Below are 72,089 nucleotides of genomic sequence, written 5' to 3'. Positions count from 1 at the left end.
TTTGAGGATCTGAGGGTCCTGTTATTCCTAGTGGGTTGAACCAACTTGGAAAGAGCTGGACAATTGGTGGGTTGGTTTATTAACTTGTGGATTATAGTAAGTTGGTTGATAGAAGATTTGGGAGATTGAGCCATTGTAATTGGGAGAGGACAGAACAGTGGTGTGTCCTGTGTGGGGCATTTGTAGCGAATTTGGCAATCTTATTATAGCAAGATTCCAGGTTATTTAGGTCAGATTTCCGCTGGTTGGTGAGAATTTGAGATCCATAGAGGAGGGGGGATAGCAGGTGGGAACGGACAGTGGCAAGTCTGGCATTGTGGGTGAGATCTGGTCTGACCCTGTATAAGGTGTCCAGTTTGATGTGTACTTTTTTAATTGTAAGGGAAACATGTTTCGTGAAAGTTATATTCTTATCTATAGTGACCCCTAATAGTTTTGTTTAAGTAGTGGGTTCGATGATGGTTCCATTAGAGGAGTGAATTGACAGAGGGACTTAGCAAGGTTTGGCTTTTTTATTTTCAAAGACTATTAATTTGGTTTTATTAGGGTTTAGTATAAGCTGATGTTCTAACAGATATTTTTCTATGCTCTGGAAGGAGGATTGCATTTTAATTGAAATTCTTGGGGTGTGGGGGCAGATTATATAAGGGTAGCATCATCAACGTATTGAACAATGTCTGCTTGGTAGGTTGCAGAGCTAAGATTATTAGTGAATAGAATGAAGAGGAGAGGGCTGAGTATTGAACCTTAGGGGTCACTCACCAAGATGGGAAGTAGGGGGAAAGAGAATTTTGCCATTTGGTTGCTTGCTGTCTATTGGTCTTCTTAAGGGGCTAGAGTTCAAATATTCCAGATATTGCTGTAGGCAAACCACTCTTTCAAATGCCTTCTCCAAATTTAAGGAGATGGTAACCCAAAGGAATATTGCCAAGCCTAGTTGATTTCTGATGGATCAGATGAACTCTAGCCCCTTAAGAAGACCAATATATTCCCAAGTGTGAAGCTCAAGTCAAATTGCTGTCCAAAGTGCCCATAACACTTTAGCCAGGATCCTAATTTCACTGTTGATTTATGGTATAGCCAAGGAATTACCCATGAGAAGAGTATTTTTATTCCCTGGTTTCAACAAATTGGATACTGCAGATTCCAAAATGGGGCTATCACAGACTTTCCCTCTGTCATTTAAGCAAAAAGCTGATGATATGTTGGACTAGCTCATTACCAAATGATTTACAAAAATATGCTGAAACATTCAGATGCCAGTGCCTTATTACTTGAATAAGCTCATACAACTACCAACAACTTGTCTGTTGAAAGCTGCTCAGGTGAGAATCAAAATGTGAACAGTAGGAGAATTATCTGCATCTCCATAAATAACAGTCAAGTATTCTATGAAGGCCACTTTGTTCTCCTGTAGATGAAATGTGGCAGTCTAATCTGGACATGATTGACACAGTAACCAACAAATGGACTATAGCTGCTGTCACAATAGCCTTGGTAACATTTTCCCTGGGACCTCCGTTATATGTGATACCAACTTCTTTATCTAAGCAAACTCTAGTCCATCCAGTTGCTCAGCCTGTTCTCATAATCATCCAGCAGCCTAGTTAAATTGTCAATTAACTTTAGGGATCTTCTGTGAACCACTAGTCACTGCAAAACTGCTATCTTATCCCCTAAGCTTGCTTAACACCTGTCTAGAGTCTGAGACATGATGTAAAGGCAAGTGTTGATATTCGCCATACAATCCACAATTCTTGATAAACCACAAAAAGTCTCTTCTGGAGCCATAATATACCATTGACTGTCTAATGACCTCCAATGTTATGAGAAGTATCCAGTGAACATCCTTACTCTCTGATAAACAAATACAGAACCGCCACACTGGAAGCATATGATGGACACCAGGTAAATACAAATGCAAGAAAAACAGGTAGAATCCAGCTTCAATAATGCTTTGTAAGAGAGTAATCAGTATAAAGGAAAGATGAGTCCAGCTTTAGGGGTATGTTGCAGTGCACAAATATTTCCTGGCTCCTACTGTCCTCTGTCACCAAGAATCATAGATGACAAGAACTATAATGAACTGCCTAAAAGTCTCTTCTGTTCACTAAAGAGCTTAGTTACACTAAAAATAGCTTGGAAATTGGAACTAATGGACCCAATTAACCAGCTTTGGTAGAAGATCTGGATCATATGAATTACAGTTACAACAATCTTTCCAAACCTGCCCTTCAAATAACAAGTTTTTCACCGTTACAGCTCTTCTCTACAGCTTTGGGAACTGCTTCTCTGAAATAGTTGCAGCCAGAGTTTATGAGGATTGTACCCTAATAGATATAGTACTATGGAGTGAGGAGTGGCAGATACAATGTGCATCTCATTCAGCATGCAAGTAGATGAAACAGCTTGTGAGTTTATATATTTTCTTAAGGTCATACAGGCCATTTGTATCAATTAAACCACCTTAATGTTAGACACTTCATAATCATTTACAATGTGTCAAACTTTCCTTAATTTCCATGTACTGTAAGAAAGACCCATGCTGGCTGTGTGCCTACAGAGGTGGAGCCATGAGTCTGAACCAGATGACCTATGATTATTTAGCTTGGGAGAAGCAGGACTGAGTGATCAGTGTTGCCACTGCATCTTGGGGACTGATTGGTGGCTGCACCACACAGAGGCAGGTGTTACAACATGCAGTGTATAGGCTGTCACTTGAATTCTAATCAGAACAGCATGGTTGCTGGAGTTAGACATATGTGTGGAAGCAAGTAAGCATCATTCAGTCAGTATTACCTGCCCCACTTTCACAATGTGCACATCAGACCAGCAAGTGTTGAGGAGTTGTAGAATAAAATTCCTTGAAGTTTTATTGAAGAGCTTTATCTCACTTGGCTGTCTCCCTCCACCATAAACTCCACCATAATCTGAGAAAGTAATGGGGGAACCAAAAATGAAGGTCTTCACTGAAAAGAAGGAAACTCACATCCATAGTGTGTAATGACAAGAGGGAAAGAGGAATAAATAGGACATTTGACTAAGAGGGAGCAAATCACAAGTATTTGAGAAGAGATGTAAACAAAAACAGAAATAACAGCTCTCTGTTGAAATGTTAGTACTTCTAATACAGAGTGCAAAACATGCGCGCGCGCCAACACACACGCAAAGACTGAAAATGCAGAAAAGCTATTATCGAACATTGCTCTTCTTTAAACCATTACGTCTCCATATTATGAAAATTGTTACAGCTGGTCCTGACATTGCAAACACTTACTGAAATATCATCATATCAGTAGCACCAAGCAAACCCTATAAACAGACATACAATTTTATCTTTGAAAGAGCTCATAAGACACCCAATGCAGTGGCCACCCACTGAAGAAAATGCTTTAATCTAGCAAGGATAAATCAAGGTATAAGCTCGGTGGTTAATTTCGGAACCAGGAAGAGAAGATAAAACTTGGTAAATATAACATCCACCACCTGCCTTCATGGGTCCAGAAAATAGGTATAGTATGATGTTTGCATCAGTGCATAGATCCCCGCACTTCAGACCAATTGGACACATGCCATCCCCTAAAAAATCCATTCCTTCACCCCAGTGAAGAGGCCATCCAGATCTACCTAGATCCATTCATGTTCCAATACATACCACGTCTCTAATGAGGCTTTCCTTCTAAATCTAGCTTAAGACTCAGCCCACAAGAATGAGTAGCTGCTACCATAGCAGCTGCCCCCCCCCCAGTTAGGACAAGGGCCTATCCATGGCTATAGTAAAATATTCTGAAAAGACAGTTAAAATCAGTGCTGTTTAGACTGATAATAAGCTGTTTTTTGACAATGTTAACTGCTATTCTGGCCAAGAGAGGTCAGAGCATAGTAGCCATCCATCCCCTCACATGCCTTGATGGACACACCAAGTGGAACCAACAAGTTAGAAATTTAGGGGCATGCTACTGCTCCCTGGAAACACTGAAGTGAAAGTCAGGCATACTGCAACCCAACAAAATTTACGATTCTGTTTAATGAAATGTGTCATTTTGTAGCCTACACTAATTCAGTTTGCTATTTTTTTATTTTCTAAAAACTGTCAGTATGCTGAAATCCATCTCTAGTATTGCCTTGCTCCTGTGTTAACCATCAAGTGACAGGCAAGCCTTTTAAAAAAAATACTCTTCCATTATTCTTGTTTTATAATGAACATTAGGAAAGGTCTCTATTTAGAGACAGTACAATTGTGTAAAATCTTACCATAACACTAGATGTCCTTCTCTTCACTGTTGCAGTATTCTAAATAGAAGGGATATCCCACCCAGGGTAGCCTGACACTCGGACAGTATACAAAAGCCTAATGATCTTGTATGTGCCATATGTCACACTTATGCTCCCCATATAGAACATTAGGCATAAAAGAGATGTACGGACACAACTACCCAGAACTGGATTGCCCCAGAAGAGAACAGTCTCCACAGGACAAAGAACTCCCTGCACATCCAGAAGGAAAATATACAGAGGAAAAAGGGGAAAGCCTCAGCCATGAGGGAATGTAAAACAAAAACCAGAATGAACAAGAGGCAGTTGGAGGGAGGGAGGGAGTGAATGCTGCAACAGTGAAGAGAAGGACATCTACTGTTATAGTAAGATTTTACACAACTGTACTATGTCCTTCTATATCACTATTGCAGTATTCTAAATAAAAGGGAGAGTATAAACAGAATGAGAGGTGGAAGGCAATGAAACGTCCTCACCAAACCCATATAAAATGGTTTCAGCGAAACCTATTCTGGCACTATTAACCATATCCAGTTCATAATGCTTAGTAAAGGTATGCCTGGTGTGTCATCTTCAAGGATGGAATTGGCATTTGATCCCTCAAAGAAGGCACCAGAAGACACAACAGCCCTAGTGGAATGAGCTCTAACAGAAGTAGACAGATATTTGCCATGAAAAGTATAACAAAAGGAAATGGCCTTAGATATCCAAGAGGAGAAGGTTTTCTTAGAAAGAGCCAAACTCAATGTCCTGGGATGAAAGGAAAGAAAAAGCTGATCAGACTTCTGACTGGCCTTATTTTTATCCAATTAGTACCCGAGCTGTCTGTGCAAATCCAAGGTAAGCAGAACCCTTTCTCTCTAGCAGACAGAGGAGACGGGAAAAAGGAAGGGAATTGTACTTACTGATTCAAGGACAGGTAATTTACTACCTTGAGCATGAAAGAAGGATTAGTATGAAGGGACACACTGTCCCTGTGAAAAAAACAAAAAAAGAGGAATAGCCATTCAGGCCTGGAGCTCAGAAACCCTCTGAGCAGATGTAAGAGCAGCAACAAAACACTCTTCCAGGTACAATGTTGCAAAGAAGCTGAATCTGCATGCTCAAAAGGAGCCTGAGTCAATTTTTCCAAAACAAAATGAAGGTCCCAAGGAGGAGGAATAGGTTTCCTTGGAGGCCTAATAAGCAGGACACCTTTAAGAAATTGTTTGAACTCAAAATGAGAAGCCAAAGGGGGATTCAAGGGCAGAGAAGCAGAAATAGCTGGCAAATGGGCCTTCACAGAAGAATAGGACAGGCCAAACTGGAGCAACTCACACAACTAAGAGAGGACCAGAGGGACCCGTACTGTAAAAGGGTCATGATTATGAGCATGTCACCAGACAGAAAATCTTTTCCATTTAGACATATAAGGTTTTCGGGTTGAGGATTTCCTTGCCTCCTGTAAAACCCTGAGCACATCCTCAGAAACGAAGTGCCTGGAAGGGATAAAAGCCATATCACCTACAGTGTCAGCAGAAGAGTGGAAAGGTGAGGATGGAAGAGTGACCCCCTATCCTGTGTGAGGAGATCCAACTGGTGAGGTAACTTGTGGTGTCTGCCTCTGGTCAGATGCATTAAGAGAGGAAACCAGTGCTGTGTTGATCAAAAGGGAGTCACTGGCAAGATTTTTGAGGAGTCCAGCTGAATCTTCTGCAGGAGTCTTGGAAGTAGAGGAAGAGGAGGGAAAGCATAAAGAACCATCCTCTTCCAAGGAAAAGAAAGGGGAGGCAAAAAAGATTGACAGTGTCCAGAAATACATCTCTGTGAAGCATCCATTTGTGAGCTTGTGTTTTAGACCTGCTCAGAAAGCCTGCCACTATATTGTGTTCAGAAGGAATGTATATTGCTAGAAGAGTTAACTGATAACTGACAGCCACCTCCCAAGCCTGAAGATCCATCCTGCAGAGGAGGTAAGATTTTGTGTCTCCCTGCTTATTGACATACCACATCACTGTAGTGTTGTGTGTGTACACCTTCAAGGGGCCCTGGAGAGAACATGGGGTGAAAAGCTCGAAGGGCCAGAATCACAACTGTCATCGCTTTGATGTTGATATGGCCTGACTTCTGATGGGGAGGCCAGAGACCCTGAACTTTCATGTGACCAAAAGAATCCCCCGACCCCATGTCTTAAGCATCAGTGAACAGTTCTTGAGAAGGGACTGAAGGCTGAAATTGCCAGCCTGGGTTGAGAGCAACTGTTGAATCCACCACTTGAGTTTGTTCTTTAGACAGAGAAGGCAAGGTACATTGAAATCTAGAGGGTGACAATGGTGCAGCCAAATTGACTTGAAGTACCCTTGAAGCTTCCACATATGCAGACGGAGCATTGAAACAGATGGGGCCATGAATCTCAGGGCCAGAAGAAACTCTTTGGCTGGCATGGCAGTTAAAAGAATAGACTGCAAGAAGGCTGTCTGTGACAAAACGTTTGGAGGTGGAAGAGAGGAAGACATTGGATCTGTCTGAATCCTGCATCCCAGATACACATGATCCTGAGATGGAGTTAGGACACACTCTTGGAAGTTGATAGTGAACCCCAGATGTGAAGAAGAGAGATGGTGAACTCCAGATCCTGTAACAGGCAACTGAGAGAAGGTACCTGAAGCAACAGGTCATCTAGATAAGGAAAAATCTGAATGTTTTGAAGCCTACAGAAAGCAATCACAGGAGCTAGGCACTTTGTGAATACCCTTGGGGCAGTATAGAGGCCAAATGGCAAACCAGAGAACTGAAAATGAAAGGATGACACAGAAACATAAAAACTTCCTGAAAAGATGGAAAATAGGGATATGAATGTAAGCATCTTTCTGATCCAGAGACACCAGATAAGCTTGGGGTAGTAAAAGAGGAAACTGGGTTTGAAGAGTAAGCATCTTAAAAGCGGGAGCCTTGAGAGAGGTGTTGAGCTGGGAGAGGTCCAGAATACATCGCCAAATGTCCTACTTTTGAGGAAACAGGAACATCCTGGAACAAAAACCCTTTCCCACTTGGGAAGGGGGAACAGGTTGAATGGTTCCTTGGTTCATCAGGGACTGTAGAACCTCCAGGAAATGAGGAAGTTCCTCTAAAGGAGGTTGAGCAATCCTTGAAAAAGGAGGGAGAGACTTCCATACCATAAAGTAACCCTAATGGATGATAGAAAGGACACAAGAATCATAAGTAAGGAAATGCCAGTTTGGAAGACAAAAGGAAAGCCAAAGGAACAAAGGAAGAAGCCTTAGAAGAGGGGGTCCGCCTAGCATCCTTCCTGCCCTTGGAGGCCTGGCAGGGGTGCCTGCAAACAAAAGCAGCTCTAGAAGGATAATTCCTCTGGAATTTTGGGATATGAGAGATAAAAAAGTATGTTTAAGGTTTTGTAAGGCTTTGCCTTTCTCTTGAAGAGACTTAAACATGTCAGCAGCAGCAGCAGTCCCAAAAAGATGTTTATTATTGAAATGAGCATCCAACAACTTGGCCTTAATGTCCTCAGGCAGAGACTGGAGACAATGCCAGAAATAACACCTCATGACAGACTCAAAAGCTTCAGCCCTGGAAGAGGTATCAGCAGCGTCATAATCACACTTAGACTGGTGAGCCCTTGAGAAGCAGAACATAAAATAAATAAGGCAGAGACTTTGCCTTCAGTATCATGGAGGTCAGAAATAACCTGACAAGCCTGATCAATCAAGGCCAGAACATACTTGATCATGTGGGTCTGGTAATTAACAGCCCTAAAGGCTAAAGTAAAAGCAGTGTAAAGTTTGGTACCAATCCTCTCCATTGCCCTACTATCCTTATCAGAAGGGAAAACTTTGGAAGAAGGCAAAAGTTTAGAAGGTTTGTCAGGAGAGACTGGCACCACAGAGGGATCAGCAGAAGGACATTTAAATAAAAATGGACAATTGCTGGGAACCTTATACAACACCTATCAGGTACATAAATGACTTGAGATGTACCTCCCTGGACTATATGAAGAGAGACATAATGGATCTCTCAGAATGTGTTATCAGAGACAGGTATGAACCTAGCCTTCGGCAGCAGTTTACCATCAACAAGAATGATTGTATATTTATTTATATTTGTTTACTGAGGTAGTGCACTGATCACAATGGCCATTTCCAAGCACAGCCTGGATGAATAAGATCACATAAGAAATTAAAAAATATATTTACAGATAAAAGGATAGTATATAAAACATATACATATTTACAGATGAAAAATATGCTAGAAAATTTAGTTCAAGAAGCAATTTATAATGTAATGTGATGCCACAATGCAAACACACGATTATGGTGTCATTCAAAGGGGTTCCAATATATATCAGCCTGGGAGGACATGCTTGACATTCCAAACTGCTTCACCAATGATGGCCAACACCTCTGTCTCCAAGGCTTTCATATATTGGCTAAAACCTCACAGTGCCTTTTTAGACAATGTGAGTCTTCAAAACAATCCAACATAACAAAACAAAATATGAATAACTTAAAGGTTTTACTGCTTCACACTAGGAGCCTTAGCAGAAATGCAACTCCTTACAGACACTCATTACCCTGGAATGTAACTATATATGCATTGTCATGGAGACCTGGTTCAAGTGCATAGAAAGCACCCCATTGTTGCAAGACTTCAATGGTTGCTACGCATTCAGGTCCACACCACTAGATGAGGGTACTAAAGGCAAGCTCATCTCTATATTCATTAAACAAAGTGCTACCTGCATACTCATTAGACAGGATAATGACATGGAAATCCTCCATAAAACTTAGTATCATACCATAGCTAACTATTGGACCTCCTCTATGTCCCCTCTGACCCATGCCTTCTATCTGATGCATATGAAGACCGTATGCATCAAGCCAGACACTATTCACCAAGACTTCTACTACTCCTCTATAAATTGGAAAAATTATACTTTCCCTATCATGTATTCCCAGAGATTTGTATACTTCATTAATACAAATTCTCTGGACCAGTTAGTCCAATCCCCAATTAGGGGAGACAAAATCTTGAACTTGGTCTTTACCAATAAGGGACAGGTCTGAACCATTCCAGCTGTAATTCCCTCCCTAGTAAAATCTGACCATATCACATTCACTATAAAACTGAAGCCAGAAGTACCTTCCAATAACTTGGTATTCAGTGATTATGCAATGGCTAGTCTACTTAAACCAAATGATGACCTGGCTAAATTCAATATCCCCTTCCCAACCTGATGACTCTATTTCAGTTGCATATGCCAAATCTTTTTCTGCTCATGTAAGTAGCTGAATATAGACATCATCCTCCGAAGTAAATGCAATATTCAAAAATAAACCAATATGGTGGAACCTTAATATAAACAGGCTCTATAACAGGAGAAAAAAAATCATTGCATGTAAAAATAAAAGTAATTCCCAGCATGCTAAAAATGCTCTTGCTAAACTTAGCAGGGAATTCCAGTCCCTATCAAATCAACCAAAGGTAAGAATAACTACCCAGGCTAAAGACAACCACAAAGCCTTCTTTAGCTATGTTACAAATCTCAAAAACAATGCTCATCACAGCAGAGAGCTAAAAGTAAATGATATCACCTACTCAGACGCAGAGGACGTAACCAATCTACTAGCAGCTAAATTTAGCTCAAACTTCACCTCCACTCCCCCAAATGTCTATGCTGCCCTACAAATCTCCCAAGGACAAGTCCTCAAGTCACCATCCAAGGCAAAGAACACTGTTTCTATGGGACTGGAAAACATATAAGGATACCATTGGCTAGCCTGAAACAGGATCTGTCAAACCCCTTACAGGGATTATTAAATATTAGTTATCAAACATCCAATTTGACAGATGAATGGAGGAAAGCAACAGTCAACCCCTGCACAAGGGTGAAGCTTCAACTGATGCAGGTAAATATAGACCCATATGTCTGATGAGCCTTGTCTAAGGCTATGGAAAGGATCATTATAGAATTAATAAATAAGAACATAGGCAACCTACAACCCTTGACCCAAGCCAGTTTGGTTTTGTCAGTGGTAGCTACTACTTACTCAGCCTGGTTGTCTTCTTTAAGAAGATTGCTGAAGCAACAGATTAGGGAAAATCAGAGCACACTGTTATCTCACTAAGGCATTCAACACTTTTCCACACTTGGGTATTGTTAATAAACTTTCCTAGCTAAATATCAATACCTATGTAACTCAATGGATAGCAAATCTGCTCACAAAAATAACTCAGAAAATTGTGTGTTTGTGTGTGTGTGTGTGTGGGGGGGGGGGGGTGGCACCATCTCCACCAAAAAAAATGTCACTAGCAATATACCACAGGGCTCTATTTGGGCCACTTCTCTTTGCTGTTTACATTTCGGAGGTCAACGTCAATGTTAAGGGCATGTGGTTCACCAACTTTGCTGATGACTATAAAAAAGTACTTCTCTTACTTTGTTCAAATGTATTCTGGTTGAATAGATGGAAAACATTACACTGATCCCCAAAGGAGCCCCAGTGTCCCTTATGGAAAAAGGTAGCATGTAAATGTTCTGCCTCCTATGGGTTACTCATATTTAAATTACAAGCACTAAAAAAAATCATGGGAATTCATTGCTAGGATTCTAAAGATCTTTCAGGGTTAATAGCCTAGTAATAAACTATTAAACTATGCATGTGCTTATTACAGTTCTGCTTTTCCAACATTGCTGTCTAAAATGCTTGCTATTTACAACTGCCACGTCATTTTCCATTTAAGGAATCACCTATACCTAGTGCTACATGTGTGCTATTCTGCAGTTTTACTTACTTATTTTATTTGACATTTGGTAACCAGACTAGACCAACTGGGCAGAGATTGTCCATTTTCAGTGGAGGCTTAGGGAGAAAAGCTCCACAATTAGACAGAAAACAGCAACAATATACAAAAGTTACAATTAAGCATAAGTTAACATGTCAGAGAGAAAAAATACATAAATCAGTAAAGTATAATACATTGAGGTAAAACTTAATCATTAAGTAACACGATATATATATACATTTTTTAGGTGGAAGATACTAGCTGGAAATAGATTAAATAATTAAAGTAGTAGTTAAGAGGAAAGGGAATAATGTTTTGGAGTAGTTAAAGTATAGTTAGAGATATAGGAGACAAAAGACTATGTAGGAGAAGAACATGAGCATATTCAGGATTTAGTGAGAAACTTCAGTGATAGATACTGGCAGGCTATTCCAGGTCTTGGCTATAAAGTATGAGTAGAGGGAGTATCTGTTTGACCTTAGTTGTTTGTAAATATATAGTTGTTTGTGAGAAGAGCGAAGTTCCTGTTGGGGTGTATAATGCTGTAGTAAAATAGAAGTGGTCGGGGAGAGTAAGGGGTTCTAAAGTATTTTGTGAGTTGTTAGTAGCTGATTCATGATAAGTTGGTGGGGAAATTTGAGCCACTTTAGTTTTTTAATGGATAGGCAGTGGTATGACTTGTAAGGTTGTCCTCTAGCAAATTTTGCAATTTTTTGTAACCTTGACTTAATTTGTTTACAGCGGAGGAATTTAGATTAGTTAGAATAGGGGAGGCATAGATAAGGGAAGATAAGAGGTACACTGCAACAAGTTTAGCTTTAGAAGAGTTAGTTAGGAATTGTTTTGCCCTATATAACGTGCCTAGTTTTTGGTGGGTTAGTTTGGTGGTATTGTTCATGTGCGGATGAAATCTGAGATTGTTGTTTATTGTAATAGTTTTGAATGAGGTGCAACTTCAGTTTCTGTATTGTTTAATGATGTTATTTAAAGTTTAACTTGTCTAGAGAATGTTGTTTGGGAAAAAATAGTAGGAGTTTTGTCTTCGTGGGATTTAGTAAAAGTTGGTTTTTGGTAAGCCAGTTCTCAATGTAGTTGAAGACATCTTGTGTTAAGGTTTGCAGCTGAGCAGGGTTGTTGGAGGAGGAGATAAGAACAGACTTGTCAGCGTATTGTATAAGAGTAGCATGTTTGGATGCAGATGAAAGATTATTTATGAAAATTTTAAACAGGAGAGGGCCTAGGATTCAGCCCAGTGGAACACCAGTGCTGACAGGTAAATAAGGGGATCGAGTGGAATCTATTGGATAAATAACTAGAGAGCCTTAATATGGTATTGTCAGTAGAGCCAAGGAGAGAAATTTTAATAAGAGTTTGGGATGAGAGGCAGCATCAAAAGCCTTTGAGAGTGCAAGGAAAAGGGCTGAGACAAAATCATCTCTATTTCTGGCTCTATTAACTGCATCAGTGAAGGTTAAAAGAGCTGTAGTAGTACAGGTTGGAATCCATGCTGAGAGGGATACAGAAGTTTATGTTCAATTAATTGATTAAGGATACATTTTTTGAGAATTTTGGATAGTGGTGACAGTATAGCAATAGGTCTGTAGTTAGAAAATTTTATTGAGTTCCCGCCCTTGTGAAGTGGAATAATAAAGAACTTTTTCCATAGGGCAGGGACATAGGCTTTATTGATTGATATGTTAATGAGTATAGAAATGGGGTAGGCTATAGACCCAGCAGCATTTTTTTTAAATTTTATTGGGGAGATTATCAGAGAAAGAAAAGCAGGATTTGAGATTTCTAAGGAGATTTCTAATGAGTGATGTAGGAATAGGTTTGAGAGAGAAAGGAGGCTGAGAGGAGGATAAAGGAGATGGGGGTAGTAGAAGTGGAGGAGAACCTCTTTGTTATGGTTGCAATAATTTCTATGAAATAAGTATCAAGTAGGGAGGCAATGTCAGTGTTAGAATAATTGGTAGAAGGTTGTGGAATAGAATTTGTACCAGGCTGGAGTATGTTTTTGATGGTTTGCCAGAATATTTTAGGATTGGATTTGTTGATATGTTGAGGGTAAATTGAATTATTGTTAGTTGAGTTTGTATAAAAGGTGTGGTTTTTCAATGATTACTTGTCTGAAGAAGTTGGGGCAGAGACCCCTTCAAAAGCGCTTACAAGTATAATAAAACCTGTTTTTACAGCTGTTGGTTATCGAGTCACATCCTATTGCTGGTGCTTGGATCCTTGTGGTTTTTGGTTTCGAAGTTTTTAAGCTTTTTACACAGTTTGTCAGTTGTTTATTGTTGGATTATGGCAAGCGGCAATTGCAGTGGCTCACCAACTCTATTTACACAGCAGGAAGGGAATGCTGGTACTTCCACTCTTATTCCCTCGGAGGCGAATGCCATAGGGAATTTAACAGCTCTTGTGAATGTATTGCTGGGTTGGGTTGATAACCTGACCCAGAAGTTAGAGGAAAGGCAAACTCCTCATCCCTCCTATCAGAATCAGCAATTACAGTCAGAATGGACTAACTTTTTAGAAAGTAATGCAACAGGGATCTCACTACAAGCTACACCTGACGGAAATGCGAATGACTTCCACAATGACATTCGTAGCAGGCCGCCCACTTCGCAACAGTCGGATGCCAACATTGCTAACCTAAGGAACACAACTGGAGATAATGTGATTCCCATTATGGCTAACTTTTTAAATCAAAAAGATTTTTTTGGCAATGGGTCTTATGGCAGAGCAGAACCCGAACGGAATGGTGCGGTGAGTAACATCAGCAATTTACTTAATGACTTTGATTATAAACTGTTCAGATGCCGTAAATTACAACTTGAAGCGGCTTATCTAAAGGAATGTATTGATAGGAAAATCATTCCGAAAGGGTTACGCCAATGGCGTTACCCTGTGGGGCTAATTGACAAGTCTGTTTTTCACCAAGAAGTGCTCGGTTTGTTCGACAAACAGGGCTTTGAATTCTTACAGTCTTTGATTAATTTTTATAATGTTGAAATTAACAATTTAAAGGCTAACTTGGAGATATTGGAACATGCTATCAGCACTGATAACGAGTTTCCTAGGTACATATACCACTATGCTAGGATTTTTTCTAGCACAGACGCTACTCTTGCTAAGTTATTAGAAAATAAAAAAAGAAAAATAACCAGAGACTTAAATGATTATGCTTATAATAAGGCATATCCACCCCCACCAAAGGCATCTTACAATCAGGTTTCCTCAGGTAATATAACCAAGGATGAACCTCATAGTGAGACTGAAATAAGTAATCAATTGAGTGACAATGAGGCTGAAAATACACAGGCTTTATGCCGTAGTGAAAGAATAACTAATAGAGCTCAAGAAAATCAAGGGGGACAAGAGCAGCCTAATAATAGTAACCAACCTAATAATAGTAACCAGAACAATCAGCAGGATTTTCAAAGCGTTCGAACAACAAGGTACAACAACCGGAATAACAACAGGAATCAGGGTCAGAAGAAGAACCGTCGCAACCAGCGAAGGAGATGATAGTGGTCGAGCAAGAAGGACCACAAATCCTTCTTAGCACACAGGGGGACTTTAATATTTTTAATTTTACAGTATTGACAATCGAGCAGGAAATGGTTCATTTTTTTGCTAAAGGGTTGTCATTTGTCCCTGATAGAAACATAGATGTGGCTAGAACTATCATTGACCTTAAGTTGTATGTACGCAAATTACATTTAGCCTCATTGATGGGTACAAATACATCGCTGACTAATACCTTGAGGGTATCCAGTGTGTTTAACCCTCCTTTGCATGGGACACTAAGCACTTTTGAAAAAATGTGTGAAATGGATATAAGAGTTATGCAAGGTGGGACGCACACTGGGGTAAATAATAGAAGGAACATAACCAGTTAGGAAATTGCATTTATTGATCTAATAAACTAATGTAATATTAGGGTAATGAAACCTGATAAAGATGGAGGCTTGGTCTTTATGGACCAAAGCGAGTATAATAGAAGAATGGAAGAATATTTATCTACAAACATATATAAGCATGTTAGTATTAATGAAATTAATGTGGCTTATAAAGGAATCAAAGGTATATAGAGGATTTATTTTTTGGAAGGGATGATAGATATAGATATGTATCATTATTTAATAATGGCTGCCCCAAAGATATCAGTTCTTTTTGTGTCCCCTAAGCTGCACAAAAGTTATATAAATCCACCATTTAGACCCATAGTTGATGGGAGGGGATCTATAACATACGCATGTGCCAAATGCATCGATAGCATCCTCAAACCACTTATTAGAGATGAGCCTCAAATTTGCAGAGACTCCTGGAGCTTTTTGGAGAGTGTTAATAAGCTCGAGTATAATGAAAATTATATCTTTCTCACAATTGATGTGAAAGATTTATATACGGTGATTCTACAAGCTTTGGGGATAGCTTGGACTAGAGAGTTTATGTTTGCAAAAAAAGTGGATGATAATAAAATTAATTTGGTAGAAACATTATTGGAATTGGTTTTAGCTAACAACTTTATGATGTTCAATGGTCAAATTTTTCTACAAACCACAGGGGTGGCTATGGAGTCACCCTGTGGGGGTAGTTTTGCAAACTGTGTGATGGCACAATGGGAGCAGTCCCTGTTGTTTAATAATTAAATGTTCCAACAAAATGTCGTATGGTACACTAGGTACCAGGACGACATGTGTCTAATATGGAAAGGAGCAGTGGGCCTGATTGAGGCCTTTATCCTGAACATAACAGGCATGACAGAATTCTTAAAATTTACATATAACATCGGACAAGACAGTATTAATTTTTTGGATGCTACATTGATTAAAGATAGGACTAATGCTAAATACAAAACTATAATCTACAGGAAACCTACTTATTCGAACAGTTTTTTACATTTCTCCAGCTGCCATCCCTACCATCAGAAGAGTGCTGTGGTTAAAGGACAGATGGTTAGGGCTGCAAGGATGGTTTCAGATAATACTGATTTTATGGAGGAATGTGAACTTTTGAAAACAATGTTTATTAGAAGAGGGTATCCGGAAATATTCATTAACGAAATTATGATTGAAGTAAAAGCTAAGAGAAGATCAGGACATTTTAGCCCCTTATTAAACAACAATAATTAACCCAGCCACTGGGGATGCACAAGCCAGTGCATTTCTTTGTGCTGGTCCCAAGCCTGGATAAATGGGGAGGGTTGCATCAGGAAAGGCATCCGGCGTAAAACTTCACCAAATGATTTCATGCAGACACCAATAAATATTTTTATACCAGATCGGTCAAGCCCCGGGTTAACAACGACTGCCACCCGTACTGTTAGCCTACAGGGTGCTGGCAGAAATTGGGTTACTGTTGGCCGAAGCAGGAGAAAAGGTGGAAGACATGGCCGAAGGCAGGAAGAGAGGAGAAAGGCTAGGACTGTGGTAATGAGGGTCGGAACTTTGAATGTTGGCAGTATGACTGGTATAGGGAGAGAGCTAGCTGATATGATGGACAGAAAGAAGGTTGGTATATTGTGTGTGCAAGAGACCAGATGGAAGGGGAGTAAGGCTAGGTGTATCGGAGGTGGGTTCAAATTGTTTTATCATGGTGTGGATGGGAGGAGAAATGGCGTAGGAGTTATTCTGAAGGAACAGCATGCTAAGAGGGTTTTGGAGGTGAAAAGAGTGTCAGATAGAGTGATGCTTATGAAGCTGGAAATTGATGGTGGAATGATGAATGTTGTTAGTGCATATGCTCCACAAGTTGGGTGTGCAATGGATGAGAAAGAAAAAATTTTGGAGTGAATTGGATGAAGTGGTGATGACTATATCCAAGGGTGAGAGTGGTGATTGGAGCAGATTTCAATGGGCATGTTGGTGAAGGGAACAGAGGGGGTGAGGAAGTGATGGGTAGGTATTGTGTTAAACAAAGGAATGCAGAAGGTCAGATGGTAGTGGATTTTGCAAAAAGGATGGACATGGCTGTGGTGAATACGTATTTTAACAAGAGGGAGAAGCATAGGGTGACATACAAGAGTGGAGGAAGATGCACACAGGTGGATTATATCTTATGTAGGAGGGCCAGTTTGAAAGAGATTGGAGACTGTAAAGTGGTGACCGGAGAAAGTGTTATGAGGCAGCATAGGATGGTGGTTTGTAGGATAACGTTGGTGATCAAGAAGAGGAGGAGGAGGAGTGTGAGGGCAGCACCAAGGATCAAATGGTGGAAATTGAAAAAGGGTAATTGTGAGGTGGAGTTCAGGAATGAGTTAAGGCAGGCACTGGGTGGCAGTGAAGAGTTACCAAATAGCTGGGTAACTACAGCAGAGCTAGTAAGGGAGATGGCTAGAAAGGTGCTTGGTATCACATCTGGACAGAGGAAGGATGACAAGGAGACATGGTGGTGGAATTAGGAAGTACAGGAGAGAGTATACAGAGAAAGAGGTTGGCAGAGAAGAAGTGGGATTGTCAGAGAGATGAAGAAAGTAGACAGGAGTATAAGGAGATGAGGTGCATGGCAAAGAGAGAGGTGGCCAAGGTTAAGGATCAGGCATATGAAGAGTTGTATGAAAGGTTGGACACTAACGAGGGAGAAAAGGACCTGTACTGATTGGCTAGACAGAGGGACTGAGCTAGAAAAGATGTGCAGCAGGTAAAGGTGATAAAGGATAATGAGGGAAACATACTCACAAGCGAGGAGAATGTGTTGAGGAGATGGAAAGAGTACTTTGAGGGGTTGATGAATGAAGAGAGTGAGAGGGAGAAAAGGTTGGATGATGTGCGGATAGTGAATCAGGAAGTACAATGGATTAGCAAGGAGGAAGTAAGGATAGCTATGAAGAGAATGAAGAATGGAAAGGCTGTTCGCCCAGATGACATACCTTTGGAAGCATGGAGGTATTCATGTGAAATGGCAGTGGAGTTTTTAACCAGATTGTTTAATGAAATCTTGGAAAGTGAGAGGATGCCTGAGGAATGGAGAAAAAGTGTTTTGGTACTGATTTTTAAGAATAAGAGCGATGTGCAGAGCTGTAGTAACTACAGAGGGATTAAATTGATCAGTCACAGCATGAAGTAATGGGAAAGAGTAGTGGAAGCAAGGTTAAGAAGGGACGTCATGATTAGTGATCAGCAGTATGGTTTCATGCCGGGAAAGAGCACTACCAATGTAATCTTTGCTCTGAGAGTGTTGATGGAGAAGTACAGAGAATGTCAGAAGGAGTTGCAATGTGTTTTTGTAGACTTAGAGAAAGCATATGACAGGGTGCCTAGAGAGGAGTTGTGGTATTGTATGAGGAAGTCAGGAGTGTCAGAAAAGTATGTAAGAGTGGTACAGGATACGTACGAAGGTAGTGTGACAGCGGTGAGGTCTGTGGTGGGAGTGATGGATGCATTTAAGGTGGAGGTGGGGTTACATCATGGATCAGCTCTGAGCCCTTTCTTATTTGCAATGGTGATGGAGAGGTTGACAGACGAGATCAGACAGGAGTCCTCGTGGTCTATGATGTTTGCATTTGACATTGTGATCTGTAGTGAGAGTAGGGAAAAGGTGGAGGAGACCCTGGAGAGATGGAGATATGCTCTAGAGAGAAGAGGAATGAAGGTCAGCAGGACTAAGACAGAATATATGTGTGTGAATGAGAGGGAGGATAGAGGGATGGTGAGGATGCAAGGAGTAGAGGTGGCAAAGGTGGATGAGTTTAAATACTTGGGGTCAATAATTCAGAGTAACAGTGAGTGTGGAAGAGAGGTGAAGAAGAGAGTACAGGCAGGATGGAGTGGGTGGAGAAGAGTGTTAGGAGTGATTTGTGACAGACGAGTACCTGTAAGAGTGAAAGGGAAGGTCTGCAAGAGGGTAGTGAGACCAGCTATGTTATATGGGTTGGAGACAGTGGCATTGACAAAAAGGCAGGAGTTTGAGCTGGATGTGGCAGAATTAAAGATGTTAAGATTTGCACTGGGTGTGACAAGGGTGGACAGGATTAGGAATAAGTATATTAGAGGGTCAGCCCAGGTTAGAAGGTTTGGAGACAAAGCCAGAGAGGCACTATTACGTTGGTTTGGACATGTGCTGAGGAGGGATGCTGAGTATATTGGGAAAAAGATGCTAAGGATGAGGCTACCAGGTAACAGGAAAAGAGGAAGCTCTAAGATAAGGTTTATGGATGTGGTGAGAGAGGACATGCAGGTAGTTGGTGTGACAGAGCAAGATGCAGAGGACAGGAAGAAATGGAAACAGGTGATCTGCTATGGCGACCCCTAATGGGAACAGCCGAAAGAAGATGATGATTAAACAACAATAATTATAGTATTTCCATAGCTGAGTTTGGACAAGAGAGCATTAACTTGACAACACAAACTCATAGTTTGAGTCTCAACTTCTTATTCACATATTCCATAGACTATAAAAGAGTAAGAGAAATCTTTGTTAAAAACTGGTCTATTATTTTGGAAGATAGTGGGTTGAGTAAGAAATTGGGCTCAAACCTGGGGTTTACGTATAGAAGAGGGCCAAATTTGAAGTGCCTTTTAGAGAAAAAGAATAGTAATAAGAAACCTTTAGGTATGAGAAAATGTGGGGCCTGCAATCAATGCAAATTCATAAAATTAGGTAAACAAGCAATAATTAGAGGCAAGTCATATATTACTAATGGCACATATAATTGTGACTCCAAGGGGGTGGTATACCTTGCATCCTGCCAGTTATGTACAGCATATTACATTGGGAAAACAGAAAGAAAATTTAGGCAAAGAATTTACTAGCATCAATATTGCATCAATAGAGGTGATAACTTAAATGCTTTAGCAAAACATGTGAGCAAAAATCCTGATCATAGCTCTCTATATACTGTATTACAACAAACTACTATTGATTTGAGAGGGGGGCCATGGCAGCTGAAATTAGAGGAGTATGAGCTGATGTGGCAGATTAGAACTGCAGCACATATACCACCAGGCTTAAATGAGTATGGATCAATTAAAAGCATTTTAAAACTTAAAGCTTTGAGTAGATGATACAATGTATTTAGAATTTGCCAATTTTTTTAGTGGGTAATGTGTTTAGTATTACCATTATGGATAATTTTTACAATTCTGTCTAGCTTATGAAATTAAAACACTTACATAAAAAGTTCACAAAGGCTGTTAGCTATTTTAAAATGTTTTAAAATATTGTATAATATCTTTAAATATTTTAAATATTTAAAATGTTTTAAAATAATTTATGATAATGTATTTAATTGTTATATAGATATTAATATGGAATTATATGTTTTAGTATTGTTATGATGTGAGCATCTGTGAATTTAATATGTTTTTTAGATGTTTAAATGGTTTAATGTATATAGCGAATTATGCAATGGCAGCATATATATATATATATATATATATATATATATATATATATATATAATTTCTTTAGCCTGTATTTAGGTAGCTATATGCCCTTAAGGAACCTAATTAGGCAGGATAATTGAATTATTATTAGTTGAGTTTGTATAAAAGGTGTGGTTTTTCAATGATTACTTGTCTGAAGAAGTTGGGGCAGAGACCCCTTCGAAAGCACTTACAAGTATAATAAAACCTGTTTTTACAGCTGTTGGTTATCGAGTCGCGTCCTATTGCTGGTGCTTGGATCCTTGTGGTTTTTGGTTTCAAAGTTTTTAAGCTTTTTACACATGATATGTTGAGGGTCTAAATAATACAGTTTTTATCTTTTCTTATGTGGTTTTGGCTAGATTTTGCAGTTCTCTATAGTGTAACAAATTAGTAAGGGATTTATTTGTCTTGTATGTTTTTCAGGTCTTATCTCTGTTGTACATAAAACATTTTGTGTGTGATGAGAGCCAAGGAGAGATACTACATTTTTTTCTTTTTGTTCTAGGAGGGGCTAGGCTATGTAATAGGTCTAGAAATACTGAGTTGAAGTTATCTACAGCTTTATCAAGGGACATGTATTTAAGGAAAGGCCAGTTTATAGAGCTCAGAATATTGGTGAAGATAAGTGGGTTGAAGTTAGTTAGGTAATGAATGGTTTTCTAAGTCTATTGTTTGTAAGGTTGGTTGATAAGTCTGGTGGTAATGGTAGGGTGGTGATCACTGAGAGCATCAGGGAGAACTACTGATTCTATATAGTTATTTGGGTGGGATACTGAAATCCATTCAATGGTTGAGCTAATAAAGTTGGATTTATTAATTCAAGTGGGATGATGTATTAGTCGGGAAAAGCCAAAGAGGTTGTAACTGTCACTGGGGAAATGTGTGGAGAGTTTCAGCCAATCAATATTAACATCATCTAGGATTATGGTTTCACGAGAAAAATTAGAGGAAATCCAGGATAATTTATTTTCTAGGGTAGATAAATTGTTGCCTGTTGAGATATAGAGAGCAATTAGGTTAAGATGTTTGTGTTAATTTCATTTAAGGTTAGAGATGAGTAATTCAGCATTACTGAAATCAGGAATGAGATGGCTATAAGGAGTAAGGGAGTGATGGGTAGGGTAAATGATGGCAACTCCCCCAGCTTTTTGTATTTAAATGGTCTGTTCTAAGCATGTTAAATCCTGGGGGAAGTACTTCAGAATTTTTAATGTGAGGTTTGAGCCAAGTTTCAGAGATTACCAGTATGATGGGAGAATAAAGGGTTATCCAGGAATGGAGCTTGCTGTTTTTGTTACATATGTTATGTATATTTATAGAGAAAAAATTTGACTTTGTTGAGATTTGATGATTTGTGACTAGAGGAAGGGAGGTGTTAGTTGGACCTGGATTGGGGTGAATGTCTCTGCATAGTAATAGCAGATTAATGAACAGCTGAAAGATACTGAGTTTGGGTCTAGGATTGAAGGCAATGAGTTTGGCTTTTGGTATATGAGTAGGGTAATGGAGTATTTTGAGTTTAGTGAAGAGTAAATGAGAGAATTTAAACAGGCTATGTATAATTGGTAAAGAATAATGAGGAAAGTGGTAGTATACAGTGGGTATGGAGGTAGGAGACATTAACCTGGGTGGGATAGGGATGAGGTAGGATGATAGATGAGAAAGAGAGAAAATGAGTAAAGTGAGTAAGCCTAGGAGAAGCATGATGAAGTAGAAGGTAAGTAGTGTACTGTATTAGAAAACTGAGGGATTAATATTGAGTTGGAGAAGTGTTGAAATAAGTATAGTTAAGCAGAGTATTGATAGAGTATTGGTATAGTAGAGGAAAAAGGAGCTGTCAGTGCACAGGGAAAATGTGTAGAGGTAAACTATAGTACAGTATGACAGAAAATAATATAGTACTTTGAAAGTTAGTGATATTGAAGGAAGTGATAGTAGGGTGTGAAAGAAAACATTAATTTGCAGAGAACTGAGAAGAGTATTGGACAGCAGCTATAATGTGAACTGGGATAATATATTTTTCAGTTTAGAAGCTAGTGATTTTATAAAGGAGTTAGAAGGAGGTGCAGGTAGATTGAAAGAAAAATGTAGGAAGATTGTTAGGAGATTGGAAGAAGATGTAGAGTAACTGAAGTAGGACATTGAAACTGAGGTCTAGGAAGGATAAGATGAGAACAAGTTAATAAGGAGTGTTAAAGACAGAGGTAAAAAAGGATATGGGGTGTAAGCCCTGAGAAATGTAAGTAGTGCAAGATGCCATATGTTTAAAAAGAGAAAGAATGTGAGGTGGACTGTTACCAGGGGGAGTGGTCAGGATGAATTGATGACAGGAAGTGCACGGAAGTGATATCAGAGGGGGAGTGGTTAGTTGAGTATAAATGTAGTGATAGTGAGGGTGGATGGGAATTGGGGGTAGGGTATAGGAGTGGAGTGAGCCTGCACGCATCATGGGCGAACGGAGCGGCAAGAACCAATAAGGTGAGTTTTCCAGAAAAAAAATATCTGTAAGAGTAGAGGTACCATAGAAATATAGACATACTTTGAATAAAGAGGGATTGGTAAAACTGCTAGGTTATGAGTTACTGGAAATACATGGCACAGCATCTTCTTTTAACTGGACAAATAAATGTATAGTTTCTTTAGTTCACTGAATATGTTAACATAGTCAGCCCCATTAACTCAGAGGAATAAAGCCCTGACCTTTGCTCTGGGATGACCAAGATTCAATTAGCAGTCCAGGTACTAGAATCACTAGCATGACAAAGTGTGAGAGGAGCAGTAAGCAGTGGCATGCTCATTTCAGATGGAGGGGCAGTGGTTGGTCCACTGGGAGGGCCAAGCCTTCCATGCTTACACAAGCTGCACTGTGCACGGGTTATTGCATGCCTACAAGAAAGTATACTACTCAGGAGCAAGCATATCAGGGAAGTCACAGTGGTATGAGACATGCCTTTCAAACTCTTTCCACAAAAAAATCCGGACAAAGCCTAAAATAATGATGGAACAGAGAACCAAAAATAGAGAGATATTTTAAATATTACTCTTATAAACTAGCTAGAATAACAGAATCTGTGTTAGCATGCATTTTTCTAAAGGATATGAAGTCTGAAACTCAAATGGATGTCATTACTTAGTGACTTCAATCATATGTGATTTACCAGAAAACCACAAATTTTATGAGGAACAGATTAAAAATATGAGGCAAAAATCTGGACATTCTGGAAAAATCTGGACAGTTATGGCATGGGAACATAAGCATATAAACAGAAAAAAAACACAGTCAGCAACAGCGCAAGATGGTACCAACCTCAGTGTAATTAACACTTTACCTCTGCAGGGAATGACTGAGTCTGCCATCTCTTGCTCTGAGGGGGAATAATTAGGTTGCTGGGCAGCTGAGCGAGACAGGCTTGATGGTCGCAAGCAGCTAGAGAGTCCCCCTCCCCTTCAAAATATATATGTTTTGTCATTCTGCATGGAATGTATAATGCATGTGTTAATCTTGTGCTGTGGAATGGATGCTTACTTGGTGAAAGCCAAGTGGCCCTATTGGGCCAGGAGCTGTTTTTTATATGGCTACTCAGAGTAGTTAAAAGTAAATACAGTATGTTACATTAAGGTACAATATTTATATAATGATTCTATTTAAGTAAATTGACAACCCACTAGATTGACATTCAAAATATAAAACAAATGGTGGAAACACACAAAACTGAAGCCCTCTTGCACTCCATTCCCCTGATACTTCTATATACCAACTCCAAAATCACACAATAGTAGAGAAAAGGCAAAACCCCACACTCCAGTGTCATCCAAAATGCCATCTTTTTCCAATAAAGGTAGAGTTTGATGTAAGAATGCACTTAAAGTGTTCAACATACTGAAGTGAGTCTAAACCCAAGGAACCCATGTATAGCATACATCACCACCCAAAGAGGTTGCAGGTAGTTATAGTACCATAGGCTAGAGCATTCAGGCTAATATATAGATGAAAGGCAATAATGTTCAGCTGACATTAAATCAGTAACCACCAATATTGTACATATCATTAGAATATAGAGTAGTATACATAAATCATGTTACCATGCATAATCTGTCTAGCAATACTATTATCTTTAGACAGAGTCAGACAGGCTGAGATAGAGGTATCAGAAAAAGACCTCTGCTGATGTAGGATAAGAAACCACAACTTGGTGAAATGAATGGAGTATATGCCATCACAGCAGAAACAAAATATGTGTTGGGTAGCATATCGAACATCATAGAAACAGAGTATAATGTACAGTATTTACTTAAGAAGAACAACATCTATAAACCAGAATTTAGTGTTGTACTAGAGAACAAGATACTGTTGTTGCAGTGCTAGGATGGCTAATTACATATATGGAGGCCCTATGTATCAAGTTCTTAGCTGATCCAGAGGGAGGATACCATATAAAACTGTGCAGTACTCCTGGGAATATGAAGTGTATTTACATCTGCACCAAATATCCTTATCTTTCATACTATAACTTAACCCTGACTGGCCATATCTTGGGGTGTAGTGGGTAACTAGCTTGTAGCGCTAACATTTACAAAGTTCAGAACACCCACCGTGGTCAATATAATCCTGTCTCCTTCTTGTTTCTACATTCGCTATTCTCTCTTGTTTGTTATTTCTCTTGACTGTTGTACACATGCTTACTTCTACAAGCACAGGGTGATGATGTAAAGCTATGTAACCTTCTGCAATTCATACTAAGTAGCATGTTAAACAAATGTAAATGACTGAGAACAGGATGACAGAGCCTTTTTTGCCATCTATAGCACTTCTTTGAGCAGATGTGAAATACATTTACTGTAATTCTAATGATTTCTGCATTCACACTGCAAACAAGCAAAGGCATTTTTCAATCTTTCGTTACTTCTGCTGTATTTTATTTGAGGAAGTGAATCAATAGATGGCTACATATTTTGCAGATGCAAGCATATTTACAAACAGTGCAGCGAGTCAGTTTATGTTCTTTCTTACACTATCATCTGTTATTTTGAGTTTCTTAGATTAAACTGAGAAGGTTATAAGAGAAAAGCATAAACCCTACTAGCAAGGCTTAGAACAGGGACTCATCAGCTGCTGCTGGTTTGCTCTTAATTAGGTGCCTTGTTCAAAAATTCCTGTAGCTTGTTCAAATGGATTAATACAGAACAAACTTATAAGGAAAAAAAACAAAGTGAGGAGGCGTGTGTATGAATGAATGTAAGTGCTATGCTGTTTCAAAGCTTTAGTGTTGCACAAAGGTCTTTGCATATATTTTTGAGATTCTATCCATAGTGGCAAATGAATGCACATAAGTTACATTTTTTAAGGAATAATAATATGATGTGAAACCAATAGCTACTTCTATGAGTGTGTAAAATCTGTTTTCTAATGAACACAGTGGCTACAGCTAGTGATCAGACATGTATGGAATGCCTGCAGTATACTTAACATATACATACTATGGCAGAAACCTACTGCAAACACAGAATTACTATCCATATCCTTATCATGTGAGAAGAATCTTGTTTCTTACACAGCTGAAAATATTTCAGCTCCCCTTTAAAACCCATCCTATCCTATGACGCACATAATCTATACCCCAAAGATATACAGTAAAGGTACTTACGTATTATCGCAACCAGATTTGCGACATGTGATAATTGCACTTGTTTTTGTCAAACAACAACTTTTAAGTCTACTCGTGTTTGCTTAACTGTTAAAAAGTCCTCTGTAATGTTGGTGATGGGTTTGAAAGACTAATAAGGGATAAAATCAGGTTTATGTGGAGCATACTTTAAGGACGTTAGGCAATGAATACAGTGAACACGGTTGCGTGAATACATATGATGGGTTGAATGGAGTGTGGGAATTAGTGTAAGATGTTATTTAACATATTGACAGCAAGAAAGTTTTCTTCCTGTGTTTGTGTACTGTTCACACATACAGTTCAACTGGCTCTGAAAAATTTCTTCAATTCGCTGAGTTGCTGTTCCTCATGTGGAATGGATTATTTTGTAGCTGTACCTCTACAGTATTTTCACTGTATGGATGAAATAATTAATAGAAATACAATGAGACATGCAAACTGTTTCAGGTAAAGTATTTATTAAAGTTGAAAACTTTTTCAAAAGTTAAGGAAGATATATGAAAGAAAAATTTTAAGACAGAATTGCAGTAACACTTAAAGGTTTTCAGAATAGATGATACCGGTTGATATTTATAGGTGATTATAGGGTGGTTTTCTCCATGAGATAGTATTGCTTTGAATGGTTTTATTTTGCAGTCGTGCTATTCTCAGGAGAAAGGCTGACTGACATGCGACGGTAAAGGGCAAACCTACATTGCAGTATTACATTCTCGGATGTTGAACTCATAAAACTGCCTAAACAAAAAAAAAATGTAAAGAAAACACTGTTTCTATGCCTTTTAATAGATTATCGGCACTACTTTACTCATCAGGAAGCAACCTGCATTACCGCGAAAATCTGGTTGCGATAATACGTAAATACCTAAAATAGTATCTGGAAGGCATGTGGGACAAGTTCTAACACATATAATTCTGAGTATGATACAACACAACTGGGGCTATTTATATACTTATTTGTTAACCTGGGAGAATGCTAGTCCTAATACCCCTTTTCAATGACTAGTTAGACTGCAGGCGAGAATGGAAATATACATTAGAATTGCACATTGTGCAGTAAAAAGTGGCATTCTGGAATAGTCTTGAATGCCCCTGGAATTGGATAACTCAAATTAACTTGTCCATCAACCCAAATAAGACTGTACTTATGGTCTTTACAGCTACAGTTTTCATGGTATTATAGCCTGAGAGACCTACTAGATAATATAATCTAGCATAAGCACTTAGGTCACAAACACACAGTCACACACACACACACACACACACACACACACACACACACACACACACACACACACACACACACACACACACACACACACACACACACACACCACATTGATGGGTAAAGCACTACAACAACACAAACTTAGTTAAAATATTTTCCAGACTGCTTTATTTAGAAACAAGAAAATACCTGTCAAAAATGTTCCATTTCCAAAAGCTCTGCCAGTCATCTCTTTGAACTTCTTTTAAAATACTGCCCTGTTTCAGACCACAATAAATACAAGATGAAGGTTTATCTTTCTAGCAGATTCCAGAACTCACCAATGCCTGCCTGCTTCAGAAAACAAACTGATGACCAGTAACAAGGAGGGTTCCCAAATTACTCTCAACAGTTCTATACAAGCTAATTAAAAATGTATGTCCATCCAAGGCCTAAAAACATGCATTAAGAACAACATAGTTTGGCTGAAGTACAAATAATGACAATATACTAATGCTGAAAGGTTCCCATTCAGCACAACTGCTGAGGAAAAACAGAGGAAAAAGTTTCTAAATTGGGATCTGCCTGTTTCAGCAATGCAGTTGAAGTAAGACAGGAACAAACACTAGCAACCTTCTAAATGAAGTGAAATTATCATCTTTTCATATAATATAAGTATAAATGATTTAGGAAAGCCTAACAGATAACACTGAATTGAATACCCCAGACTTGACATATGTACATTTGCAGCATACTCACATTATTAAAACAAAGGGTATGGAATTCATTTTTCTAAGTGTCATATTATTATCTAGTCTAATCATTAATGGAGGAATTTATGCCATTCTCTGTTGGTTTCAAAGTACTTTGATTGTTTTGTTTCTGCAACATCTTTTTTGTGTATACAAAGCTCTTGAAATACCAGGCTTGTTGCTGAAAGTGTCATGCCATTACTCCAATTAACTGATTAACACATGGCAAAGTAAAAATAAATAAATTATGTGGAACAGTGCACAAGAAACTTTGCAGGCAATAATGCTGAATGTAAAGTGTCTACTATTTTCATTCTATAATACAAAATGTAATGCATGTTGAGTACTATTGTAAACATAAACTGAAATACAAATGGGTACAGTAGAAGACAGAATGGTTTGGTTAGTGAGTTGTACAGAGAGAACGCTAGTATCAGTCATGGAAACTTCCTAAGACTGCCGCTTTTCAGGGATGTGATGCCTGCTCTTGCAGATAAAATATTGCTTGCTGTTCATCTCACCAAGCTATGCAAGTATAAACTCTTTCATATGTTAGCTTACTTCTGTTTTAGTGTCAGTGTTATACATTTTAACTTTTGCATAACTGAAGCAAGCATGATTTTTAAAAGATCACATGGCTAAAAACACACAAAAAACCACACACACATTAAAACAATATTTGTGTAAGGGGTGCATCCACTCTGGGCGTTCCATGTAGAAATTGCACTAGCTGTACCCCTGTAAGTAAATTAAATTAATTTTGAACTTGTAGACCTTCTAATAAGAGGGCAAATTTATGTCTGAATGTAGTACAATTTCTCTGTGTGGAAGAATTTCAGTCTATATTATCTCTAGTTAATCACTGTATATTAATCAGATCAGACAATAGTAGTAGAAGTAGCGAACTTAAACTCGTCTTAAGTCAAAAAAATAAATAAATAAAAAATATATAATTGTACAGAATTACTAACTTTTCGAAAGTAATCCAAGCAAGGCAGGCAGTCTGTTTCCAGTCGAAAATCCTTTAAGTTCGATGTCACACTGAAAGTGATGTGAATTTAACATGTGTACCACTAACACTTTGTTTTACAGCACAATAAACCAGTCCCTTGCCTGATAAAAAGTATATATATATATATATATATATATATATATATATATTTAAAAAGCTTGAGAGGAAACTATTACTCTATTTTTGTTTTACTTGGATCGCTTGTCTGTGTACTTAATAAAGGATTTTCGACTGAAAATAGACTGCCTGCCTTGCTTGGATTACTTTCAAATACTTAGTAATTCTGCACAATTATATATTTTTTATTATTTTATTTTATTTTTTTTACTTGACGAGTTTAAGTTTGCCACTTCTACTACTATTGCCTGATCTGATTAATATACAGTGATTAACTAGAGATATATGGACTGAAAATCTTCCACACAGAGAAGTTTCTTACACTGTTTTGTTTTTGGACCCACTATACTTGTTTAATGAGTTGTTTTGAGACTTCGGGGATACCACGGAGATTACTTGTTTTTTTAAAATGTAGTATAACTTCTGATTACAATAAATGTCAGTACTGTGAATATTCAGTTTTCATCATCTTGGACATAAAAGTGGATCTTTTACAGATGACTACATACACAGAACCTGTGCAGCATTGTGGTTCCCAGAATCATATGACAGTAGTGCTAACAGCCACAAATCATGATTTCTGTGTGTAGAGAGCTACACCTATTAGAATTTGATACACAGCAGGCACTGCTGCATCCTTGATTTTACCCAATAATCATAGAACTGCAGTATCACTATATTATTGTTGCTCCTTTACTATTTAACTATACTGCACCTTTCTCTAGTCTTACTGGCCTTTTCTCTCCAATCAGACCAAACTTGTCGCCCATGAATGGTGGGCTACAGTTGAGTGGGTATAAGCCATCATCAGCTGTGGCTCAGGTTTTTCTTGTATACCTTGCTCTATTCCCCACTGCTAGTTGGAAAGTAATGTGTTGACCTGCTCTTATGGGGATGTAATAGCATATCAGTTTCCATGTTCCTTCCCACTGATGTGCTATGCTCTCCATTACATGCATATGCCTTCCAAAACCTAGCAAATCTGGTCTTACACAATTACTTGAAAACATACTATCCTTGATAACAGATATGATCAGAAATGAAATTATCCTCCTGGGTGACATAAACATTGACTGGCAGTCTTCATCCGCAAATTCAGTGATCAATAGCATGAACCTCTTTGGATTCACTCAACTTATTAATACACCAACAAGATATGTTAAAAATAACTCCAAAAAATCTATCCCAGATTGGATTCTGGTTACCAACCCATCTAATTTTACCTCCTCAGGTACCCTCCCTGATACACTAAGTGATCAGCTGCCAGCTTATACTCACAGGAGTATTACACAAGAAACATAGGAATATAAGCTCAAAACTCCTCGAAATCTCTCCAAATTCTTATAGGATCATAGGATCATAAGAAGTTACTAGGCTAATGGCTCTAGGGCCCTTAGAAGCCTAACCAAGTTCTACCCCGATTTCCATGTTCAGCACCAATTGCCCCTGTACAAGAGGGACACAGGTGGTACGGTTACCCTTCCAGTCATCCAGATTGTGTTTGAGGGCCAATAAGGTGCTCTTTTTGAGATGAAGTGGGAGTCTGTTCCAAAGGTGTGGTAACCTCTGGGAGACAAATATGTCCCTCCAGCAGGTTCTATTAATGTCACATACCAGGTTAAGGTCTTTAGAGTGAGTACCATTTGTACCATTTGACTTGTGGACATCCAGCATTTCCAATAAAGCAGGGTCAGAGCTTGTCTTATATGCAAGGCAGACATTGCCTCTGAGTAGTTTATATGAAGCAGAATAAAGTGACAATGATTTCAGATAACCCACTGAGGACAGATGCTGAAGACTTTGAATTTTCCTTGTGAGGAACCATTGTGGTCTCTAATTGCTGTAGGTGCTTGGAAAGGTACATACCAAAAGAGGTATTGTGCTCAATTATTGGCCTGATGAGGGAAGAGCACAGGGAGGTTATAAATTATTTTTTTCTGGAGGTAATGCCCTTACTTATGAGATAAGCAATATACAATGCCCTTCTTACCACTGTGGAGACATGGTGATCAAAGGTAAAGTTGCTGTCAACCTTTGTGCCCAGGTCTCTCACCACTGAGTGCATACTTAGGGTGTTGCTGTTAATGTCATAGTTAGCAGGAACATCTCTTACAGAAAGGGATGATAATACATTTGTTTGCATTGAGTTTAAGGCCATGACTTTGGCACCAATCATTTGTTTGTGTAAGACCCTCTTGTAGGATGTTGACATAATTTTGAGATTCTATGACCCCTCCCAGTCATCAGTAAACTTTGCCAGCCACAGACCATTAGTTTTTGCTTGTACTTTGGAGAAATACATTCCAAACAGTAGAAGTCCCAGGACTGATCTCTGTGGAACACCACTGGCTACAGGTCTGCTGTTGGCGGTGGATTCCCCTATTTTATTTACTTATTTATTTATTTTATTTATTTATTGCTGTTTGTTTACCAAGTAATGTCCGGCTGGGCATGAGGCCCATTTTCAGCAGAGGACCAGGGAGAAAAGCTCCATACATACAAATAGACAGTATTAAGCAATCAAATTGAACATGTATTAATCAACAATGTACAAAGCATCAGTAAAGAAATTAGTTATATAACAATAATTAGCAAATGATTAACAAATAAATTAACAAATTTAACAAAAAAATGGCACAATTAGTGATAAAAACTGGCCGCATGAGTTAATAGTGAGAACAGTGTGATACAGTAATTGCAAGACAGAGAAATGCAGTCTACATAACAGTTAATGACAAAGCAGTACGTGTATACATTGCTAACTGAAACTGAGTGTAGAATCAAGATAGCCTTCAGCAGTTAATAGTATGTGTTCTATCACTGAGCCAGTTAGTGACCCATTCAATGATATAAGGGTTACTACATAGCTGGGTGAGTCAGTCAATGATGCCTGAGTGGGGGATAGTGTCAAAAGCCTTGGCTAAGTCTAGGTAGGCTGTGTACACAGATTTCCCCTCATCCAGGGCCTTGGTGACTGTCTCAAAGAAGTCTACCAAGTTTAATGGGCATGATCTCCCTTTGTCAAATCTAAACTGAGTAGGTTGAAGTGATTGGAGATTACTTATATCTTTGCTGATAAGGTCCATGATGATTTGCTCCATGACCTTGCAAATAAGGCTAGTCAGACTAATAGGTCTATAGTTCCCAGGGTCAGTGAAAGCACTACCTTTGTACAAGAGGATAATGGTGGATGTTTTCCATTCAGCTGGGATGAAGTCTGTGCTTAGATTATGATTGAAAAGAGTACCTAGTGGTGTTGCTAATTCTTGTTGGAGACCATGTAGGACACAGCCTGGGATGTTATGAGGTCACATAGATGCTGTGTTTGCCTTAGAGAGGGTGTTTATGACCTGCTCTTTAGAGATACAAGGTAGGGGACAGGTGGTAGGGATGTCATGGAGTACATGTGGGAGTGATAGGAGAGTAAAGTTTTCACAGAACCTGTCAACCAAAAGGTTAGCTATGTACGCAGGCTCAGTATGTGTTGTATCATTAACTACCAGTTTGGCACAAATCTGCGCCTTTCCTTATAGGTTATGTATGTAACTAAAAAATGCTTTATGGTTGTCCTTAGTTGAAGAAGCTAATTTGGATTCATAGTTTGCTTTGGAGGACTTCACAAGAAGTCTTATACACTTGTTTAAGCTGAGGAGGGAGTGTTTCCAGTTTAAGGATTGTTCCCTCTTACTCTTAGACAGCAATTTCTTCCTCTTATTGTAAAGCCTGTTAATGGCAGTTGTCCACCAGGCAGATTTACTCTTCCTTGAGGAGCTTGTTTTGATCCTATCAGGTACGGCTGAGTCAATGCAGTTATACAAGTGTTTGTGTAAAGCTTTGGTGTAGAACTTGGAATAGTTGCCAGTTCCATACAAGAGGGAAGGTGCAGTGAGGCTATTTATGCCATCCCGTAAGAGGTTATAATCTGCTTTGGAGAAATTTTTTAGTTTATAGGTTCATAGGTTCATACTAGGCTATCTGCCCGAGGGCATTTACAAGCCTAGCCCATCGTTTTGTGGCTTACGCCACCCCTTTAGTATGGGGAACTATACCCATTATTTTGCTGTGCCTCTGTCGAGCAGTGACACTGAGGTAATCCCTGGGGTATATCTGTGATCTCCCATCCATTGGTCAAGATTTCTCTTGAACAAGGCCAGCGAGGTGCTCTGCCTCACATAGGGAGTCTTTGGGTGATGAATCTATCCCTCCAGCACGTCCTATTAATAGCCGTGTCAAGGTTTAAGTCTCCCGCCCTTGTGGCTCTGATGGATCTAGATTTTTTGAAGTGAAGCATATTCATCAAATCTGGGTTTGACATGGCCTTGTATGTTAGGCAAAGGTCACCTCTGAGCAAGCGGTAAGCGACTGAATAGAGCTGGAGTTCTTTCAGTTGGGCAGCATAGGACAGATTTTGAGACCCTTTATCCTTTTGGTGAGGAACTTTGTGGCCTCTCCAGCTGCTGCAAGTGTCGGGTCAGATACATTCCGAATGGGGCATTGTACTCAATCATTGGTCTGATGAGTGATGAGTAAAGGGAGACTATGACCTCCCTTGATCTAGATGAGAATCCCTTCATGATAAGGTGGGCAATGTAGAAGGTCTTCCTAACTACTTTAGCTACATGGGTGTCGAATGACAGACTACTATCAACCTGGGTCCCCAGGTCCCTGATAACTTCTTCTGTGCTCAGTGGATTGCCACCTATTTGGTAGCTAGGGGTAACCTTGTTTTTCCTGAAGGGTATGACTATGCATTTTTTGGCATTTAACTTTAGGCCGTGGCTCTGGCACCAGTTATCCGTTTCTGTGAGACCCTTCTGAAGGATATCTGTATCAGATGTGTTTTCTACTATGGCGCCCAGTTTGCAGTCATCTGCAAACTTTGTCAGCCATAACCCTCCTGTGTTTGCTTGTACTTCGGAAAAGTAGATGCCAAACAAGAGTGGGCCCAGGACTGAGCCCTGTGGGACACCACTTGTGACAGGCTTTGAGTCTGACATGGCGCCAGCAACTCTGACCCTGTGGGTTCTGTCACTCAGCCAGTTTGCAACCCATCTTGTGATGTATGGGTTGACATTTAAGCTGATGAGTTTTTCAATGATACCCGAGTGGGGTATTGTATCGAAGGCCTTAGCCAGATCGAGGTAGGCTGTATGGACTGCCTTTCCCTCATCAATGGCTTTGGTGACTGTTTTGAAAAAGTCAACCAAGTTTAAAAGGCATGATCTGCCTTTGACAAAGCCAAACTGGGTTGGATCCAAAGTCTGCAAATTCCCTATGTCTTTATTTATGAGGTCCATTATGATCCTCTCCATGGCTTTGCAGATAAGGCTTGTCAAGCTAATGGGCCGGTAATTTCCAGGGTCGGTGGAGGCACCGCCTTTGTGAAGTGGTACCACAGTTGCAGTCGCCACTCCTGGGTGCGTATCCAGAGGTAAGACTTTGATTAAACAGCTGTCCTAGCTGTGGGTTTAATTCCTCATTGAGTTCATGGAGCACACAGCCGGGGACACCATCAGGTCCCATGGATGCTGTGTTTTTGCTTTGGAGAGCAGTTCTCACTTGGGCGCTGGAGATGTTTGGGGGCTGCAATCGTTTGGTATAGATATCTCTCCTTTTGGGGGAGGGTGAGAAGTTTGCACTGAACCTGTCAGCCAGTATGTTGGCAATGTCTGTAGGATCAGTAATCTTCACATCATTTTGAACTAGCTCTGAGCATATCTGGGAGTTTCCTCCCAGGTTTCTAACATAGCTAAAGAAGGCCTTATGATTGTCTTTTGAGTCTTTAGCTATTTTTTCTCGAAATTTGCTTTGGATGATTTTATGAGAGCTCTTAGTTTTTACTTATAGTGATCAAGGGTGTCTTACCTTTTAAGGATTTTGCTCTATCTTGTAGTAGCTTCCTCCTTTTGTTGTAGAGTTTGTTTATGGCTGGGGTCCACCAGACTGGACGCTTGCCTTTGGTACAAAGAGTCTTTGTTTTGCTTGGGATTGCCTTATCCATGCAGTCCTGCAGGTGCTGGTAGAAGGCATTTGTAAGTGATTCAGCGGCTTGAGTACTGTTTTCCGCCAGCTCGGGGCCTTAAAGGAGACCACACTAGTCTTTAGAAGTGTGAAGTCGGCTTTTGAGAAGTTCTTTACTGTGGTCTTTTTATTTCAGGTGGGGTGGGATGAGGACCTCCAGCGAGATTAGTTTGTGGTCTGATCTCACCAGTGAGGGTACACCTCCGGTGTTGAACATTGTGCTCCCATGTTCGTGATGATGAGATCAAGTATGTTATCTCCTCTTGTGGGGATGGTGACTAGTTGTTCCATGGCATTTGAGTTTATGAATTCCAGGAACTTTTGGGCTAGGGTGTTTGGGCTTGAGTAGTGTTCCCAGTCTATATTAGGGTAATTGAAGTCACCTAGTATGATGGTGTTTGGTGATACATTTATCCCCTCTAGTGTTTTCAGGAAGGCCATGTGAGGTTCCTGAGTTTGTGAGGGTGGCCTGTAACATGCTACAATTTGCAAAGCAGTCTTGCCTATGGTTAATTGCACCTGGATGGTCTCCGATGCATCGTGCGTTGCCACCAGTCTTGAGGTGTGGGTGTCCTTGATGAAGATGGATACCTCCCCTCCTTTCTTGGTATTGTCCGGATTTTGGGGCCGGAACGCATGATATGAGGTAAAACCTGATAGCGCTGGGGTGCTCTCAGGAGCCTTGAACCAGGTTTCTGTCACAGCACAGACATCAATGTTCTCCATACTGAGAAGGGCCTCGAGTGCGTGCATTTTGAGATTTAGACTTCTGGCATTGAGCAGCATTACCCTTAGTTTTTTCCTTTTTGTGTTCTAGGGTGGTAGGTTTAGAATTTGAGCCTTGCCTAAAAAGGCACTATGGGGTGGCAAGAGCCTTTGCCAATATCCGAATCCCAGGGTGACAGGTGCAAGCCGTCCCTTGTCAAGCAGCGTGGCTTGTCCAGCATGTCATCCCAGGCAGACAGACACTGGATCCCCTTTGAATGACACCAGTGTTTAAGCCAATTGTTAAAGCTGATCATCTTATCTCTGTATTGTGGCATCATTCTTGGTGAAAGTAGGATACTGCTCAAGGTCAGGGTCATACCTGCCTGGGCTACATAATCAGAGAGCTCCTCAATGTCTCTTCATGTAGTCCAAGGAGGTACGTCTCAGGTCGTTTACACCAGCATGGACAATGACTGAGTCATATTTGTACCTGCTGTTGAGAGACCTGAGTGCTTGCGTTATGTGGCGGATTCTAGCGCCCGACAGGCAGCTTACTGTGACCTTCTCCTTACTCAGTCTGGTGAGCGGGACGTCAGTATGTCTGACTATGGAGTCACCAATGACTAGTGTGTCTGGCATTGTGTTTGGCCTTAAGGGCTGTGACTGTTTGACACTCTGACTGTGAGGTCTATGTGTTGCAGGTGTTGTGTTCTGAGGTGGTGGTTGTTTGGGTGTCTGCTTTGGTGGCCTCTGCTGTTTTGGTAGATTTTTGATCAGAGCCTCCGAGTATGTCTTTGTGTGTTTATGTGTATGATTTGAGGTTGTAATGGTACTATGTGAGACTGGGTCTATAGTGTGTGTGGTAACCTTCTCCTCCTGACTGGTCTTGCCAGTCCTATGTTGAGAGAGCTCAGCCTCCAGTTTGGCCGTATAGTTGCATCTCTCGCATGTATTTGTGTTTTGTGGGAGGAGGAGAGGGTTGTCTGTGTACATGAGGCAATTGTAACATTGCCTCAATATTCCCAGGTTCACCAGCTGAGCAGGAGAGGACACTAGCAACTGATCCCTCGACATGCTAGAAGGAATAGACAAAAAACTTTAAAAAGATTCCGGGGACGTGGGTGACCGAGAAATGGGGGTTGCCTTTTGGGGTACTATCTATGACAAGAGTGCCATATCAAGGTAATAAGTACTGTAGGAGCAAGTGCTACGTTTAACAGATAGAGAATAGTCTACTTGGAGTCAAGTAGAGATGATCTTTTTAATTATAGGATAAGCTGATTAGATCAGTAGTATAGTTCGAGGAAGGTAGTTTTAAGGGAAAATTTGAAGAGTGGACTTTAGGTAGCCCGAATAGTTTAAACCTGCTTAACCGCTGCTGCCCTAGTGTGCAACGGTAGCAACTCCGCACTAAATAAATCGCGCTAATGCGCGCTAAAGCATGCTTTATAGCAGGGGGCTGGAAAAGACAGGAAATGACCCAAAATGGCCAATAAACTACAAGTTACTGCCTTAAACCACTCCTCTGAGGACAAATGAAGGAGTTATGGAAATGACCCCTAGTGGCCAATAAAACTACAGTTTCAAGTCAGTAACCACCTCTCCGGGGGGCAGGGAAGCTGCTCAATGTTAGTCACTGCCACTGATGAACACAGAGACCCTCCTTCAGCCCAAGCAAAAATGGCCTCACAGAAACTTTCAAACAGTTCAGGAACAGCAAGCCTGTAACTGAACTTTTTTAACTCTCAGAAAAGTGGGAAAAAGCAAGATTTTTTTTTGTTTTTGTTTGTTACAGAGATAGCAGAGGTTCACAAGTAATATCAAGTTATAACAGTGCAGTAAATGACCCCACACAAGAGTGCTAGGTCAAGGACAGAAAATAAGCAAGTTTTAAGAAAAAAACGATTTAAAATTAAGTGCAAACAGGAAATTCAGCAAACAGCTTTTGGTTGTGCTCTAAATACAGCTACTAATACAGAAATCAAGTTTAACAAGCCAGAAAATGCTCAAGCTAGGCAGCTATGCAGAAAAACTTAGCAAATAAACAGAGAAAAAATACTTAAAATCTCAAAAGTGGCTCCCTTCTTCTCTCAGCGTTTTTCCCTCTTGGAGGGTGCTTCACCAACAGCCAACAAGCCTGAAAAGATGCTCAAACCACGAGGCAACTAGGTTTTAAGAGAGGAAGATGAAGGAGTTATGGAAATGACCCCTAGTGGCCAATAAAACTACAGTTTCAAGTCAGTAACCACCTCTCCGGGGGGCAGGGAAGCTGCTCAATGTAGTCACTGCCACTGATGAACACAGAGACCCTCCTTCAGCCCAAGCAAAAATGGCCTCACAGAAACTTTCAAACAGTTCAGGAACAGCAAGCCTGTAACTGAACTTTTTAACTCTCAGAAAAGTGGGAAAAAAGCAAGATTTTTTTTTTTGTTTTTGTTTTTTACAGAGATAGCAGAGGTTCACAAGTAATAAATATCAAGTTATAACAGTGCAGTAAATGACCCCACACAAGAGTGCTAGGTCAAGGACAGAAAATATGCAAGTTTTAAGAAAAAAACGATTTAAAATTAAGTGCAAACAGGAAATTCAGCAAACAGCTTTTGGTTGTGCTCTAAATACAGCTACTAATACAGAAATCAAGTTTAACAAGCCAGAAAATGCTCAAGCTAGGCAGCTATGCAGAAAAACTTAGCAAATAAACAGTGAAAAATACTTAAAATCTCAAAAGTGGCTCCCTTCTTCTCTCAGCGTTTTTCCTCTTGGAGGGTGCTTCACCAACAGCCAACAAGCCTGAAAAGACGCTCAAACCACGAGGCAACTAGGTTTTAAGAGAGGAAGATGAAGGAGTTATGGAAATGACCCCTAGTGGCCAATAAAACTACAGTTTCAAGTCAGTAACCACCTCTCCGGCCGGCAGGGAAGCTGATCAATGTTAGTCACTGCCACTGATGAACACAGAGACCCTCCTTCAGCCCAAGCAAAATGGCCTCACAGAAACTTTCAAACAGTTCAGGAACAGCAAGCCTGTAACTGAACTTTTTAACTCTCAGAAAAGTGGGAAAAAGCAAGATTTTTTTTTTTGTTTTGTTTTTTACAGAGATAGCAGAGGTTCACAAGTAATATCAAGTTATAACAGTGCAGTAAATGACCCCACACAAGAGTGCTAGGTCAAGGACAGAAAATATGCAAGTTTTAAGAAAAAACGATTTAAAATTAAGTGCAAACAGGAAATTCAGCAAACAGCTTTTGGTTGTGCTCTAAATACAGCTACTAATACAGAAATCAAGTTTAACAAGCCAGAAAATGCTCAAGCTAGGCAGCTATGCAGAAAAACTTAGCAAATAAACAGAGAAAAATACTTAAAATCTCAAAGTGGCTCCTTCTTCTCTCAGCGTTTTTCCTCTTGGAGGGTGCTTCACCAACAGCCAACAAGCCTGAAAAGATGCTCAAACCACGAGGCAACTAGGTTTTAAGAGAGGAAGATGAAGGAGTTATGGAAATGACCCCTGGTGGCCAATAAAACTACAGTTTCAAGTCAGTAACCACCTCTCCGGGGGCAGGGAAGCTGCTCAATGTTAGTCACTGCCACTGATGAACACAGAGACCCTCCTTCAGCCCAAGCAAAATGGCCTCACAGAAACTTTCAAACAGTTCAGGAACAGCAAGCCTGTAACTGAACTTTTTTAACTCTCAGAAAAGTGGGAAAAAGCAAGATTTTTTTTTGTTTTTGTTTTTTACAGAGATAGCAGAGGTTCACAAGTAATATCAAGTTATAACAGTGCAGTAAATGACCCTACACAAGAGTGCTAGGTCAAGGACAGAAAATATGCAAGTTTTAAGAAAAAAACGATTTAAAATTAAGTGCAAACAGGAAATTCAGCAAACAGCTTTTGGTTGTGCTCTAAATACAGCTACTAATACAGAAATCAAGTTTAACAAGCCAGAAAATGCAAAAGCTAGGCAGCTATGCAGAAAAACTTAGCAAATAAACAGAGAAAAAATACTTAAAATCTCAAAAGTGGCTCCCTTCTTCTCTCAGCGTTTTTTCCTCTTGGAGGGTGCTTCACCAACAGCCAACAAGCCTGAAAAGACACTAAAACCACGAGGCAACTAGGTTTTAAGAGAGGAAGATGAAGGAGTTATGGAAATGACCCCTAGTGGCCAATAAAACTACAGTTTCAAGTCAGTAACCACCTCTCCGGGGGCAGGGAAGCTGCTCAATGTTAGTCACTGCCACTGATGAACACAGAGACCCTCCTTCAGCCCAAGCAAAAATGGCCTCACAGAAACTTTCAAACAGTTCAGGAACAGCAAGCCTGTAACTGAACTTTTTTAACTCTCAGAAAAGTGGGAAAAAAGCAAGATTTTTTTTTTTGTTTTTGTTTTTTACAGAGATAGCAGATGTTCACAAGTAATATCAAGTTATAACAGTGCAGTAAATGACCCCACACAAGAGTGCTAGGTCAAGGACAGAAAATATGCAAGTTTTAAGAAAAAAACGATTTAAAATTAAGTGCAAACAGGAAATTCAGCAAACAGCTTTTGGTTGTGCTCTAAATACAGCTACTAATACAGAAATCAAGTTTAACAAGCCAGAAAATGCTCAAGCTAGGCAGCTATGCAGAAAAACTTAGCAAATAAACAGAGAAAAAATACTTAAAATCTCAAAAGTGGCTCCCTTCTTCTCTCAGCGTTTTTCCTCTTGGAGGTGCTTCACCAACAGCCAACAAGCCTGAAAAGATGCTCAAACCACGAGGCAACTAGGTTTTAAGAGAGGAAGATGAAGGAGTTATGGAAATGACCCTAGTGGCCAATAAAACTACAGTTTCAAGTCAGTAACCACCTCTCGGGGGCAGGGAAGCTGCTCAATGTTAGTCACTGCCACTGATGAACACAGAGACCCTCCTTCAGCCCAAGCAAAATGGCCTCACAGAAACTTTCAAACAGTTCAGGAACAGCAAGCCTGTAACTGAACTTTTAACTCTCAGAAAAGTGGGAAAAAGCAAGATTTTTTTTTTTTGTTTTTGTTTTTACAGAGATAGCAGAGGTTCACAAGTAATATCAAGTTATAACAGTGCAGTAAATGACCCCACACAAGAGTGCTAGGTCAAGGACAGAAAATATGCAAGTTTTAAGAAAAAACGATTTAAAATTAAGTGCAAACAGGAAATTCAGCAAACAGCTTTTGGTTGTGCTCTAAATACAGCTACTAATACAGAAATCAAGTTTAACAAGCCAGAAAATGCTCAAGCTAGGCAGCTATGCAGAAAAACTTAGCAAATAAACAGAGAAAAATACTTAAAATCTCAAAAGTGGCTCCTTCTTCTCTCAGCGTTTTTCGTCTTGGAGGGTGCTTCACCAACAGCCAACAAGCCTGAAAAGACGCTCAAACCACGAGGCAACTAGGTTTTAAGAGAGGAAGATGAAGGAGTTATGGAAATGACCCCTAGTGGCCAATAAAACTACAGTTTCAAGTCAGTAACCACCTCTCCGGGGGGCGGGGAAGCTGCTCAATGTTAGTCACTGCCACTGCTGAACACACAGACGCTCCTTCAGCCCAAGCAAAAATGGCCTCACAGAAACATTCAAACATAACAGGAACAGCAAGCCTGTAACTGAACTTTTTTAACTCTCAGAAAAATGGGAAAAAAGCAAGATTTTTTTTGTTTTTGTTTTTTACAGAGATAGCAGAGGTTCACAAGTAATATCAAGTTATAACAGTGCAGTAAATGACCCCACACAAGAGTGCTAGGTCAAGGACAGAAAATATGCAAGTTTTAAGAAAAAAACGATTTAAAATTAAGTGCAAACAGGAAATTCAGCAAACAGCTTTTGGTTGTGCTCTAAATACAGCTACTAATACAGAAATCAAGTTTAACAAGCCAGAAAATGCTCATGCTAGGCAGCTATGCAGAAAAACTTAGCAAATAAACAGAGAAAAAATACTTAAAATCTCAAAAGTGGCTCCCTTCTTCTCTCAGCGTTTTTTCCTCTTGGAGGGTGCTTCACCAACAGCCAACAAGCCTGAAAAGACGCTCAAACCACGAGGCAACTAGGTTTTAAGAGAGGAAGATGAAGGAGTTATGGAAATGACCCCTAGTGGCCAATAAAACTACAGTTTCAAGTCAGTAACCACCTCTCCGGGGGGCAGGGAAGCTGATCAATGTTAGTCACTGCCACTGATGAACACAGAGACCCTCCTTCAGCCCAAGCAAAAATGGCCTCACAGAAACTTTCTAACAGTTCAGGAACAGCAAGCCTGTAACTGAACTTTTTTAACTCTCAGAAAAGTGGGAAAAAAGCAAGATTTTTTTTGTTTTTGTTTTTACAGAGATAGCAGAGGTTCACAAGTAATATCAAGTTATAACAGTGCAGTAAATGACCCCACACAAGAGTGCTAGGTCAAGGACAGAAAATATGCAAGTTTTAAGGGAAATACGATTTAAAATTAAGTGCAAACAGGAAATTCAGCAAACAGCTTTTGGTTGTGCTCTAAATACAGCTACTAATACAGAAATCAAGTTTAACAAGCCAGAAAATGCTCAAGCTAGGCAGCTATGCAGAAAAACTTAGCAAATAAACAGAGAAAAAATACTTAAAATCTCAAAAGTGGCTCCCTTCTTCTCTCAGCGTTTTTTCCTCTTGGAGGGTGCTTCACCAACAGCCAACAAGCCTGAAAAGACGCTCAAACCACGAGGCAACTAGGTTTTAAGAGAGGAAGATGAAGGAGTTATGGAAATGACCCCTAGTGGCCAATAAAACTACAGTTTCAAGTCAGTAACCACCTCTCCGGGGGGCAGGGAAGCTGCTCAATGTTAGTCACTGCCACTGATGAACACAGAACACAGTTTAGTTGCTTCCTGCATGGGGGTGGGGTGGGGGGTCAAGTGTGACATTTACTTCGATTAAGACTGATTTGTGGTCAGATCTCACCAGGGAATACCTCACAGTGGGGGTGCTACAGTGGTCCCACATATTGGTAAGCACCAGATCCAGGATGTTGGCACCCATTGTGTGGGTGTCAGCCAGGTGATCCATTGCATTAGATTTCATGAAGATGAGGAACCTTTGGGCAAATGAGTCTGAGCACGAGTAATTTACCCAGTCAATGGATGCGTAGTTAAAGTCACCCAAAACCATGATGTTTGGCTGTATCTTGACAGACTGAAGTAGATCTAAATAGGCAGAGTGGCTATCCTGATTCATGGCGGGGGTCCTGTAGCTGCAAACGACTTAAATAGGTGTCCTACCAGCAGTTAATTGTACCTGAAGTATCTCCAGGGAATTATACTGATTAAGCAATCTGGAGATATATTTATCTTTAGTGAATATTGTTAAACTGCCTCCTTTAATTTTTACACCTTCAGTTTGTGGTCTGAATTTGTGGAAGGAGGTATAAACCGATATGGCTGGGGTGTTGTCCACAGCCTTGAACTAGGTTTCTGTGTCTGCACAAAGGTCTGCATCATCCAAGGTGAGGACTGCTTCCAGTGAGTGTTGGTAATTTTGCCCTTGAGACACTTTACTAAAAAAGGCACTATGGGGGTGGCAAGAGCTTTAGCCAGTAGCCGAAATCCCAGGGGTGACAGATGAAGACCATCTCTGGCAGAGCATCAAGGTCTGTCGATTATGTCATTCCAGGCTGACAAATACTGGATCCTCGTAGAATGACACCAGATACTAAACCAATTATTGAAGTCAATCGTTTTCTGTTTGTATTAAGGCATCATCCTAGGTGAAGGTAAAATGCTGCTTAAGGCTAGGGACATACCTGTCTGAGACACATAGTCTGAGAGCTCAGTCATGTCTCTCTTCCTATAGTCCAGAGAAGTATATCTCAAGTCATTCACACCAATATGGACTATGATGGAGTCATAACAGTACTTGTTGTTGAGAGACTTGAGTGCATGTGTGATATGGTGAATGCTAGCACCTGACAGACAGCTGACTGTGACCTTTTCCTTATCCAGCCTGGTGAGAGAGACATATGTGTGTCTCATGATGGAATCACCTGTGACTAATATGTTTGGTTTTGTGTTTTACTTTAAGGGCTTGACAGGTGAGACACTGGTGCATGAGCTATTAATTGTATTTTGTGCAGCAGAGGAAGTATTATATGTAGCATGGTTGTGTTTGTGTTTGGGAGGTCTCTGGTGTTTAGGTATGTTTCTGGTGAAGACGTCCGCATATGTAGGTATGTGTGATGTGGGTTTGGGTGGAGTAGGATGTGGGGTGTGCATGCTAACAACCCACTCATTGTCATATGTACTGACTGGAGTGAGACAGCATGGATTCAAGATTTTTAATATAGTTGCATCTCTCACATGTTGAGTTTGTGTGGACTAGAAGTAGAGCCTTTCTTTGAATCTCTGAAGGCAGATAACTGGTCCATCCAAAAAGACACCCTTAAATAATGCAGTTTAATACTTCAATGCAGCATTTCTAAATATTCGTTAACACCTTAGCCCCACAGCGTACAAGAAGAATTAAAAACAGCCACACCCCATGTCTCACCAACCAATGCAAACTCCTTATGAAAGATAGAGACAAAGCATGGATAAGCTGGCAATAAAAATAAAAATGACAAGAATTTGCAACTATTCAGACAGTTACGATACCAAGTCAAGAAGCAAGTTAATAGAGTGAGAAAGTCCTATTATATTCAGCTACAAGATAGCCATAAAAACAACCTTAAAAATTCTGGTCCTCCATATCCTCTCTTAGCAGCCCAGGTACAAAAAAGAAACCCAGCCCATACCCAGACAGTCTCCTTCTTCAAACAGCTACCTATTTCAATACATACTTCATAGAATGCTTAGCCAACTTAACCTCAAACTCAGCTGACAAACCTCCTTCCACACAGCCCACTTCCCGTTCCTTAGACCCTACCACATTCCCTTCACAAAACTCACCTACCTGCAAACTCTCCAGTACACATGCAGACAACTCCCCCCACTTCTTTCAACCAATTTCTATAACTCTCATAAAAAAGCTTTTAGATAAACTAAAAACGTGTTCCTCCTCAGCCAATGGTCTTCCATGGAATACTTAAATCTAGCTGCAGATGCAATAGCATTCTTATTAATAGATCAGTAACATAATCCTGTGTCCCTAACTTGTGGAAAATGGCACACATCACCCTCATACATAAAGGAGGTAATTCCACTGACATTACAAATTTCCATCCCATAGCCATCCTGCTTCCCCTTTCTAAAATCCTTGAAAGATGTATTCATCAACAATTTCTAGACTATCGCTTACAAAATAAGGTAATCAACAATACGCAACATAGATTCTAGCCAGACTACAGCACCTCTACTGCATTAGTATCATTTACAGACACTGTCAATAAATCCCGCAACTCTAATAAACTTGTATCAGCAGTATTTCTAGATCTATCAAAAGCCTTTGACATGGCATCTCACAGTAAACTCCTCAATCAATTTTTCACCCTGAGTCTAGCATCTCCATTTATTCAATGGTTCTCTAGCTACCTTGACAACAGGCAACAAGCTGTAAACTGGCAAGGATCAATCTCCACATACCTTCCTACTTCCACAGGAGTCCCACAAGGATCCATCTTTGGCTCTCTACTGTTCAATATTTTTATCAATAAGCAACATTCATCTTCTTATGAAGACATCTTGATTCAATATACAGATGACTGTACCATCATCTGCTCTTTAAACACCTTAACTAACCTCCAAGAAATCACTCAACAAGCTGTTGTCTCCATTGAAGCCTGGCTTACAATGGTACAACTCCTACTCAACCCCCAAAAAGCAAACTCCTCCTCTTTGCCCCAAAAACTCACACCCCTAACAAAGCATCTTTCATAATCTTTTCAGCAAATGGCACTGAAATCAAGTAAGTCAACCATACTAAACTATTAGGAGTCATAATAGATAATGATCTTAAATTTGACCTCCACATCCAAAGCAGTATCAAGAAAACCCATCAAAAACTAGGCATGCTATACCAAAACAATAATGTTCTGAGCACACACAAAAATTACTCTAGCCAAAACCTACCTTCTGCACTCCCTACTCTATGGAACACCAGTTCTAACAAATTTAAAATCATCCATAAAAAACAAACTTGAAAGCTGCTACAACAAAATTGCCAAGTTTGCTACTAATTCATCATTCTTTACACACCACTGCAAAGCTCTGCATACCCTTGGCTGGCTGGAACTCCCCCTTCACCTCTCCTACATTCAGCTTATACAATACATAAAATCATACACAAACCATTAGCCTGCTCAGCTCTTACTTCTTTAATCAATATATATTTTCCAAAAAGAACTCTTAGATTGGAATGCAAACTTCTCACCATAAATAAACTGAATAAATCCCATGGGCAAAGCCTATACTCATACTCAGTAGCAAAAAATGGAACTCCTTACCTCTGACCATCAGATTTATTTCTAATATATCCAGCTTTAAATGCTCCATAAAATAATACCTTACAAAATCTTGGAACTGCTCATGTGCCAATCCTGGCTGAACTTACTATACTTCACTCACCCCCTTCATTCTAGATCACACTTACAATCTTCTCCAGCCTCCTACTTCACTCCTTTTTGTTTTCCCCGACTACCTTACCTTATTTAATTCATCTCTGCAGTCCTTCCCTCCCTACTCACCTCAGCTACCTGAAGGCACCCTACCCTGCACTCTTCTTATAATCTCCTTCTCTCCATCCTTCATCCCTCTATAACCATAATATGAACCTCTCTCATACTAAGACATCACTCAGTTTCAACTCACTGTCTCTAATCATGTAGTCTGTGTTATGTCCTTAAATATCTTAATAGAATCATTTCAGGTCTCATTTACCACATACTAATCTATGTAACAAATAATATGACTATTGAATTTTTCCTCACATATTCTCTTCAACTTGTGTTATTGTTTTTCATTGCACTCTACTATGAATATTTTTTGCAGATGTTTTATTAACCAGTTTTTAGTGCTATCAGCATTACTTATAAACCCTTTCCTGTCTTGTCCCCTTTTACCGCATGTATGTTGGTAAGGCTTAGCATTCATAGTGCTTATATAGTTGTAAGAAAATGCCAGCAAAATATCCTCTGCTCATTCCATGTACAATAAATAGGCCCTACAAATCTGCCACTCTTATTCACTTAGTCAGCTAGTTCTCTTTTGGCCAAGGCAATGCTGAATTCCTCTATGTCTTATCAACTCTTCCATAGTCCACTGCTAACTACATGAAATGTTTCATAATGGCACCTTAAAACACCTACTTACTTAATGTTGCTTTCCATGTCTCCACCTTTCCTGTTGTCCTTTCTTCTCAACTCTCCTATAATTATGCAATGTATTTGTACTTTACATGATATTATATTACATGTATCACCCCTAACATGTATACATGCATAATGTCCTGAATGTTTCTCTCTACTTTAGTTCCCCTGCACCTCTTACCGTCTTTGGAAATCTTTCATCTTCTACTATTTTATGCTGTATTCTAGGTACAATATAACAGATGTATTTTTACCATACCTGGTACAACTGCTGTATGCTGTCTGTATTCTTTGACTTCAGTCTTCCAGCAATGTTTCCCAACAGCCAGCAGATACTTTCCCTGCAGCTCTTTCACATTCCAGTGAAAGCTTCAGCCTATAGTTATTTTTAATATTAGAATGTTTTCGTTCTTCATATATTATCGATACAGTTTCCCTACATTTATGTTATTCTTCCATACAATTTCAGAAGGTTTTAATGTTGTCACTGAAGTCCAGTTGTGCTTTCCTCCCAAAGCAACAGTGCATTCTGTTGGAAGTTACCCCTCCCACTCATATTATGATCCCAGATCATAATATCATCTTACAAAAGCTGTTGAAGGATGCCATCAGTAAAATGTGTAATATTACACACAACTCAACAAAAACAAACTTAAACATTTGCAACAAAGGTGTTCCCCAGGGAACATTCCTAGGATCTTTACAATTTCCCTGTTCATAAATGATTAACTTCAGGGTATATCCAGTCTAAAATGCTTATTATATACTGATGGCAAAGGCATCACTAGAGCAAATAAATACTCAAATTAAAATTTTCCTTACAAAGTGATCTAATTGTTCTCTGGAACTAGCTACAAAATAATTGTCTGACTTTAATGTACAAAAATTAACAATAATGCTGTTTAGCAGAGCACAAAGAGTAACCCATTCAAAGCCATAATCTTTATTTGACTCTCTTAGTTATAACCCTCCAGTACTCAGTCAACAGGAGTTCTTTGTGGTGATATTACATAAATGTTTTCTTACCTTTCAGACTCATGTGGAATCACAGGCCCAAAATAACCTCACACAGATGAAAGTGGCATATAATATTTTTCATGTGCTCACAAAGGAATCTAGGTAATCAACAACCATCAATGTATTATTTTCCCATCTTAAATATGCCCTGCAATTTCATCCATCTCTCCCCTGAAAATACCTTGCTAAGATTTATACGCTTAAGCACATAATGTAAGCATTATCTTACTACCATAAATAAAAAAAAAATGCTTGCCCATAAACCACAGGAATATATTCCGCTTTAAAAATTGGCATTCAAACTAAAAAGAGAGCTACTACCTTCCTGTCAAAAAGTATATTATATTACAAAAACATCACACGTGACAGGAGAGTACCTTCCTCTTCAGACCTCGCTTTATACTTGCCATATGTGAGAGACATTTCACTAAACTTTTTCTGGCTAAAAGGAAAAAAATCGCCCCTCCCAAATCAGAAATCTGGATAAAATTAGCGCATTTAAAAAGCTTCTTAAAATTTGGTAGAAGAAAACAAGTGTGCCTGCTTTCGACCCAAGGACAGTTAGAATAAATATAAATATGATACTTATGTAGTCCTTACCATCATTATCTTTCCTCAATACTTCATTTTTTAATCAGACTTATCAGAATTATACGTAAACATTTGAAGTATGTAACATACTACATTTAAAATTTTTAAGGAGTACAAAAACTAACTTTGCCTGTTAGCTACCTTCTTCTCTAGCTTTTATTGTGATTGCTGTCTAGTACATTACACAAGTTTCTCTCGATATATTCCTAAATCACCTCTTTATTTTGACAATATACTTCACTTCCCCTTTTGTACACTTCTCATTTTCTTCTCCCTACCACAGGTTTGCAAACTTGTACACTCACATTCATAAATTTCAATATTTGTGCTGTACTTTATGTCATACTGTGTCGCATTATTACAAACTGTGCCATTTCATTGTTACATGCTACATTTTTTGTGTCGGATTATTACAAACTGTTTTCTATTGTAGGCAATGTCGTTCTGTTGTAATTCTACAAATTGCACTGGCCATCATTGCTCATCTCTTGCTTGAAAAGGGTCTATAAACCAGTGTACCCACCCAGTTATCAAATAAAAATAAGTAAGTAAACAAATAAATACATTACTTCTCTAGTGCTGTAATCAAACTGAGAAATGTATGAGTCCCAGCATGTCATCAGATACAAAAACACTGAAAAGAAATGAGCAGTTGTTAAGACTGTTAGAACTTGCTACAACCTTTATGTAATTAAGAAGCTTTATGCAGGCAAAATAATTGTTGCCTGTGATTGTCTTACCCAGCATTTAATTAGTTTTCTATATTGTATAAACATATGCAGCTGTAGTTTAAATTAATAGTATTTGCAATATATGTCATTAAAATGTAATCATGATTTATACTTTATGCAAACTGTATTTATTTTAATATGTGTAAATGAGGCTAGTGAAGCCTACTGGACAGAATGCCCCTGCTCAGGGGCAACCTGGGAACACTGTTGAATGAAGTGACTTGGTTACAGACACACAGCAGGCAAATTAAGGTGGATATAATCAAACCTTGTACCCTGGGCTACAGGCTCCAACTCCTTAAGACTAGGCAAGGGTTAAGCTACTATCTACAAGTGTTTTTGCAGCAAATACATTTTGCAGATATTGTTGATCACATATTTGCTTACACTTGTAACATCAGCTTATCAAGTGCAAAAACATACATTCACAGTGCATAATGAATGGTTCAGTGTTCTTAATAATCCCATTGAAATAATCTTAGAAATGCACCCCATAGCAAGTTACTGGTTATAGGCTCCTGTCTTGTAATACTTTCTCCATATCCTTTGCCAATCATTTTGCCAGTATGGTTTTCATCCTTTATTTGTTTTACATTTACCACACTTCTGTAAAACCAAACGACTGATGTCAATCCAAAGTGCACATACAGCACCTATCAGGTTACGGTCACAGAACTGGATTGTCTAAAATAGTAAGAAGTCTGTGAGACAGTCTCATGTTGTTTCTCATCTATACAGGCTTTCACAAACTCTTCAATTGTAATTATTGCATTCATTTCATTTATTCTACCGGCAATGTAGTAAGAATGACAAACCTATAATTTTCAAACTCCTTTGTGGTATGTCCCTTGTGAAAGACTTTGAGTGAAATGTATTTTGTCTTTATAGTTCCAGTTTCACTTTTGTTAGCTGTTGTTCCTCTGGTACAACTTGAGTCTCTGAGAAAAGACGCCCAGTTTTATTAGTAACTGACCAAACACATCATCATTTTTTTTTAGTAGCCTCTACCATCTGTATCTTAGTCCCTAAAGTGCTCTAAATTCCTAATCTGTGTCTTCTTTGATCAGCTCCCTACCTCTGAGTTTATCCCCACACTTTCTCAGCAAGATGCCATGCTGAAAACATTCTTTAATTCTAGGCACATACTGATGCAAAAAAAATGCATGTGGTATTTCTACCTGGGCCTCCAGCTATTTGCAGTTCCCCAGTTTTGAAGTAGCTCAGAATCCATACTACTCCTGCCATGTTCTCAAATTTCAGTCAGAAGGCTGCACATGCATGGAAATGTGCATACACCTCATGTGGGCAGTAATTCTGGACTTGCCAAGGCTGTTGCAAGGGAACGGTAATGAGGGAACCCTCCCCTGCAGCTGTATTAGCATCTTTTATTTCCTCATTGACACAGACTAGGAATCTATTGAATGAGGAAATAAGCTGAGGGCCGCTGATGGTTAGCTGAAAGAGTGGAAAAATAAGATGAAGAAAGGATGCAATTGTCCATCATTAGCAATAAAATACAATATTAATGTCATGCATAGGTATACCACTGCCAAAATAGCGCACTTAAATATTTACAGGTACTACCTAAACCATTTGAAAAAAAAAACTTGTTTTTCAGAAGCATTTGTTCCCCTATGGGGATTCCACAGGAACAAAAACTGTATTTAGAAATCAAATAATTTTACAGTTATTATGCATGTCTGCTGTCCTACTAGATAAAGCAGGACAACATAAATTGGTTGCGGTGACTTGAATGCACATATCAGGACAGACAAAACAGCATATGAGGACTGCTTGGGTCCACATGGGTGAGGTAACAGGAATAAAGAAGCAGAAGCCATTTTACACTTCTGTCTGGAAAATGGCATGATAGTAGCCAACACATGGTTCAGAAAGACAGACAGTCACAGTATCACATACAAGAGTGACCAATGTGCATATCAGGTAGACTTCCTCCTGGTAAGGAAAGGGCACTGGGGTAGAATCAGTGATTGCAAAGTAATTTTATTTATTATTTATTTATTTATTTAATATCTGTTGACCGGGAAATTCCGACTAGGACAGAGCCTATTTTCAGTGGAGGCTCAGGGAGGAACACTCCAGGTACATGTCTTTGAAATGTGGGAGGAAATCAGAGTACCCAGAGGAAACCCATGTGAATTCAGGGAGGACATGCAGACTCTGTTCAAAAGGCACCCCAGCCAAGAATCGAACAGGAGAACCTCTTCCTGTGAGGAAACAACTTTAACCGCTGCACCATCTGTGCCTCATGAAATAGTCATCTTAAAGCATAAACCACTGGTTGCCACAATCAGCTGCAACCGGTGGTCAAAGAAGACTCTAAGGTCAACAGAGACCAGGCTGAAGACTTGGAAGTTGACTGGAGGGAAAGTACAACAGTTCAAGTAATTATTCAGGGCTCTACCAAGAGGAGAAGGAAATAGTTGGAGTTGAAGAAGAATGGCAGTGCCTCAAAACAGCATGTGTGAGGACTACAGAACAGATATGTGGCTGAGCCAGGTATGGAAATAAGGTACATAAGGAAAGCTGATGATGAAATACAGAAGTCCAGAAAGTCAGCAAAAGAAAGAAGGACTGTAAGAAAAAGTGTGTGATAGAAAAGACTAACCAGGCTAGGAAGGAATATTGGTTGGCTAAGAAAGGAGTTGCAATTGTAAAGAACAGGGCATTGGAGGCACTCTACCAGCTTCTGGAATGTGACTCAGTAGGTGGCACAAAGAAACTATATCAGGTAGCAAGACAAAGAAATATAAAGAAGATAGTCATATACCCTTTATAAGGGATGCCAGCAACAACCTGCTCACCAGTCCAAAAGGCATCAAAGGCAGATGGAAGGAGTATTTCCAGCAGCTTCTGAATGAAGAAAACCCCACAGAAGCTGTACTACTCCAGAAACAGCCTACAATGAGAGAGGAAGAAGGGAAGTCTGAATGAAGAGGTCAAAGCTAGAATCAGAGGGGCTGCAGCCAGCTGGCATAGAGTGTCAGGTGTAGTGTATGATAAAAGAATGCAAACAAAGCTGAAAATTAAGGCATAGAAGACAGTGGTGTGACCTGGGCAGTAAAGGTAGAACAGATGAAGAAGCTAGAGGTGATGGAAATGAAGTGCCTGAGAAGGATGGTAGGGTGCACACTGTGGGATAGTCAAAGAAATGAGGACATAAATGCAAAAGCCAAAGTAGCTCCAATTGCAGAAAAGATCAAAGAGTACAAGATTATGGTGGTTTGGGCACGTGCAGAAAAGCACAATCTGGTGAAGAAGATTTGGGACAGACAGGAAGAAAGTAAGAGGAAATGAGGGCATCCAGCAAAGAGGTGGATGGATTGTGTGAGAGAAGACCTGTGACAGTCAGACATGAATATTGAAGAAGGCAGGAGCATGGCATTGAATCAAGAAAGATGGCGACAGTTAACATGACACCCCAACCCCATGTAGAACATGGGGAAAAAAAGGTGGCCGATGATAATGATGATATGATTGACTGTAAAATTATTTGACTGTTAAAATCAAATAATTTTACAGTCATTCATAATAACTCAGACAGACACAAGCTGTAACCAGCATTAATGCAAAATAGAAGTCATAGAACAGCAACTAGCAGAAGGCATCCTGTAACATACATGACTAGAGAAGTACATCTTACAGACATGCATGTTTTGTAATTATTTTCTGGGTTAGTTGAATACAATTCAGTTTCAGAGAAATCATATGTAGAAGTGTCTGTGCATAGATCCTGACAGGCTACTTCACATAACACTGTTTTGTATAGCATGTCTGCAAAATTAACTGTAAACACCCACAACACATCTATTTCCCTTCAACCTCCTGTTATACCGTTTCCTTCTCAATATTTTATTGCTATACTTCCCCTGTCTGTACTCTTCCCTTTTCATTCACTACTGACTACACAGACAGTCTATTTTTTGAATTTAAAGGTCAAGTAGAAAGAGGTGAAATGGAGTTTGTCCTTCCATTTTCACCCCCTTTCGCTGTTGACCATTTTATATGTATTTGTTTAAGAGCAGGTATACAAATATTCATCACATCAGGAGGAAGCTACTACAAGATAGAGCAAAATCCTTAAAAGGTAAGACACCCTTGATCACTATAAGTAAAAAACTAAGAGCTCTCATAAAATCATCCAAAGCAAATTTTGAGAGCAAAATAGCTAAAGACTCAAAAGACAATCATAAGGCCTTCTTTAGCTATGTTAGAAACCTGGGAGGAAACTCCCAGATATGCTCAGAACTAGTTCAAAATGATGTGAAGATTACTGATCCTACAGACATTGCCAACATACTGGCTGACAGGTTCAGTGCAAACTTCTCCCCCCCCCCCAAAAGGAGAGATATCTATACCAAGCGATTGCAGCCCCCCAAACATCTCCAACGCCCAAGTGAGAACTGCTCTCCAAAGCAAAAACACAGCATCCATGGGAGCGGATGGTGTCCCCGGCTGTGTGCTCCACGAACTCAACGAGGAATTAAACCCACAGCTAGGACAGCTGTTTAATCATAGTCTTACCTCTGGATACGTACCCAGGAGTGGCGCACTGCAACTGTGGTCCCACTTCACAAAGGCGGTGCCTCCACCGACCCTGGAAATTACCGCCCATTAGCTTGACAAGCCTTATCTGCAAAGCCATGGAGAGGATCATAATGGACCTCATAAATAAAGACATAGGGAATTTGCAGACTTTGGATCCATCCCAGTTTGGCTTTGTCAAAGGCAGATCATGCCTTCTAAACTTGGTTGACTTTTTCAAACAGTCACCAAAGCCATTGATGAGGGAAAGGCAGTCCATACAGCCTACCTCGATCTGGCGAAGGCCTTCGATACAATACCCCACTCGGGTATCATTGAAAAACTCATCAGCTTAAATGTTAACCCATACATCACAAGATGGGTTGCAAACTGACTGAGTGACAGAACCCACAGGGTCAGAGTTGCTGGCGCCATGTCAGACTCAAAGCCTGTCACAAGTGGTGTACCACAGGGCTCAGTCCTGGGCCCACTCTTGTTTGGCATCTACTTTTCCGAAGTACAAGCAAACACAGGAGGGTTGTGGCTGACAAAGTCTGCAGATGACTGCAAACTGGGCGCCATAGTAGAAAACACATCTGACACAGACATCCTTCAGAAGGGTCTCACAGAAATGGATAACTGGTGCCAGAGCCATGGCCTAAAGTTAAATGCCAAAAAATGCATAGTCATACACTTCGGGAAAAACAAGGTTATCCCTAGCTACCAAATAGGTGGCAATCCACTGAGCACAGAAGAAGTTATCAGGGACCTGGGGACCCAGGTTGATAGTAGTCTGTCATTCGACACCCATGTAGCTAAAGTAGTTAGGAAGACCTTCTACATTGCTCACCTTATCATGAAGGGATTCTCATCTAGATCAAGGGAGGTCATAGTCTCCCTATACTCATCACTCATCAGACCAATGATTGAGTACAATGCCCCATTCGGAATGTATCTGACCCGACACTTGCAGCAGCTGGGGAGGCCACAAAAGTTCCTCACCAAAAGGATAAATGGTCTCAAACATCTGTCCTATGCTGCCCGACTGAAAGAACTCCAGCTGTATTCAGTCGCTTACCGCTTGCTCAGAGGTGACCTTTGCCTAACATACAAGGCCATGTCAAACCCAGATTTGATGAATATGCTTCACCTCAAAAAATCTAGATCCGTCAGAGCCACAAGGGCAGGAGACTTAAACCTCGACACGGCTATTAATAGGACGTGCTGGAGGGATAGATTCATCACCCAAAGACTCCCTATGCTGTGGAATAAAATCCCGGTATATGTGAGGCAGAGCACCTCGCTGGCCTTGTTCAAGAGAAATCTTGACCAATGGATGGGAGATCGCAGATATACCCCAGGGATTACCTCAGTGTCACTGCTCGACAGAGGCACAGCAAAACAATGGGTATAGTTCCCCATACTAAAGGGGTGGCGTAAGCCACAAAACTATGGGCTAGGCTTGTAAATGCCCTCGGGCAGATAGCCTAGTATGAACCTATGAACCTATGAACCTATAAATTAATTACATTCACTGCAACACTGCTGCAGAAACCGACTTCTGTTGCCACATGTTATATCCATGGGTAACATATTGAACCAAGAGGCATGAAGCCAACATGTGTGTTGTTGCAAATGACATTCACAAGTATAATAAAACACAAAAAGCATAAAATGTAAAAATTAAAAACAGCTTATGCTGGCTGAAAGTCGGAGATGTAACTTTAGAATGACTATTTGAAAGTATTGGTCACAACACTCATTAGTGATGATTCCTCTGTGTTATCTAGTTATCCTTTTTGCCTCTCATGCAAGGCCATATCAAGAACAGCCATTATTGTTAAATATTCAGATATTCTGTACTTACCATAATGCTGTATCCTTTTCATCCTAGTCTGTCCAATATGCCTGTTGGGTACAGAGCCCCTTGTTGGATGCTATTCAGCCTTCTACTAGTGCTCCTAGCCTTGAAATTCCCCCCCCACCCATAATTCATCTGTGCCCTCACTAACCTAACATTGGGTTTGCTGGCTAGAAAGGAAAATAAAGGATGAAGAAACGGCATAAGAGCTTCAGGCTGGTCTGCCAGGTCCTATGGAATTACTGACAACTTGGATGGGGAAATCAGAGATACAGTGCTGTATTGGAAGGACTAGTATGAAAAAGATCCAGTGTTATGGTAAGTACATAAGTTCCATGTCTATTTCCTTATCAGAACCCAAAAGTCCTTCTCAGAAATAGAAAAATGGCTTTCTGACCCACAATTAATACTTAACCCTAAAATAAACTCAGCTAATGTTGTTCCATCCCTCTAAGGCTACAGAATCAGTTCCACCTTTTTAAATGACTTCCTTTGACAATACCCCCATCACACCCGTGTCCCATACTAAACTTTTAGGAGTAATCCTAGACCACAATATGAAATTCAACAAACATATAGCACTATCATAAAAGTGAACAAAAAGCTAGGTACTCTCTATAGATGCAAAAATTACCAAACATATGAAAATAACGTTACTATTGTAAGAACTCACCTTCTTTCCACTCTTTTGTATGCCTCCCCTATCCTAACCAATTTAAATAAAGGAGACTTAAATAAACTAACTATATGCTACAACAAAATAATAAAATTTGTTACAGATTCACCATTCAGAACCCATCACTGCCAATCCCTTAGAAAGCTATCCTGGCTAGAGTTACCAAACCTAATTACTTTTAACCAACTTACCATGGCCTACCAAATCCTCTTATCACCCTAAGAAAACCCCTGCCCTACAAGGGCTCCTTCACCACTATGCTAGCAGTTGACTACTAGGAAATACCAATAAAGTATTAATTGATATAACTCTGGGGACTTTCTCTATTCTACTACTGTAGCTAAAGCCTGGAATGCACTCCCTCTTAACATCCAGTCAGTACACAACAGACGTGACTTCAAGTGCCTTCTCAAGTCACATTTAAATAACTCATGGTCTTGTATGTGTACTTGCTCTGAATAATGTTTACAAATCCTCCTAAACTCAATTCCTGTTCTAGTTAACCTCTTGTTGCTCTTTTAGTCTTTAGAGCAGAAGGTATTTTTATTTCTATTTCATCTATTTAGATGCATTCTCTTGCAGTGTACTGTATTTTACAGTACATATACTTATATCACTTTCATATATCTTCACCATCAATCACTAATTTGTTCAAATAATATTCCATTTACTGTATGCTCTCTATACCTACTATTTTATCTTTGCGTTTTATTATATTTAATACTTTTTTAATACTGCATGTTTTGCATGTTTTCTTTGTTTTCGTTTTTTATTATAAAAAAATTCTATGCACTGTTGTTTGGAGATTTTCTCCCCAGGCCTCCACTGAAAATGTTCAATCTTGCCCGGTCCAACTTTTCCTGGTAAGCAAATGTAAAATAAATAAATAAATATATACTCATGGCAATCAGAATTCAGTGTAAGCATAGGGCACTATCCATAATCTCAGCCTATGTCTGACAGCAGGGTTGTGATAGCAAGGAAGAGACCACATTCAGACAGCAGTTGCAGGACTTACCTACTGGGAGGTGTGACAGGAATAAAGAAGGTGAGGACATTGTAGATTTCTGTCTCGCAAATGGTGTAATGGCAGTCAATTCATACATCAGTAAGAGATGAAGTCACAAGATCACATACAAGAGTGGCCAACATGCAAATCAGGTAGATTTTCCCCTAATAAGGAAAGGGCACTGGGGTAGAACCAGTGACTGAAAAGTCATCCACTGTGAAATAGCTGTCCCACAGTATAAATCACTGGTAGCCTGAATCAGTTGCAAGAAGAGGCCAGAGAAGGCTCTAAGTTCAAGAGACTGGGCTGAAGACCTGGAAGTTGACTGAAGTGAAAGCACAAGAGTTTAAGGAAATACTCTAGTAAGATGAGAGAGAAGTGGTTTGGATTCAGGTCAGGATACAGTACAACTGATCCAATGTTTGCAGTGATACAGATAGCTGAGAAAAGCTAAAGATGAGGATAGAATCCAACTGGGCATTCCTCGAATTGGAGAAAGCATATGACAAGGTCCCAAGAAAGCTGATTTGAGCAGTCCTGCAATAGTTCAAAGTCCCACGAACAGGCTATGTACAAGGACCCAATGTCACAAGTATGGATGGTGTTCAGACTCACAGAAGGGCTACCAGTGGGTATAGGTATGCATCAGGGTTCAGCTGTGAGGGCACAGCTGTTCATATTGTTGAAGGACTATATTATCAAACAGGTCAGAGGAGACAGCTCAACAAAGCTGCTGTATGCAGATGATGTGGCATTACAAGCAGACTGAACCAGATCTTCAGCAAATGTTGCGGGATGGAAAACTGAAGGCACATAGGATGAAACTCAGTACAGACAAGGCAGCTGCAGAAAACTGGGGAAATCAGAAGAAACTGAAAAATGAGATAGGAGGGAAACTAGTTAACAGTTCAAGTATCTTGGAGGGGTGGCTGAGGAGAAGAGAAATATGAGTGAGGAGGACAAACTTAGATCAGAGGGACTACAGCCAACTGGCACAGAATGTCAGAGATAATGTGTGACAGAAGAATGACAAGGAAGCTAAAAGTAAGGTGTATAAAACAGTGGTATGACCAGTGCTACTGCATGATACAGAAACCTGGGCAGTGAAGACAGGGTACAGAGGAATTGATGAAGCTAAAGGTGATAGAGATGAAGTACTTGAAATGAATGGTAAGATACACATTACAGGACAGATGAAGAAATGAGGACATCAGAGCAGAACTCCAGACAACAGCAATTGCAGAGATCATAAAAAAAGAACAGATTGCTGTGGTTCAAACAAATTTGCTTGAAAGCAGAACATAATCTGTTGAGGAGGATTTAAGAGAATCAGGTGAAAGAAAATGAGGGCATCTAGCAAAGCGATGACTGGATTCTGTGAAAGAAGACCTGTGAAAAAGCATGAATGTGGCACTGAGTCGAGAAAGATGGCAACAATTGACACAACACTGCAACTTCATACAGAAAATGTGAACAATGAGATTGATAATGATGATGATTTCATCCATCTATCCAATCTGACTGTTGGGAGATCTAGTGGAGTAAGCTTTTGGATTAGTTGGTGACAATATATATTTTGTAAATGCAAGGGAAATACAGATAAATACCCATCTGGACAGCATTATATTGGAAGCATTCCTACCTATCCTGTTGGAAAGGTAGCCTGTGAACCCTAGGACAACATAAACTGTCTGGGATTGGAGCTCATACCAGATAATAAGAACCTAGGCCCTAAGACAACATAAATTACCCTGGGGTTGAAGCTGCTAACAGATAACAAGAACATGGGCAGTTTTAAATGTCCGCAACAAGTTCATGTTGCTAGATGTTAGGTAATATTGGCAGTATTTACCTCCTTCCTCCAGTGGATGTAGACATTTTATTCATGGGTCTGTGCTTATCTTACTAATTTGTTGATATTTTTATATCTCACTATACTCCTGAAAACTTGTAATAACACCTTCATTCATGCATGATTTTATTTCTCTTTTTTAACCAGGTAAGTGAGCTGGTCCAGCACAGAACCTTTTCAGTTATGAATGAGGCTAGCCCCATACAGGCTATCATAGAACACAGATAAATATAAAGTTGTATGATACACCAGTATAAAACAAACATAATAACAATAATATGACTAAGCAACACATTGTACATTTTATGCACAGACTGAACAGCTACATGCAAATAGATGAATAATGTGATTAGTCCAGGTAAACACACAATGCAATCCATATGGATAGCATTCCAGTCTGTTCCAAACATTCATAATAATTCATAGTACATAGATACTAATATACTTTGCTTGAGTTATATGGAGTTCTAATATGTACACAGTTTAAGGCAAAACAGGTATAAGTTCTCTTTTTTTATTTTGTCAAACAGTTTATGCCTGGACAATCATCTTATCTTTTCTATGCAACACATTAACTTTTATTCTGTTATGGATGGATCCATGCAACATCTGGACAGTTGAACTTATTTAAGTATGGATCAGTCCAGAATGAATGATAGTAGAATGGGAGATGATAGACATGAAAAAGAGAAAGAGACTTTGCCAAAACTGTTAGGAAGATTATATCGGTCAGAGCATTCAGACTGCTGTGCTGTACAAGAATGGGAGAATCGTAAATGACTCTTCTGGCTAGGACATTTCTATTCCAGTGATCACTTTGGATCGTCATTTTGGCTTTGAGATTGTGAGGCTACTGGCCAAAAGGTCTAGCATGTATCCATTTGCTGTGACAGGGAAACATACTAGAGAAGTAATGTGATGTTTCGAAAGTAACATAAGGCACAGCTGATATTTGTCGGGAGTTACTGTAGACCTGCTGGTAAGGGACCACTTAAGTAGTATGCAGTGATTGTAGCTGTTGAAAAAGGATCTAAATGTAATTGTGATTCCATGAAATTATGGTCTTAGACGTTTTGTCCTTTTCATTGAAATGGTGAGCATGACAGAGTATTGGATAGTCAGTTAATGAAAGTGGGAGGACAACAGAACAAAACAGTTTGTCAGGATAGTTGGTGAGATGCTAGTTGCACAGAACACAGTTAGACTGTAGTTTTATTTATTATCTCAGTTAGGCAGTTAGGTTAGTTAGTTGGGAGTCACCTTACTTTGATAAAGGTAAGGGTTGGATTGTAGCTTTGGAGATTGCTCCCTCCACTAGGCTGGCAAAAGTGACAGTATTATGAGAAAACAAAATCACTGATTTAGGAGGGGAAATGTGAAAAAAAGACATTTTTACTTCTGTGGCCACCAAGAAGACCCCTGGACTAGATTCAGCTGTGACATCTGAAGTAATGAAGCCAGATGTCAGAAGTAGGCGCTGTATGTTCCTGAATGAGGGAAATAGTGAACTGAAAACCTTTGGCAGGTATCTCACTTGTAGAAGGGTGGGCATTACTTATTGTGTTAGTGAGAGGGACAAACTATATTTAGGATAGGATTTTGAAATCCTAATTTAATTCAGTGAGAGTTGCACTATGCAGATCAATCAAAAAGAGACGGCCATAAAACAAATTATATTATAGCAGTGAGTTGGGGGAGCAGGTTCCCCAGCACAGACAGTATGGGGGGCCCTTAGCCTGAGGTGCAGCAATGCTGGATCTGATTATATTATGGTATTTGTAAGGGGGGCACATTCCCCAGCACAGACAGTGTTGGGGGCCTTTAGCCTGAGGTGCAGCAGTATTTTATCTGGTTATATTATGGCACTTGTACATGGGGAAGCGCTCTTCCCAGCATACACAATGTGGGGCCCTTAGCCTGAAGTGCAGCAATACTTGATTTTATTATATTACATTTATAACAGTGCTACAGAGGGTACAATTCTCAGCATAGGCAGAGTTGAGAGGGGGTGGCTCTGACCCCAAACAAAAACAGATTAGATTTGTAATGGCACTATATTTGTTAAGTGTATGTGTGTGTCTGTGTGTATCTGTGTATCTGTGTATCTTTCTCTGCATAGTGATTTATGTAAAAAAAGTAAGATCATAACTTGTTTCTAAGAGCTTATTGGTCATATCTGTGAGACAGATTCAGGAAAATGTAGTTAAACAAACCTCTTTAAATGTTTTTTCTATACCATAATATAAAAATTCTGTATGACAGACTGCAAAGTTAGTATGGTTCTGAGACTTACTGAATAACTTTTGTTTGCATTGTTAAAAATATGTTTTAATGTTCATGTTGTGAGTAATTTCCTGTCAAATTCATTGCAGTGGACACATAACTAACAAGAACAGGGGCATTTTATTTTTATGGTGTAGAAACTCTAGAAAATTACCTTGACTTAGATATGTTTTACTTTCAACATCAGCTTAAAGATAGTCCACCACATACTCTGTATTAATTGCAGAGGTGAGATTCTACTGAGCTTTGCAGTACGGAACCTAAACACACAGGTTGATGTTTTGCATTAGCTAGTATTTGCTAAGTTCTAGGTTACAAAAATAATTTAGAACTGCGATGCTTCTTTCTTGTTTAACTCCATTTGATAATCACCTGCACTTCCCCAGGACTACTCAACTATTAATTTCTGCAAACCATCAAAATGCACAGCCTTTTTCTTTTCATTACAGTCAAGTCATCCTCATAGCATGGCCCTTTCAAGGCTTTTATACATTTCTTCACATGCTCTCTCTGACAAATCTACTCCTTGTATTATTTGGTTTCAAATGAAAGGTACTTTTTGGTGATTTATATAATAATAATTATTTCTTAGTAAGGCTGGGGAGCTGCTGTTATGTTTTCTCATTAATCTATGAGTTTACTTCACACTTTCTTACATGTCCTCGTGCTCAGCTATTGTAGTATTTATAAGATGAAAGGCAGTGCTGTTAAAATAATATTTGTTTTTCTTCAGTATTATATCAGCACATAGTAACCTTTAGAGAACAATTCTACTACCACATCCTTATCTTTCATTGTTATATTTCCTGCTCTTAGTTCATTCCCATAAAGGTTAAAGCAAAACATGCCTCCAGGGAACATGAAGAAATGGAGTGGAGTAGTTACTGTGGCTTAGAAGAATGAGAGCAATGTTGTTTATACCAGACTCCCAAATATATTTTATAGAACTATAAAGTTAACATGAAGTAAATGCAATACATCAATCTCATCCACCCAAAACCCCCTTTTCCCATTTTTGCACATGGGTCAGTGTGTCACTTCAACAGTAACAGTCACCTAGAGATAAGGTTTACACTGCTGGGTGGCTAGCTCTTTCCTGGTAAAACAAAAGCAACAAATCAATCAATCAATCAATCAATCAATCAATCAATCAATCAATCAATCAATCAATCAATCAATCAATCAATCAATCAATCAATCAACCAATCAATCAATCAATCAATCACAGTCAACCACCCCTAGATTTTTAAAACAGTCACTCTAGCCAGATGTGACAAGGTACACCTTCTTGGCACTAATAAGAACAATTAATTCCACAGGATAAGAAACAGAGTTGTAAATGAGAGTACCTTAAATGGAGAACATTATTCCAGTGGCATATTGACTGCCATCATTAACATTCCAGTCACCTATGATAAATGTATTATCTTTTTTGGTGTTATATCCAGAAGGTGCTTCAGATAGACAGAAGGCGTTGCAGATCCACATAAAACAGGTCGGCTTGTTTCTCTTCCAGCTGGCTTTATAATCTGTACTTAGGCATCATAGTAATAGCATTGATTACCATCTTATAAATGCAATAACACATGAGGAAGTGTGAATGACGTGCAGTAAACATCACAGATAAACATACAGAAAACCAAGTCTTTTTTTAACAATGAAATGGGAGCATTCGCTAATTGATAAAATGTATGCAAGTATAGACTCAGGAATTCTAACTTGGCTTTACAAGATAAAGCTTAATAACAAGTCATAACTTTTTTGTCCTTTTTGCCCCACCTACCTGCCAGTCATTCATACCTCTGACCCATTCATTCTGCATCACTAGCACAAGGATGAGCCAAGAAGGGAATTCATTCAGGTAGATTTTTTTTTTATTTTTCTCTACTTAGCTGGGATGTGACTACATGAGCATGCCTAAGGACTGCTACTTAAGTTTGACTATAAACCAGGTCCTACAACACCTGAGAAGTAACATTTTACCTTTTTTTAATTTGTTTTTAGAGTGTACTAGATCTAGTTTTGCTGTACTGCACTGCTTTGTGTGTTTTGGTGAATCTTTGCATTTAGAGCCAGTTTAAAAGGTAATTTCCTGGTGAGAGACTGGGTTACTACTATTTTTCTTGATGAAATTTACTATTGGCTATAGGAGCTGTGTGTTTCTAATCAGCCTGTGGGCTCTAGTTTATTCAAACTCAGTGTGTTTGCAGATGCTGCTGCTGCTCTACATGACTGGCCTACAACTACTTAAGCATGCCTGAGAAGAAGTACTTGGCTTTGACTTCAAATTTGATCCTACAGCTTTGGAAATATTGTGCAGTCTACAGCATTTATTTTATTATTTTATTTATTTTATTTCCAGTTTGATGACCGGGGAGGTCCACTGGGCTCAAAGAGCCCATTTTCAGTGGAGGCTCTGGGAGAAAAGCTCCAATAATACATAGTACAAGCTCCATAATATGAAGTACAATACGTAGTGGAAACAGAAACAAGCAGCAAATTTTACATACAAAATAGCAAAAATTAAACAAAAGTTAAACAGCAGCTTGGAGAAGGATGTAAAGTTGAGAACAGTAGTACAAGGTTAAATTAATACAGAGGTTTAAATCATCTGAGAATGATATATAAGTAACATTAGCATGGATGAGTTCTTTATGCATGAATATTAGCATGAGTTAAATTAATACAGAGGTTTAAATCCTCTGAGAGTGGTATAGAGGTAGCATTAGCATGAAGGCAGTACATAGGGTTAATTAATAGTGTGTAAGGAAAAACAAACTTTGTGTGTCATAAAGTATTTATGTATTAAGCAGGTTGGGTAGGTGGAGTGCAATTGCATTTCCATTTTTGGGAGAGGTAAGAATGCAGCTGGGTTTTGAAGTGTTCAGAGTTCTCTGAAATTCTTAGGGATGGAGGGAGAGAATTCCATTTTTTGGCGACGGGAAAGGATAGGAGAAGCTGACCAGCGGGGCGGTTTGGTTTATAAACAGAGATTAGATTTTGGTGGGTAGATCTTAGAGTTCTGTTTGGGATGCATAATGTTAAGATGTTTGTTAGTGCTGACATATAGTTGGTTTGAAAATAAGCTTGTGAGTGCTGATGAGTTGGTGGTAGTCAAGGTAGTTTGGGAGTTCTAGCCATTGCAGCTGGTGGAGAGGTTTACAGTGGTGAGTGGAGTATTTGGAAGTGGTGGCGACCTTTGAGATTTTATTGTAACAGTATTCTAGTTTAGAAGAGATGGAGGAATATAGGTTGGTTAGTAGGGGAGCACCATAAATTAGTGAAGGTAGTAAGAAGGTAGTGGCAAGGGTCTGTCTTATTGAGAGGGAGAGGAAGTGGGAGTTTCTGTACAGCATGCCAAGTTTCTGATGGGTTTTCTTTACATTTAGCTGAATATGGGTATCGAATTTTAGGTGTTCGTCAATAGTAACTCCAAGAAGTTTAGCAAAAGGAACAACTTCTATAGTGGAGTTGGCAAAGCTTGTAATCTTGAAAGAGGTTTTGTCTAGGTGGATAGATTTTTGAGGGAGAGAATAGAAGGATATTTGATTTGTTGGCATTTAACTCATTCCCACCAGTAGAGCTCTTTTGAATGTGTACCTTTAACTCCTAGTGGGCGTGGCTTCAGCATTTAAAAATTTAAGTTATCACCTTACATTTTTAACAAATACCCATTGACAGAGGTCATATATCAATACAATTGTGTTTGCTATCATGTATGCTTCAAGATAAAATTTTCCAATACCTTGTATGTAACATGGTTTTGGAATTATTAATGCAAATATGAACAGGCAATATTTGACGCCTAGAGGAGCAGTAGGATGTAACTGCAGAAATGCCTGGAGACGTCACTCGGCTGTAATGAGTTGGAGCATCCAGTTCTCAGTAGTTGAGAAGGCAGTTTGAGTTTTTGTTTGGAGCTTAGGGAGGTTTGATGCAGAGCAAACTAAAGTTGAGTCATCTGCATATTGTACTATGTTAGTGTTAGGAATGGCTGCATGGAAATCATTAATGAAGATATTGAAGAGCATAGGGCCAAGAATGGATCCCTGGGGTACCCCAGTTGGGGTGGGAAGAAAGGATGAGGTGCCAGTCTTCCATTTTACTGCCTGAGATCTGTCAGAGAGGTAGCTGCTGAACCATGTAATGGTGTTTTGTGAGAGGTTAAGATTGGAAAGGTGGTGAAGAAGGTGGGTATGGGAGACTGTGTCGAAATTCTTGGAGAGGTCAAGGAGGACTGTGGATACAAGTTCTACGGAGTCACGGGCATGGTTTACGATGTCTAGAAAAGAGAGAAGAGCTGTTATTCTGTTCTGGCCATGACGGAACCCGTGTTATGTTGGGGTGAGGAGTTGGTTATGTATAATGAATGGCATGAGTTGGAGGTGGATGCATTTCTCAAGAATTTTTGAAATATGGGAGAGAATTGCTATGGGTCGGAAGTTGGAGATGTTATTATTTTTGCCTCCTTTATGGTGGGGGTAGGATAAAGGCTGCATACCACAGTTTGGGGACATATGATTCTTGTATGGATCTGTTGATGAGTATGCTAATGGGGATGGTGATGCTGTGTGCTGCAATTCTTAAAACGAGTGAGGGGATATTGTCAGGAGCATTGGAGCAAGGCTTAAGCTTAGAGAGAAGCTTTTTTATATATGAGATGGGATGGGTTTGAGGTGGAATATGGGAGGTGAGTTTGGGATGGAAGGTTGGGCAGAGGGTTTGATTTGGGGGGAGGTTTGTTGAAAATTCAACAGATTCAAGTTTTTTTTCCTTAGGTGATTCAGTAACTACAGTCAACTTTTTAGATAATACTTTGTTGTGGAAAATCAATGAAAAACTTGGGTACATAGGAAAAAGACATTTCCCAACAATTATTTTCATTTTAGAAGTCATCACCCCCTTTCATGAAGTGGAATATTTCAAGAGGACAGTTTATAAGGGCTTCACAGTTGACCTCAAAGGATTCTGACTTTCTGAATGAACTTAGGTTCATCACAGGGCTTTGTGAAAATAAAGGGTATGATGTGAGTTTTTTAAATAGGACTTTGGATGATATTTTAAATAAAAGGGAAGAACAATTTTCCCCCTATTTTATCTAAGCCCTTGGTTAAGTTAAATACTGATCGGAATGACACGGATAGACATTATTCTGTCTGTGCCCTTGATATGTCTGTTGACAATATATATGAAAAATTATTAAGAACAACTGGAACATTATTAAAGTTAGAGAAATATATGAAATGGTGGGATCTGAACTGAAGTTTGCTGATAAGAAGAATGTAAGCATTAAACATTTATTATAACACAATAAATATTTTTAAATACATTTAATACTGATATTGTGAAAGGGACTTACAAATGTAATTTTTGTTCTGTCTGTGGATATATTTATGAATGGCCATATATTAGTTTTGCACACATGAATATAACCTTTGGTAGTCATGAACATTTTAATTGTCAGTCTAAAGGTATTGTACATGCTGTCATTTGTTCACAATGTTCAGCATTTTATAATGGGATGACTGCAAGGGCTTTACAAAAATGAATAAAAGAATATCTGCATTCTATTAAGAACAAGGATGTGAAAAATGCCTTATGGGTGTGGGTTTCAGAAAGTTTTTGTTTTATGTTTTAGACAGTTTAAAGGTAGATATTAGAGGTGGTGATTTTAAGACTAAACTTGAACAAAAATAGACCAAATGGCAATTGAGGTTTAAGCAGACAGTTACCCAGGGCTGAATGAAACCATTAATATCAAGTGATGTTTAAAAGATAGGTGACTGTTGATTATTTACTCAGTTGAATTATTGGTAAAAGTTTTTATTGGCTAGAAGACGGTATAAATTGATGCTATTTGTTTTTTTGTGTTATTTCTGATGAAGTCTGTCATCTGGTAGATGAAAGTGGTGAATAAAAAGCTTTTAACACTAAACTTTTGGAGTTGGCCATCATCATCTGCTATTGCTTCTGTGCTGGTTGTTTCTGATTTTTGGTGGATTTTGACTTTTATCGTTTGGTTTTCCACCTGAACATTTCGTGGTTACATTCTGCTGCTTTCATTGCATTTTCTCGCAATTATGTTGATATTGATTTACTGTGATCAGAAATTCTCTGTTGTTGTGACATCCGACTGCATTGCTAAGTCATCCTCACAGTATATCTCCAATTGCTGCCAATGCTTTCACTGTAACTGTACTGGCTTGTTGCTTCTACCGATTAGCTGTTAATTATTTTCAGTAAAGCCATACTGCTAGATGTTCTTACTGTAGTCATCAGCTGTACTACTGCCGTCTGTAACTATAATTGCGTGAAATTGTAATCCTCCTCTGTTGTGGCAGTCTAAGCTGTTAGTACTGTACTTCGCAAATCTTGCAACTGCTCTTGCTGTACTTATATTTACTAACTGCTGCTGCTATATTGTAATTCTCTTGCTGTGACAATTGAATCAAACCTTTAATTGCAATTCTCTTGTGAAAAATTAGCTAGAGTACAAAATCAGTTTCAGCACTTATGCATCTACTCTTGTGTTAGCTGTACCAGATATATGACTCACTAGTGCATTTGTGAAACCCCTTTAGTGTTGGGAAGACCCTACCATACTCTGTTGTGCTTCAACTAGACCATACTGCACTACTTCACTAGCTATTATTACCTCCTCCCCAAATAAATGTAATAAATCCTTCTCTAAAGTAGCTTTATCAATACAGCCATACATACCAAATACAGGAAACAGTGGCACAGTCTACAGGACCTTCTGTTGCCAGCCTGCTAGAATTTGGCAGCCTGAGGCAGTGTAGAACGACCTCATTTTTACTGAAAGCCATTTGCTTCTACCACTAGCTGAATCTATATGTGAAAGGTGTAATCATTTTCTGACTCTGCAGGATATTGTTTCATCCAACCATATTGGCAGTACCCACCAATTTCTCAGTAGTGACACCCACCTCATACAACCATGCCCACCATATTCTAAATCAGCCACTACATTATCTTACATTGAGGTTCTCTTGAAATCCCTGCACAAACTTCAAAGGCATCTTAGATCTAGCTTAGGTCAACAGGCCCAATGGTGACATAACCTCAAGGACACAACACCTATAGCAACAACATACAATATAAAAGAAAAAAAATGCATCTCATAGCTGAAAAAAAACAGCTCCTCTGGCTAAATATGGTTGAGTCAATACATCTGGTAATGTTCTAGTTATAGCTGAGTCCATAGTGAGACACATGCACATATGCTCTACTCACCAAGCTGAGCAAGGAAAGGGTGATGGTAAGCTGTCACTTGCCTACCAGGATTTGCCATGTCACAAAAGCACTCAAGTCTCTTTACCCAGTGCACACATATGACACAATCATTGTGCACATGAGAGTGAATGACTGGATACACAGTTCCTTGGATCATAAGACAAAACATGATGGAGCTATCAGAATATGGGTCAGAGGTCGCTATGGAAGTAGTCCTGTACAGCACCCTACCCTCACCAAAAATGATGCCACAATACAAACAAAAAATAACTGACTTGAACAATTGGCTCATTTTTTGGTATTGTTCTAAGAGGGTTCAATATACATTAGCCTAGGGTGAGATGATTGATAACCCTGCTTGCTTTGTTAGGGCTGGACTATACTGCTGTCCTCATGGCTTTTGTATACTTGGAAATCATTTTCCACCTTTTTAGGCAAGGTCAATCTCCTTAAACTGTCAGTATAGTCAAACAAAATCAAGACTATATTAAAGTAATACTGCTCAATGCCAGAATCCTAAATAAGACGTTGCATATCCTACAAACTCTACTGACTATCAAGAATCTAGATATCTGCATTGTTAATGAAACATGGTTCCAAAGTAGTGATAACATCCCTTAGTACCAGTTTACAAAGAAAACCACTCTTTCAGATCCAGCACCAGGAATGACTGCATTGTAGGTGATGTGTCCATATTTTAAGAAGCCTGATCACATCAAGAAAAACAGGTTCCTAAAACAAGACAGTGATCTAGAACTCCCCCATATCCTACTTTCTCCCATTAAGAATCTGTACCATATCATAGCTAACTACATAGTTATGTTACCTATAGCCACAAGGCATAGTTAATAAAATGAGAGTCCCTTTTCATTGAAACAGTTTCCAAGGAATATTTCAAATATCTGTCCATAAATGGTGAAGTCTACACAACTTCAAACAAGTATGCCTGGTGCTTCCAAGATTTCATAAATGCTACCTCTTTAGGTCGATTTATTCATGCCCCAGCTATGGGCTCAGAACTATTGCATTTAGTCCTCACCTTCTAGGTCAAAGGACATTACTAGACCTCAATGCTGCATCCCTGCAGTTGTCCTATCAGTGGTCATATCTGACCACTGCTCAGTAATATTTACTTATAAGGGTAAAACAAGACAGCCTCAAACTATACAATTTTTAAAGCTTAATCAAGAACAAATCTATCACAGTTAGTGGACGGCTTGATGAAATGTAAGCACCCCCCCCCCATTTCCCTCTAAGACGCAATTTCACATGCTGTTACCTTCATGGACAGTTTCTATTCTCACCACAATGCTTGGATTGAGGCATAGTTCCCCATCTGACACAAATACAATGCTAAGTTTAGAAAAAACTTTCTGTATTGGAATCCTAGTCTAAGCAAACTTACAGAAAAAGAAGAAACTTATTGTCCTTGGGAATAAACGTAATCCTCTTAACTCTAAAAACTAGCTGAAGATGCTAAACAAAGAATTTTGAAGTAAAATCAAACCATCTAAGAATAGGTATGAGCTTGAAACTGCTACCTCTGTAAAGACACACCCCCTGAACTAATACATACCAACTTTAGGGTTGCACAATAGTGGAGAAAAAGGAAAACTCCACTGACATCAAATGTAGTTTCAGTGAACTTACTTTGCTCTTTCTAGTTTTGCTGAAACTACCTGATATGCACCTGCTGACTGCCAAATTCTCCAGAAGAGCCTAACACCTATAAATACCTGGTGCCAGAACCATGGTGTAAAGCTAAATGCAATAAAATACACTATTGCACCTATCATATAGATGCCATTCCCCTGAAAACTGCCACAGTCATTAGGGACCTGGGCACTTTTACATACATTGAACTGTCCTTTGACCATCATGTTTCTAATGTTGTTAGGAAGTCTTTCTATCTAGTTAGACTGACCCCTGGGAGATATCTTCTGGGTCATTGGACATTATTAGACCTGTCTACTCCTCCGTTATCAAACCCATAACAGAATATAACGGCCCTTTTGATATGTACCTGTATAAACATGTAATTCAACTTGAAAAACCTCAGCATTTCATCATAAAGAAAATTAATGGCATGACTTCCATGTGCTGCACAGACTATCCTGAAACACAGTCTTTGTTCTCTGTTTCTTATAGACTTTTGAGAGGGTTCCTTTGCTTTGTCTACAAAGGCTCAAGTAATCCAATCTTAAGTGGCCTATTATACATTTGCAAAACAAGCAACACCATAAAACCCTCTTGAAAAAAACTAAACTTTCACCTTAACATAAACATGACATGCTGGAGAGATAGATATCCCTCTCAAAGACCTCCCCTCCTATGGAGTAGATATCCCCTAATTATTAAACAAAGTAGTGCCTTGACCTTCTTGAGACACTATAGGTTCATAGGATCATAGGATGATACTAGACTATTGGCCTGGAGGCCCTTATAAGCCTAGCCAAGAATTTCACCCATGTTCCCACAAAGTCAGCACCTGTTTTCCCTGTCCAGCAGGGACACAGGTGGGATCCCAGGGGTATATTTTCTGTTTCCCATCCAGTCGTCCAGGTTCCGCTTAAAGAGGGCTAGTGAGGTACTCTGCTTGACATGGAGAAGAAGTCTTTTCTACAAATGGGGATTTGTTGGGACACAAATCTATCCTGCCAACAAGTTCTATTAATGTCACAGACCAGGTTGAGACCTTGCGTGTAGGTTGCGCGACTGGAGTTTGACTTACAGATAGCAACTCCATCAAGGCTGAGTCTGAGACAGTCTTGTATGCCAGATACAGGTCACCTCTGTATGAGGCTGAGTAGACGGACAGAGCTTTTAGCCTATCTGTATAGGATAAGTGTTTGAGACCATGGATTTTCCAGGTTAGGAACCTCTATGGTCTCTCCAACTGCTGCATGTGCTTGACAAGTTACATGCCGAAGGGGGCATTGTACTCGATAATGGGTCTGATAAGGAAGGAGTTTATGGATGTTATGACCTCCTTGTTCCTGGATGAAATACCCTTACTTATGAGGCAGGCCATGTAGAAAGCCTTCCTTACAATGGAGGCAACATGGTGGTCAAAAGTCAGGTTGCTATCAACC

This window comes from Protopterus annectens, chromosome 5.part1 (genome assembly GCF_019279795.1).
Source record: "Protopterus annectens isolate FY-2018-M chromosome 5.part1, PAN1.0, whole genome shotgun sequence".
NCBI lineage: Eukaryota > Metazoa > Chordata > Ceratodontiformes > Protopteridae > Protopterus > Protopterus annectens.
Note: the sequence above shows the minus strand (reverse complement) of the source record.